General features: G+C 37.0%; 2 protein-coding genes and 3 long non-coding RNA genes across 29 annotated transcripts; 2 read left to right on the forward strand and 3 right to left on the reverse strand.

The window, feature by feature from the left end:
• The first annotated feature begins 24,738 nt into the window (after positions 1 to 24,738).
• LOC110802669 (uncharacterized) lies at positions 24,739 to 28,904 on the forward strand. Of its 20 annotated transcripts, none has more exons than XR_008918386.1 (7): positions 24,749 to 24,914; positions 25,367 to 25,445; positions 25,530 to 25,587; positions 25,707 to 25,799; positions 26,469 to 26,605; positions 26,724 to 26,794; positions 28,305 to 28,904. XR_008918386.1 is itself a non-coding variant. In XM_056826378.1 (7 exons), the coding sequence occupies exons 4-7, from the start codon at positions 25,784 to 25,786 to the stop codon at positions 28,725 to 28,727; spliced, it is 594 nt and encodes a 197-aa protein (XP_056682356.1). In that variant the 5' UTR covers positions 24,755 to 24,914; positions 25,367 to 25,445; positions 25,530 to 25,587; positions 25,707 to 25,783; the 3' UTR covers positions 28,728 to 28,904. The 20 variants fall into 20 exon arrangements, 14 of the variants coding, with proteins under 14 accessions (XP_056682348.1, XP_056682356.1, XP_056682359.1 ...); XR_008918388.1 differs by having other exon boundaries at positions 26,478 to 26,605; XR_008918384.1 differs by having other exon boundaries at positions 24,751 to 24,914; positions 25,530 to 25,581.
• A 3,866-nt stretch (positions 28,905 to 32,770) lies between these two features.
• On the forward strand, positions 32,771 to 33,961 carry LOC110802667 (protein DOG1-like 3). The gene has a single exon (XM_022008105.2). It carries the CDS (start codon positions 32,919 to 32,921, stop codon positions 33,729 to 33,731), a length of 813 nt encoding a protein of 270 aa, XP_021863797.2. The 5' UTR covers positions 32,771 to 32,918; the 3' UTR covers positions 33,732 to 33,961.
• Positions 33,962 to 38,379: 4,418 nt separating this feature from the next.
• LOC130459823 (uncharacterized) lies at positions 38,380 to 39,041 on the reverse strand. The gene is made up of 3 exons (XR_008919468.1): positions 38,970 to 39,041; positions 38,770 to 38,868; positions 38,380 to 38,668 (listed from the first exon to the last, which is right to left on the reverse strand). It is a non-coding gene; the product is annotated as an uncharacterized lncRNA (long non-coding RNA).
• A 1,321-nt stretch (positions 39,042 to 40,362) lies between these two features.
• On the reverse strand, positions 40,363 to 44,800 carry LOC130459822 (uncharacterized). Of its 3 annotated transcripts, XR_008919466.1 has the most exons (6): positions 44,524 to 44,800; positions 42,800 to 43,078; positions 41,365 to 41,619; positions 41,213 to 41,273; positions 40,602 to 41,030; positions 40,363 to 40,517 (listed from the first exon to the last, which is right to left on the reverse strand). It is a non-coding gene; the product is annotated as an uncharacterized lncRNA (long non-coding RNA). The 3 variants fall into 3 exon arrangements; XR_008919467.1 differs by having other exon boundaries at positions 41,213 to 41,615; XR_008919465.1 differs by having other exon boundaries at positions 41,213 to 41,619.
• A 154-nt stretch (positions 44,801 to 44,954) lies between these two features.
• Positions 44,955 to 53,878, reverse strand: LOC110802666 (uncharacterized). 4 transcript variants are annotated; one of them, XR_008919118.1, is made up of 6 exons: positions 52,800 to 53,855; positions 47,379 to 47,519; positions 46,064 to 46,375; positions 45,761 to 45,972; positions 45,577 to 45,642; positions 44,955 to 45,478 (listed from the first exon to the last, which is right to left on the reverse strand). It is a non-coding gene; the product is annotated as an uncharacterized lncRNA (long non-coding RNA). The 4 variants fall into 4 exon arrangements; XR_002537276.2 differs by having other exon boundaries at positions 45,551 to 45,642; positions 52,800 to 53,854; XR_008919117.1 differs by lacking the exon at positions 44,955 to 45,478 and adding an exon at positions 48,469 to 51,164 and having other exon boundaries at positions 45,574 to 45,642; positions 47,379 to 47,480; positions 52,800 to 53,878.
• Positions 53,879 to 72,089: the final 18,211 nt, after the last annotated feature.

The raw sequence follows: 72,089 nt of genomic DNA on the forward strand, positions 1-72,089 counted from the left end.
ATCTGACAAATATATCCTTGTGGGCTATCCAAAGGAAACAAAGGGGTATTACTTCTACAATACATCTGAGAACAAGGTGTTTGTTGCTCGAGATGGTGTTTTTTTGGAGAAGGATCACATTTCCAAAATGACAAGTGGGAGAAAAGTAGACCTTGAAGAAATTTGAGTCGAACAACAAACTCTAGAAGCTCAAGATGACATTCAAGATGAAACTCAGAGTTCCTTAGAAGTATCTGGTGAGGATCATGGTCAATCTAGAGATGTAACCCCGCGTAGATCGCAGATATACAGATCTCAACCGGAAAGGTACTTAGGTATTTTGACGAACGAGAGCTATGACGTTCTATTACTTGAAAGTGATGAACCTACGACTTACAAACAAGCTATGACGAGCCCTAGCTCCAAGCAATGGCAAGAAGCCATGCAATCTGAATTAGACTCCATGTCAGAAAACCAAGTATGGGATTTGGTCGATTTTCCAGATGGCTACCAAGCCATTGGAAGCAAATGGGTTTTCAAACTGAAAAAGGACAAGGATGGGAAACTTGAAGTTTTCAAAGCTAGATTGGTTGCAAAAGGTTACAGGCAAGTCCACGGTGTGGATTACGATGAAACCTTATCACCAGTTGCAATGCTAAAGTCTATTCGGATAATGTTAGCAATCGCTGCATATTACGATTACGAAATATGGCAGATGGATGTCAAAACCGCTTTCTTAAACGGCGTTTTAACAGAAACTGTGTTTATGACACAGCCTGAAGGTTTTGAGGATCCAAAGAATGCTAAAAAGGTATGAAAGCTAAAGAAATCAATCTAAGGATTGAAGCAGGCATCCAGGAGCTGGAATATACGTTTTGATGAAGCAGTCAGTGACTTTGGTTTCATCAAGAACGCATACGAATCTTGTGTATACAAGAAGGTCAGTGGGAGCAAAATTGATTTCCTAGTATTATATGTCGATGACATATTATTTATCGGAAATGACATTCCTATGTTGAACTCTGTCAAGATTTGGCTTGGGAAATGTTTTTCGATGAAGGATCTAGGAGAAGCACAGTACATATTGGGCATCAAGATTTACACAGATAGATCTAAAAAGATGATTGGACTTAGTCAAAGCACTTATATCAATAAGGTGCTTGATAGGTTCAAGATGGCAGACTCCAAGCGAGGCTACCTACCCATGTCTCATGGAATAACTCTAAGCAAGACTCAGTGCCCAAAAACACTTGATGAGCGTAGACGAATGAATGGGATTCTGTATGCATCATTGATTGGTTCAATAATGTATGCTATGATATGTACACGCCCGGATGTTGCGTACGCACTCAGTGCTACGAGCAGATACCAGTTAGACCCAGGAGAGGCACATTGGACTGCTGCCAAGAATATTCTGAAGTACCTGAAATGGCACAAAGATGACTTCCTGGTCTATGGTGGAGATGATGAATTAATTGTTAAAGGCTATACGGACGCAAGTTTCCAAACCGACAAAGATGATTTCAGATCACAGTCTGGGTTTGTCTTCTGCCTCAACGGAGGTGCAGTAAGCTGGAAAAGTGCTAAGCAAAGCACCATTGCGGATTCTACAAATGAAGCGGAGTACATTGCTGCACATGAAGCTGCAAAGGAAGCTATATGGCTAAGGAATTTCATAGGTGAACTTGGTGTAGTCCCCTCCATTAAAGGACCAATAGCCCTGTATTGTGATAATAACGGAGCTATTGCACAGGCAAAGGAGCCTAGACACCACCAAAGAGTCAAGCATGTACTTCGTATATTTCACCTTCTACGAGAGTTCGTTGAAAGAAAAGAAGTCAAGATAAGCAAGATTGGAACTGATGACAACATATCAGATCCATTGACTAAACCTCTGCCGCAGGAGAAGCACAACTCGCACACTACAGCTATGGGAATCAAGCATATTGGAGAATGGCTTTGATGTCCTTATTTAATGTTTTAAAGTTTTAGAGTTTAATTCTTTGTAAAACAATATTGGTTAATCATTCATAATAAATGAATAGAATTCATTTTTCCATTTAATTTGTGGTTTATTAAATGATGAGTCCCTTCAATTTGACGATATATTCAAGATAGACTGTCAGGACCAGTCCTGTGACTAAGAAATGTCTATCAAGTGAACTTGAATGTCAAAGGTTGAAAATGGTCCCTGGTCGGAGTTTTCTATAAAATTGGACGCATAGAAAACGTTAGACGACTAGAATGCAAGATGACTAGTGGTTCTGTTTCTTGAACTATGTGGACATGGCAAAGTCAAAATCATTTGCATAGATACTTACTTTGGGAAGACTAGTATCGGATAGACCTATGAAACTTTACTGTAAGAGATGAAAATTTGTCATAAGTAAATTTCATTAAAATTATTAGACACTAAATCCTCAATTCCTGAGTGATTTGAGATTACATGTTTGAGAACTGGTTGCTTTGACGTTGACCAACCGTCGCACCGTAAAAGGAGGCTATAAAGGCAACGCTCAGGTAATCACCTATCAAACGAAGTCTAATCTCAAGATCGCAAGATTGGGTTTGTCCTATTATAAATCGGGATGAGATGCTTAAAAGTTGTACAAAGGCCACTCGGAGAGCTAGAAACTGTGAAATGCATGGCCGTGCTCGGATGAATCATAGGTTATGATTATCTGTTTATTTGGTCAGTTGAACTCTGAAACCGAGAAACACCTCTGGACATAATAAGGATGACAACTCTTACCTTATGTTCAAGAGCAAGCATCGAGTCACAAAGGAATTAGGTAATGCACACTTGTCCCTAAGGACAAGTGGGAGACTGAAGGAAATAGTGCCCTTGGTCCAAGTATGCATTCAATGTTAAGTCTAATAAATGCGGTTCAGTATTAATTAACAAGTTAATAATTCAGTGAGATCAAGTGAGCTGAATGCCTAGCTAGAGGCCGCTTCAGTTCAAGTGAAATTAATAATATTAATCCACAGCTTACTCTTGACTGAACCCGTAGGGTCACACAAATAGTACGTAAACGGATCAAGTATTTAATGGCATTAAATACTCCATCTATGGATATTTGGAATCGACGGATCTTGGTTTCAGTGGGAGCTGAGATCGTCACAAGCAAGAAATGAATACTCCGGAAACGATGATATTGCCGGAAACGGAAATATGGATCGTATCGGAAATATAAATATTATACAAGTCGTAGATGTTGCCGGAAAGGGAAACATGGTACGTATCGGAAAATATTAATGGAAATGGAAATATTGCCGGAATCGGAAATATTGCCGGAAACGGAAATATTGTCAGAATCGGAAATATTATCGGAATCGGAAAATAATTCCGGAAACGAAAATATTAAATATTTGTTCGAAACGGAAATTAATTCCGGAATCGGAAATATTAAATATTGTTCGTATCGGAAATGAATTCCGGAACCGGGAATTTAATCGGAAGCGCATCGTACGAATAAGCATCGGACGAGGCCTGCCGGACGAAGGCCCAGCACGAAGCCGGGCCATCGCCCAGCAAGCCAGCGCGCCACAAACGCCCCAAGCCAAGGCAGCGCCCAGGCCCACCGCAAGGCAGGCCCAGCACGCGCCAAGGCCAAGGCAGCGTGTGGGCCTCGTGGCGTGGGCTGCGAGCTCACAGGCCGCGCGCGCATAGGCGCCCCTCGTGGGCTGCCGTGCGTGTGTGTGTGTTTGTGTTCGTACACGAATCCTAAAGCTATTAGGATTTGATATATGATTAAATTCCTAATCCTAAAAGGATAAATTAATTAAGTCAGAGTCCTACTAGGATTCTAGTTTAATTAATTAGTATCCTAATAGGATTCCAGTTCCATTTCCATACCTCTATAAATAAGTGCCTAGGGTCATTATTTACAGACACAATTGAAGTATTCAAAAGGTAAGTTTTGAAAGAAAAATTCAGCCATACACTTGCACTAACCTAGCCGAAAATCCTAGTACCTTAAGGGCGATTCTAGTTGGTCAATCTTGAGGCGGATCCGGACGTACTGTGGACTATCTACGGAGGGACGACACTTGGAGTCCTAAAGACTTGTTCTTGTTCGGTTCGGGCGCAGCTAGGGAGGGCACGCAACAAAGTGTATGCACCTAAACTATGCTAAATGATTATGTGTAAATAATATGCTTTCCTGGCTTTATGGTTTTTCCGCATGATTTATGTTTTGTCATACGAATCATAACCTAACATATTTAGCGTTACATATGTTATTTCTTATGGAGTCTATTTCTGTGACATTTTGGATAAAACATAGTTTTTCAAGCTAGATGGATCTCTAGTTCCTCTTATCTATATACAAGGAAATGGTGGCAAAAAATACCTCAAAGCAAATGTGGAAGCTGATCAAGTTGTGCCTTGGTTCGAAAAATTCATGGTTTATTTCTGTCACATAAATTTTTTTTTTTTTTTGTTGAGTTATAAAATTATTTTAGTGTCTTGTTTAGGACGGTAAAATAGAGGAATTCATAAAATCAGAACCTATTCCTCAAGAAAACAATGAACCTGTTAAGGTGGTAGTTTTGAAGAACTTGCAAGATATGGTATTCAATTCTAGAAAGGAAGGTAAGAATATACAATCTTTAATTACGAATGCATACATCAATTATGGAGTATTATTAGAACGCAAGGTGGGGTATGGGTGGTAAATCAACCACCTTCCACTAAAGATGATTTTGGGTCAGTGGGTCGGGTTGGGCCGGGCTGAGACACGACACAACTCAGCACGAAAAAGGCACGGCTAGATATGAGCCAAAGTTATGTGTCAGGCTTGGGCCACATTACTTTTGGAAAAAGCATGAGAAGACAGTCAATATACGATATGACATGGCCCGCGTGACACTACTTATACGTTAAAGTGAGTGAAATTAGGCTTAGGCGCGAAGGTTTGGCCTGACACAAGGGCACGTGGGTTCGGGGCCTTCGGGTCGTGTCTGGACTGCACTTTTGAAAATTTTGACACGCCCCTACCCGAACAAGTGGGCTTGATATAAGTCGGGCCCATTCAGGCCCAAGATAACATGTGTGCTCAACACAGAGTACGGCTCCAGCCGCTCCTCCCATCCGACAACCATCTTTACCTTCTACATTCGAGTTCCTTAATGTTGAACTTACTAGTGAGGTTAATTAATTAGTGACCTTTAATTTATTTCACAGTTTTGCTAGAGTTCTATGCACCTTGGTGCGGTCACTGCAAGAAACTTGCTCCAATCTTGGATGAAGTTGCTCTCTCGTACCAAAACGATCCAATATTTTAATTGCAGAATTTGTAAGTTCTTTTTTCTACTCTAAAAACTAAAATGTAATTCTATAACACACATTTGTAATTCAATCAAAATTCAAATCCATTTTTATTTTTCAGGATGCAACGGCAAATGACGTCTCAAGTGACAAGTTCGGATGGTTTTATGTTCCAAATTACCACTTTTCGATCATGACGAACCTCGATTAATCTAATTTTGTTGAATTTGTGGCAAGCTTAGTTGGTCGTTTGATCTGTTTCGATCATGTATGGGTAAAAGTTTCGTGTTTCTTTATCATTTTTACATACTCCATAAATTAAAACTTGACAAAACTAAATATGACGTAGTACTCCGTACAACATCAAGTAAAAAGAAACGCGAGTACACCAAAAATCTATACGAGTATAGACTTTTGTTACAATTGAAGAGTCTATTACGACGATTTAATTGGAACGGAAAGGAAAAATCTTAAAATTATTATGATGCGGAGTAGCCGAGTAGGTCCTTATTACAGCACGATCCATCCCAACACAACACATGAGATGGGTTGTACGTGTACCTCATTTATTCTCCACGATTTTATTTAACCCGTTTAAACCCGGCCCATTAAGACACGAGGCATAAGTCCCCCAGCACATGCCCACGTCTGCGTAAGCGCATTCCCTTAGCTTCACTGTAAAGTCAAAACCAAAAGTTTCCGGGTACGTGACTACGTGGTAATGCGTGAATTACAATAAATTAATTTAAGTTAATTGATGTAGCCCTGTTGAGATGTAATTGGATTGGGCCATTAGAGTGGGCTTCCATCAATTAATCACTGCTTGTAACAACTAAGAAAACAAAAATGGGCCCCAAAAATTTTAGGGCCGTGCAAATATGTATGATGCACTTGCTTAAGACTATAAAAAGGCCCTTTTTCCTTCAGTAATGTATGCAATAATGCAAGTTTATGATGACCTAAACTTTTTGAGTATTCAATTATCAATATTTTGTTTATCCAACTAAATGGTTTTACCCTCAGATAAGTATCATCAAGGACTCAGAAACACATGGTACAATCCAAGCCGTCCATCTCTTGATTGCTGCTGATGTGCCCCAATCAGGGTTCATATTTTCCCATGTGGAGCTCAGCGGCAGCAATCAAGGAGATGGACAACTTGTGGTTTCATGAATTAGGTAAAAACAAATATACTACTCCCTCCATTTCTTTTTTATGTATCCATTTAGAATCTGGTGTGGTTTTTAAGAAAATTGGAATATTAGTTTGTATGGGTATAAGTGTAATGATTGAGTGTAAGAGAAATGATTGGATGTAAGAGAAATGATTGGGTGTAAGAGATTATAATAAATAAAGGAGTGAGAAAATAATAAAGAAATAAGGTAAGAGAGAGGAGTGATAATGATGGGTAATAAAGGAGGTGAGAGAGTGGGTATGTGGGGAAGGGAAAATAATTAAATATTATGGGTGGGAAAAATTAGGTGGGAACATGGGTATAATCTTTAGGTATTTTGGTAATTAGATAGAAATGTAAGGGTATTTTAGGATAAAATGTATATCCAAAAATAGAATAGATTTTAAATGGATACAACAATATGAAACGCTTAAAATGGAAACGGTTACAACAAAAAGAAACGGAGGAAGTACTACGTATTCAGTTTTGTTGTTTTGGCCTGTTTTCATTTGATGAAAAATTATGACATTGTAGCCTAGTTGATTTATTTAAAAATTTTAATTTCAAATATCATAGTTGCCTAATTTAGATAACTACAAATTAAATCAACTAGGTTACAATGTCATAATTTTTCATGTCGGTCGGATTCATATCAGATCGGATTCATATAGTAATCTATTATTGTTCTGCTGTCAGGCCCGGTCCTGACATTTTGTGGGCCCTAGAGAAACAAGAAGAAAAGGCCCCTTATATATATAAAAAAAAAGTTTACTACTACATATTAATAATTTGCAAGAATTCATTGCCACAGAGAGAGTTTTGTTAAACTTTATTTTCCAATAAAACATTTTACACTATATTTTTAACTACTTTAATCAACTGAAACAGGAAGTATGATATGAAGGAAATAATGCCCTTGGTCCAAGTATGCATTTAATGGTAAGTCTAATAAATGCGGTTCAGTATTAATTATGCAAGTTAATAATTCAGTGAGATCAAGTGAACTGTATGCCTAGCTAGAGGCCGCTTCAGTTCAAGTGGATTAATGATATTAATCCACAGCTTACTCTTGACTGAACCCGTAGGGTCACACAAATAGTACGTAAACGGATCAAGTATTTAATGGCATTAAATGCTCTATCTAATGGTTATTCGGAATCGACGGATCTTGGTTTCAGTGGGAGCTGAGATCGTCAAAGGCAAATGAATGAATACACCGGACACGATGATATTGCCGGAAACGGAAATATGGATCGTATCGGAAATATAAATATTATCCAAGTCGTAGATGTTGCCGGAAACGGAAACATGGTACGTATCGGAAAATATTATCGGAAATGGAAATATTGCAAGAATCGGAAATATTGCCGGAAACGGAAATATTGGCAGAATCGGAAATATTATCGGAATCGGAAAATAATTCCGGAAACGGAAATATTAAATATTTGTTCGAGACGGAAATTAATTCCGGAATCGAAAATGTAAAATATTGTTCGTATCGGAAATGAATTCCGGAATCGGGAAATTAATCGGAAGCGCGTCGTACGAATTAGCATCGGACGAGCTTGCTAGATGAAGGCCCAGCACGAAGCCAGGCCCGCGTCCAGCAAGCAATGGCGCGCCACACACGAACAGCCTAAGGCTGCGCCAGGCCCACCGTAAGGCAGGCCCAGCGCGCGCCCAAGGCTGCAGGCAAGCCTCGTGGACTTCGTGGCCGCGTGGGCTGCGTCGCTGCTCAGGCTTCGCGCGCGCGCGCATGGCGCCCCTCGTGGGCTGCTGTACGTGCGTGTGTGTTTGTGTTCACATACGAAACCTAAAGCATATAGGATTCGTTTGATGATTAAATTCCTAATCCTAAAAGATAAATTAATTAAATAAGAGTTCTGCTAGGATTCTAATTTAATTAATTCGTATCCTAGTAGGATTCTATTGCTTATTCCATAGGCTATAAATATGAGATCAGTGCTCATAATTTCTAACGAGTTTGAAGTATTCAAATGTAAGAATTTGAGCAAAAATTCAATCATACACTTTCCCCATAATAGCCGAAAATATTAGAACCTTAAGGGCGATTCTAGTTAGTCAATCTTAAGGCGAATCTGGACGTGCTGTGGACTTTCTACGGAGGGTCGACACTTGGAGTCCTAAAGACTTGTTCTTGTTCGGTTCGGGCGGAGCAAGGGAGGGCACGCTACAAAGATTATGCATCCTAATTATGTTAATTGTTATGTGGCAATTAATTTGGAATCCTGGCGTTTATGGTTTTTCCGCATGATTTATATTCGTTTATATGTATCATAACCTAACAGTGGTATCACGAGCCTCTAATTAATTCCATAATAATTGCTTAACATGGTTAAATTTTACAAATTTGCAAAGAATTAAAAGGGGTGATTAATTTTCGTAATTGTTAATTAATTGCAAATTGCGTTTATTTAATTACATGTACGCAGTTTTTCGACAGTTTTTTCGTTACTCAACGAAATCGAGTGATTTTTGTGTCAATTCCGCATGTAAAAGGCATTCTAAGATTTTGAAAAAAAATACTAATTTTGGCCAAACCCAGAATTCCCAAATTCGAAGCCTAACTATGACTTTTCGGAGGTTTTAGTTTTTCGAACGCAAAAGTTTGTAATTTTAAGATGTTAAATTAAATATTTGCGATTCTTGTTTTTAAATCTTGAATTTTTGATTGACCTACTGTATATGTTTAACAAATTTGAATGCCTAGGCTTGTTAATTATACAACCTAATTTGTAATTGTAATTAATTTGTTAAAATTCGAATAATTTAGAATTGATTTGATTTTCATAATTAATTAACGATTTAATTAGGTATCCATGATTAAAAACCACCATAAAAATTGTTAATTTATATTCAAATTTTTATGACCTAGATTTTAATCCATGATAATCGAATATTAATTAATTAATAAATTTTCGATTTTTCGCCCTAAAATTATGAAATTAATATGTTTTATTAATTTGTCATTAATTTTGAATTAAAAGTTTTATTTTTTATGAAATTCCCTCATAAAAGTTGCACGCACAAAGCAAGGGAGCTCGTCGCCCGTGCGGTACGAATGCAGAGAGCAACAAAGCATGGCGCGCGCGCGAGGCAGTGATGTCTGGGCGTGTGTGTTGCGCGCATGGGCGATGGGCAATGAAGCGTGGCACAACAAGACGAGGCGCGCGCGCGAGAGCGAGAGCTGGCTCGCCAGCGAGCGCTGCTCCGCGCACCAGCGAGCGTTGCCTCGCCATCGAGCGATGGCTCGCGCCCAGCGAGCGATGCCTCGCCAAGGCAGCTGCTGCGAAGCGAGCGAGCATTGCTGCGCGCAAGCGTGGCTTGGCTTGCTGCGTTTGCGCGTGGCTGCTGCTCGTGCCATGGCTATGCGATCAGTCGAGGGGCGCTGCTGCCTCGTGCACTCGACGGGGCTTGGGCGCAAGCCCAAGTGCCTCGTCTTGTTACGATTGATGCGCTTTGATTTTAATTTTAAATTTTCTACGGAAGCGATTTTAATTAATTTTAAAATTCGTAATTTAAATTATTTTCTCGGAATTTAATTTTGAATTGTGATAATTATTATAAATTTTAATTTATACAAATTATTTTACTAAAATTAAAACCTTGAATTAATTTAAATTCATTTAATTCAACTGAAAATAAATTAAATGGATTCAATTTTAAATTTATATGAGCTTTAAATTTTTATTAAATTTGTATGTTTCCGGTTAGACTAGGAAATACATTTTTATGTTTAAAATTAATAAAGCATGTAAATTTATTGGTTTAAGTGGGAGCCTTTTTAGTCATAAACTCTTGATTAGGTCTACATTCCTTTAAGGTTAAAACAACTTGATTAGAATTAATAAGGACTGAATAATTGGTAGATTATTGGTGCCCTTGATTAATTGCTGCAAATATTTATGTGATGCATAACCTGTTCTACTAACCAGCTATGTGGTCCATTCATGATAATGAATGGGTGAATGGTATATATATTGTATATGTACTGTTTTACAGGTTATTGAAAAGTGACTAGTATGGCCCAAATAGGATAGAAAATATGGTCTGCGTACCATTAATTTGAATGTAATGATGGTCTAATGCACCAAAGTTTTTCAATTTAAATATGGTCTGCGTACCATCAAATAGTTGTAATTAGTTTAATTATAGCTCATCCTATTTGAAGAAAATGGCGCCTCCCATGGTGAAATTCAAGACGGAGTTTCCAATCCATTTTCAAGACGGACTTTGAAGTTGAAGCTTCAAGATGAAGTCGGGCCATACTAGATCACATTTATATCTTATGCATGTTTTAAGTTATTTATTGCTTTAAATATGTCTTAATTATGCATGAGATTGTGGCTTGATTATGTTGCATGATTAAGGATTTTAGTTCACTTAAAATCTAACCAACATAGTAAGAGCCTTAAGTTTCAAACTTTAAAATTGAGTTAAAAGGTGCCATGCCAAAATAACACTTACTTGGATAACCTTTACATCAATCTTAGTAATAGTTTTCCTCCACAGCGAGGTGTTACTTATTGATTCTAAAGGGGTAAGGTACACAAATAATTGTGAGTACATGTTATTTTTGGTGAAACTCAACGATATAAGTAAGGAGTCCTTTTATATCGTGGAAAATGCGATAGGTTTACCTAATAAGTTCTTAGACGTACCTGTCAACCAAGAATAGTTTCTAGACTATTAGCAAAGGCTTTGCTTACCTAAAATATTTTAGAATTAAGTCTAAATACATAATGTGCTTAATTCTTCAATGATTTAAGGATCTTGGAATCATTTTATTCACACCTGCTGGAACACATAACTTGAATAAAATGCTTCATAAATAATAAATTATGCATGTTTGCTAGAATTTAAAATTTATTAAGAGAAACTATGAATTGTTATTTATTTGTTTATTCTTTTTCAATTGTAGTTTTAACTATGGCAAACAACAATTCATTCAACATCCGATCAATTCTCGAAAAGGAGAAGTTGAACGGCAAAAACTTCCTTGAGTGGCAAAGGAACTTGCAAATAGTTCTTATGCAGGAAGAAAAGGAGTATGTCCTGGAAGAGGCGATGCCCGAAGCCGCAGGCGACGGGGTCACTCAGGCAGCCCTCAATCGTTGGATTGATGCACACAGGGATCTGAAATGTCTAATTCTTGCAACCATGAGTGCATATCTACATAAAACGTTCATCAACTCAGATGCTTTCACGATCATCAGTGAGTTAAAGAACATGTTCCAAGATCTGGCTCGAGTCGAAAGATTCGAGACTCATAGGCAAATTCTTGAGACCAAACTTAAGAAAGGCGAGCCCGTAAGTCTACATGTTCTCAAAATGATTGGACTCATTGAGAATATGAGTCGGCTGGATCAGCAACTCTCTCAGGAAATGTCTGTAGACACCATCCTCCATTCTCTTCATAACGGGTATGATCAGTTCAAACTGAACTACAGTATGAATAGTCTGGACAAGATGCTCACTGAGCATCACGGTATGCTGAAGACCGCTGAAAAGACGCTCAAAAGTGATAAGAAAGATGTGCTTATGGTGCGTGGGGGCAAGTTCAAGAAATCTGGCAAGAAGAGGAATGCTAAGAAAGGTGGCAAGAAGGCCAGACCGACTAAGCAAACTGGCGGCACCAAGTCTGACAAGAAGAAGGTGAGCCAACCCACTTCTGAATCTGAATGCTTCTACTGCAAGAAGAAGGGGCATTGGAAGAGAGATTGCTTGAAGCTTAAGGAAGATCAGAAGAACGGAACAGTCGTTCCATCTTCAGGTATTTTCGTTATAGACTGTATACTTGCTAATTCAACTTATTGGGTATTAGATACATGTTGTGGCTCACACTTATGTTCCAATCAGCAGGGACTAAGAAGAAGTAGAAGGTTAAGCAAGGGTGAAGTCGACCTACGAGTGGGAAATGGAGCACGGATTGCTGCATTAGCTGTAGGAACTTATTATTTGTCGTTGCCCTCTGGGCTAGTTTTGGAACTGGAAGAGTGTTTCCATGTTCCAAGTCTTACTAAAAACATCATTTCTATTTCTTGCTTAGATGCTGAGGGATTTTCCTTTTTAATAAAAGACAATAGTTGTTCGTTTTATTTTAAAGAGATGTTTTATGGGTCTGCTAGATTAGTCAATGGACTTTATTTATTAGAACACGACAAACAAGTTTATAACATAAATACCAAAAAGGCCAAAAAGGATGATTCAGATCTCACCTATCTGTGACATTGTCGATTAGGCCATATTAACTTGAAACGCATAGAAAGACGTCAAAAGGAAGGAATTCTAGAACCATTTGACTTAGAGGATTATGGTAAATGCGAATCATGTTTACTTGGGAAAATGACAAAGCAACCTTTCTCTAAAGTTGCAAAAAGAGCAACTGAACTATTGGGTTTAATCCATACAGATGTATGTGGACCAATGAGTACAAATGTTAGAGGTGGTTTCAGCTACTTTATCACTTTCACTGATTACTTCAGTAGATAAGGTTATGTCTACCTAATGAAGCATAAGTCTGAATCCTTTGACAAATTCAAGGAATTTCAGAGTGAAGTAGAGAATCAATTAGGCAAGAAGATTAAGGCACTGCGGTCTGACAGAGGCGGTGAATATCTGAGCTATGAATTTGATGACCATCTGAAAGAATGTGGAATTCTTTCAGAATTGACTCCTCCTGGAACACCACAATGGAACGGTGTGTCGAAACGGAGGAATAGAACCTTGCTAGACATGATTAGATCAATGATGGGTCAGGACGAACTTCCAATAGAATTTTGGGGACATGCACTAAATACAGCTGCACTCACTATAAATAGAGCTCCGTCAAAAGCTGTTGAAAAGACTCCATATGAGTTATGGTTTGGAAAGCCTCCAAAAGTGTCTTTTCTTAAGATTTGGGGATGTGAAGTATACGTCAAACGATTAATTTCAGACAAACTTCATCCAAAATCTGACAAATGTATCCTTGTGGGCTATCCAAAGGAACAAAGGGGTATTACTTCTACAATACATCTGATAACAAGGTGTTTGTTGCTCGAGATGGTATCTTTTTGGAAGGAGATCACATTTCCAAAATGACAAGTGGGAGAAAAGTAGACCTCGAAGAAATTCGAGTCGAACAACAAACTCTAGAGAATGCTCAAGATGACATTCAGGATGAAACTCAGAGATCTTTAGAAGTGTCTGGTGAGAATCAAGGACCATCTAGAAATGTAACCCCGCGTAGATCGCGGAGATATAGATCTCAGCCGGAAAGGTACTTAGGTATTTTGATGAACGAGAGCTATGAAGTTCTATTACTTGAAAGCGATGAACCTGCAACTTACAAACAAGCTATGACGAGCCCTAGCTCCAAGCAATGGCAAGAAGCCATGCAATCTGAATTAGACTCCATGTCTGAAAACCAAGTTTGGGATTTGGTCGATTTGCCAGATGGCTACCAAGCCATAGGAAGAAAATGGGTTTTCAAACTGAAAAAGGACAAGGATGGGAAACTTGAATTTTTTAAAGCTAGATTGGTTGCAAAAGGTTACAGGCAAGTCCACGGTGTGGATTACGATGAAACCTTTTCACCAGTTGCAATGCTAAAGTCTATTCGGGTAATGTTAGCAATCGCTGCATATTACGATTACGAAATATGGCAGATGGATGTCAAAACCGCTTTCTTAAACGGCGTTTTAACAGAAACTATGTTTATGACACAGCCTGAGGGTTTTGAGGATCCAAAGAATGCTAAAAAGGTATGCAAGCTTAAGAAATCAATCTACGGATTGAAGCAAGCATCAAGGAGCTGGACTATACGTTTTGATGAAGCAGTCAGTGACTTTGGTTTCATCAAGAACGCAGACGAATCTTGTGTATACAAGAAGATCAGTGGGAGCAAAATTGATTTTCCAGTATTATATGTCGACGACATATTACTTAGCGAAAATGACATTCCTATGTTGAACTCTGTCAAGATTTGGCTTGGGAAATATTTTTCGATGAAGGATCTAGGAGAAGCACAGTACATACTGGGCATCAAGATTTACAGAGATAGATCTAAGAAGATGATTGGACTCAGTCAAAGCACTTATATCAATAAGGTGCTTGAAAGGTTCAATATGGCAGACTCCAAGCGAGGCTACCTACCCATGTCTCATGGAATGACTCTAAGCAAGACTCATTGCCTAAAAACACTAGATGAGTGTAGACGAATGAGTGGGATTCCATATGCATCATTGATTGGTTCAATAATGTATGCTATGATATGTACACGCCCGGATGTTGCGTATGCACTCAGTGCTACGAGCAGATACCAGTCAGACGCACATTGGACTGCTGCCAAGAACATTCTAAAGTACCTGAAAAGGTACAAAGATGATTTCCTGGTCTATGGTGGAGATGATGAATTAATTGTTAAAGGCTATACGGACGCAAGTTTCCAAACTGACAAAGATGATTTCAGATCACAATCTGGGTATGTCTTCTGCCTCAACGGAGGTGCAGTAAGCTGGAAAAGTGCTAAGCAAAGCACCATTGCGTTAAACTGAAGCGGAGTACATTGCTGCACATGATGCAGCAAAGGAAGCTATATGGCTAAGGAAGTTCATAGGTGAACTTGGTGTAGTCCCCTCCATTAAAGGACCAATAGCTCTGTATTGTGATAATAATGGATCTATTGCACTGGCAAAGGAGCCTAGACACCACAAGAGAGTCAAGCATGTACTTCGTAGATTTCACCTTCTACGAGAGTTCGTTGAAAGAAAAGAAGTCGAGATAAGCAAGATTGGAACCGATGACAACATCTCAGATCCATTGACTAAACCTCTGCCGCAGGCGAAGCACAACTCGCACACTGCAGCTATGGGAATCAAGCATGTTGGAGAATGGCTTTGATGTCCTTATTTAATGTTTTAAAGTTTTAGAGTTTAATACTTTGTAAAACATTATTGGTTAATCATTCACATTAATGAATAGAATTCATTTTCCATTTAATTTGTGGTTTATTAAATGATGAGTCCCTTCAATTTGACGATATATTCAAGATAGACTGTCAGGACCAGTCCTGTGACTAAGAAATGTCTATCAAGTGAACTTGAATGTCAAAAGTTGAAAAAGGTCTCTGGTCGGAGTTTTCTATAAAGATGGACGCCTAGAAAACATTGGACGACTAGAATGCAAGATGACTAGTAGTTTTGTTTCTTGAACTATGTGGACATGGAAATGTCGAAATCATTTGCATAGATACTTACTTTGGGAAGACTAGTATCGGACAAACCTATGAAACTTTACTGTAAGAGATGAAAATCTGTCATAAGTAAATTTCATTAAAGTTATTAGACACTAATCCTCAATACCTGAGTGATTTGAGATTACTTGTTTGAGAACTGCTTACTTTGACGTTGTCAACCGTCGCATTGTAAAAGGAGGCTATAAAGGCAACGCTCGGGTAATAACCTATCAAACAAAGTCTAATCTCAAGATCGCAAGATTGGGATTGTCCTCCCATAAATCGGGATGAGATGTTGAAAGTTGTACAAGGCCACTCGGAGAGCTAGAAACTGTAAAATGCATGGCCGTGCTCAGATGAATCATGGGCTATGATTATCTGTTTATTTGATCAGTTGAACTCTGAAACCGAGAAACACATCTGGACATAATAAGGATGACAACTCTTACCTTATGTTCAAGAGCAAGCATCGAGCGACAAAGGAATTAGGAAATGCACACTTGTCCCTAAGGACAAGTGGGAGACTGAAGGAAATAATGCCCTTGGTCCAAGTATGCATTTAATGGTAAGTCTAATAAATGCGGTTCAGTATTAACTATGCAAGTTAATAATTCAGTGAGATCAAGTGAATTGTATGCCTAGCTAGAGGCCCCTTCAGTTCAAGTGAATTAATGATATTAATCCACAGCTTACTCTTGACTAAACCCGTAGGGTCACACAAATAGTACGTAAACGGATCAAGTATTTAATGGCATTAAATACTCTATCTATGGATATTCGGAATCGACGGATCTTGGTTTCAGTGGGAGCTGAGATCGTCACAAGCAAGAAATAAATACTCCGGAAACGATGATATTGCCGGAAACAGAAATATGGATCGTATCGGAAATATAAATATTATCCAAGTCGTAGATGTTTCCGGAAACGAAAACATGGTACGTATCGGAAAATATTATCGGAAATGGAAATATTGCCAGAATCGGAAATATTGCCGGAAACGGAAATATTGGCAGAATCGGAAATATTATCGGAATCGGAAAATAATTCCGGAAAAGAAAATTTTATATATTTGTTCGAGACGGAAATTAATTCCGGAATCGGAAATGTTAAATATTGTTCGTATCGGAAATGAATTCCGGAATCGGGAAATTAATCGGAAGCGCGTCGTACGAATCAACATCGGACGCGCTTGCTAGACGAAGGCCCATCACGAAGCTTGGCCCGCGTCCATCAAGCAATGGCGTTCCACACACGAACAACCTAAGGCTGCGCCAGGCCCACCGCAAGGCAGGCCCAGCGCGCGCCCAAGGCTGCAGGCAAGCCTCGTGGGCTTCGTGGCCGCGTGGGCTGCGTCGCTGCCCTAGCTTCGCGCGCGCGCATGACGCCCCTCGTGGGCTGCTGTGCGTGTGTGTGTGTTTGTGTTCACATACGAAACCTAAAGCATATAGGATTCGTTTGATGATTAAATTCCTAATCCTAAAAGATAAATTAATTAAATAAGAGTTCTGTTAGGATTCTAATTTAATTAATTCGTATCCTAGTAGGATTCGATTGCTTATTCCATAGCCTATAATGAGATCAGTGCTAATAATTTATAACGAGTTTGAAGTATTCAAAGGTAAGAATTTGAGCAAAAATTCAGTCATACACTTTGCCCATAATAGCCGAAAATATTAGAACCTTAAGGGCGATGCTAGTTAGTCAATCTTAAGGCGGATCCGGACGTGCTGTGGACTTTCTACGAAGGGACGACACTTGGAGACCTAAAGATTTGTTCTTGTTCGGTTCGGGCGCAGCAAGGGAGGGCACGCTACAAAGAGTATGCATCCTAATTATGCTAATTGTTATGTGGCAATTAATTTGGAATCCTGGCGTTTATGGTTTTTCCGCATGATTTATATTCGTTTATATGTATCATAACCTAACACGATATCCCTCAAATTAAAGACATTAGTTGGAAGTATGAACTACTAATTACAAACAAAAAAAAGTAAGCTACAAAATTATATTTTATTTTTGCAACAAATTACTCTTATATTATTTGAGTCTCTTCTATTAACACAATCTTATTAAGGTCAAACAGTATAAACAACTAACGTAGTTATAATATTTTATTCTAAGAAAAATATTTACTATTAGTATATATTTTAATTTTTTGTTATTTTTATAATATTGAAATAAACCCCTTTTTTAGGTAACAAAGAAACAGCCACAAAAAAAGAAAAGTAAAAAACCGCCATAAAAAATTAAAGTAAAAAACAGCCATAAAAAAAGTTAAAATACAAAGAAATTAAAAAAAAGTTCAACTATCTAAGCTCGAACTTGGATAGCAAGGGAAAGTAAATACAAAACCAACCACCACGCCACAATAGTCACTTATGAGCAAATGCGCGGCATAAAATATATAGATAATCTTATAGTAGAGCAGTAAGAATTTTTGAGCCCCTCCCGGCCCTGGGCCCTAGGCGGTCGCACTCCTCGCCTATGCCCAGGGTCGAGCCTGCCTGCTGTCCATATATACTAAACTGTATGTGTTTCTATCTAATCATTATCACTTTTACAAGTTTGTGAAAATGGTTTTTAGTGAAAAACGATTTTGCATAAAAACGTTTTTACAGAAAAACAAAATTCCAAAATAAGTGTCCTTAGATTTCCTAGAGCAACTCCATGGTGATTTAAAAAAAATGGCTTGCTTAAAGTGACTGTATAAGTTTTGAGCATATAGTCAACCGTCTGCACAAACTATTTTGGGAAGCTACAAAGTATTATAGCCAACTAGTGAAAAACTTTATTACATAAAAACATTGTAGCTTGAACTTTGATGCATCAAAACTAAGGTACATCACCTTATAGCTAACCATGGGAAATACAAAACAGTTCATAGAAAAAATGAAAAATAGGAGTAAATGGGTGAGGAATGATGGAAGAGAGCTCAGAAGAGGGGGGTAGGGAGGAAATGGAAAAGTGATCGAATTATCTTCCTTTTGATTGGAAAATGTTTTCCATGCTTGAGAGAGTTATTGAAAAACTGATCTATGTCCCTTTACCATAACAAACAACGTAAAATAATTGAAAATGTGAAAATCGTCAGTATTACTCTATATTATGCTACGTACATTTACATTCCCCCCGTTTCTTTTTGTTCTTTACGTTTTTTTTTTGGTGTTTCAAATTGTTCTTTACATTTCCTTTTATATTATCACATAAATGTTTTAATATTCTATCAAATTTGGTGTCCAATAATTATTTTAACCAATTAAATATATTGGGTCATTTAATCTCTCAAACTCTTTTATTGGGACATTAAATGTTTTCTCATTTTCCCAACATCGGAATTTTGATAAGAGTGAAAACATTATAAATAAATATAATTTTTCTCGTTTAAATAAAAAAAATAAAAGAAACCCAATGCACATTAATTAGTCATTAACAAACGTGTAAAAAGCCAAACGTAAACTAAAAAAACCGGAAGTAGTACTTAGTACTTCGTATATATTACTAGGCAACGTGGTTTGGAATGAAATCAACATTTAAATTAACTTTTAGATTCTTATGTTACGCCGTTACGGTACATTGAAATCAACATTTACGGTTTAGCATTTTAGCCTCATAACTTCAAAGTTATGGGATTAAATCTCACTAATGTACAAGGTATTAATTTAGATGAATATCTTACCTTATAAAAAAAACAATTTATGGAGTATTAGGAATCTTAGTGAATAATTTTGAATCATCCCTAGCAAGTGCGCTTTAGGAAAGTGCTTTATATTGGGGGTTGCTAAATACAATCCGGTTTTACTTGACACAATCCTTTTTACTTTCATTTTTTTCATTCAAAAAACAAAAAAACCCACAACCCTCACTTTTATTATTTTCTATCAACGTTTTTGCTATTATTTTGGTTCCAATAATTTTTTGGGAAATTCTCTATGGTAGCAATATACTTTTGCAATTTCTCATTGGTAACAAAAATTTTAACACTTTCTCTAAAATAGCATCAATAATATATAATCTCTCTAAAATAGCATTATTTTTATAATTTCAACCTAAGTAACTAATATAATACTGACCATGGTTCAATATTAGAAAATTACAAAATAACCCTCTTTTTACTAACCTAAAATATTCCCAACCAAAATTCTGGAAAAAAAAAAAAATCAAAGAAGTCCTCTGCAAAACCTAATTAATTACAGAAACAACCTAATTAAGCTAAAGTAACAGTGTAAAACGACTGAGTTGTTGCCCATCTCCTCAATTCTAAGGCTTTAGCCTATAATTACAGTGTACGATGCTGAAATTTTAATGATACATGAGTCTTGTTGCTGGAATATTCATGAAAATCAAATGAAAACAAGGATATCTAGCTAGAATTTCTCTTTCCAAGAACTCCATGATATTATGATAATATGGTGCACAGTGCTGAAATTTAATGATTCGCAAGTCTGGTTGAATGCCTGGTATGTTTACTCCAAAGTAAGCAGTATGGGTACATCGCTGACATATTCATGGAAATTTGTCATTCACCCAAATCTAGCAGAAATCATATTCAACTACTTTGATTCGCAAGTCTTTGTTTACTTCAGAGTAATAAACCAATCAAGGCTAAGTTCCTGCAAATCAACCTGAAAGTCACCCAATTGAGTCAATTTAACGAACAAACAAAGAATTGATCGACTTAAAGTAGTAGAACTTAGGTCGACAAAATTGGGAGAAATTAAGCGAAAATGATAATCTCTACAGAAAATGAATCAATCAACTATTTTCTACGAAATTGAGCTTTAACAAACACGATTTAACTTCATCCGGCGCAAATTTGAGGTTTTATTTTTCGTAAGAATATATCAATTACGAGCTTCAGATTTTGACCAAAATTTGAGATGAAATGCCGAGGTGGACAAAGTATATCATCTCACATAAGATTTTAAGAACACTCAACAATGCCGAGGAATGAGATGGAAGGGATGAGAGGAAAACACGAAGAACATGCTTTAATCTGATCTCCAGCCGCTATAATCAACCAACAACCCCTCATTTGAAGAACACGTTTTTTTTTTGTTAACAAACGAAGATTATTTTTCCAGAATTTTGGTTGGGAATCGCTGTTGAATTTTTTTCCCAAAATTTTGGTTGGGAATATTTTAGGTTAGTAAAAAAGAGGGTTATTTGTAATTTTCTAATATTTAACCATGGTCAGTATTATATTAGTTACTTAGGTTGAAATTATAAAAATAATGCTATTTTAGAGAGATTATATATTATTGATGCTATTTTAGAGAAAGTGTTAAAAATTTTATACCCAATGAGAAATTGCAAAAGTATATTGCTATCATAGATAATTTCCCTAATTTTTTTTAGTGTCACCTGTATCTAATCAAATTAGAATACATATTTTGATTACAATGGACGTATTTTTTTACTTGTAACTTGTAAGACCTTGGGATTGAGGTGATTTTCATATTTTTATTTTTCCTGTTTTTCGAGTCTTTTCATTCAATTTGTATGAAATAATTAAATATTCAATTTTATACCTATTGAACAAAATATATTATATAATAAATTACTTAATACTGATTGAACAAATACAATTAACCATTTTATACCGATTGAACAAAATATAATTAACCATTTCTTACAGATTGAACAAATTATAATAAACCTTTTCGAAGTGCAGATTGAACATACAAAATATTCCGTACAAATTGAACGAACACGTAATACAAACGTAACGCTTCGAAACGCGTTTTCCGAATACGTTTTGGCAGAGGTCAGCTGGCTTATTTTATCCGTTTGTGCGCATCAGAGGGGAGGACATAGGAAGGACATAGGCGGAGAAGCGGATTAAACTAACCCCCCATGCTGCTATAGTGCTATGCAAGTATGCATGTCGTCTACTAAGGCTTCATGCAAGCTTTAGAAAGACAAGGCCTGCCGCCTTACCACGTGCGCATGCAATCTATTCACAAACCAAGTCGCGCGCTGTCGCCGGTACTCTGTAACTATCACACTGTCAAACGGGTCGGACAGGTCGGGTTGTAAAAAATTATTTTCGGGTTCGTGTTGAATTGGGTCGGTCACTTTCGGGTTCGGGTTTACAAATTCTTGTTCAAGACCCAGAACTTTCGGGTTCGGGTCGACCCAACGGGTTGAGATATTTTAAAACGCGCATTATATTTTCATTAATTTAGGTGATAAATATACAAAATATGAGCGTATAATTCAAATTAAAATTATATTACACACAACAATAGTAAAAACAACGTGTTTATTATGCTTAAATTTTCTCATAATCTCATTTTTTAGTATAAATACAATGATTTTCAATCGGTCGGGTCTAAAACGGGTTCGGTCGGGTTTTGACCCATTACTTTTCGGGTTGTTCGGGTTCGGATAAAATCGAGTTACGGGTCACAAAATCTTGTTCAGGACCCATTATTTTCGGGTCGGGTTCGGGTCAGTTTTCGGGTCGGGACGATTTTTGACAGGTCTACACGATACGCTCTCGGTCTCCAAAATAGCCTTTTGCCTCCATCCTACGTGGCAAACTCGAACTTTTTGAAAAGGAAAAATACATTGAGATTGAGATTATGACAACATATATTTCTACTGTTTTTATTTACGTAACACAGCTACCTAGTCACGTTTGTTAATGTGCAATTTTATAGATTGATGCCAGCAATTATGGATAAGAATAAATTATAAAAAAAATTGATATTTAATTAAAAAATATTTATTGAAATGAATTTAACAAGACTTTACACGACTATGGTTTTCCACTTACGTGTAAATCACAAAAGGAAGTCAAATGAGCTTGTGTGAACAGTGGCGGAGCCAGGAATTGTATGTTGTGAAGGAATTATGTCCTTAGACATTTCCGGCAATTACTAAATATAAATAGGAATTAATTATGAAGATAATAAGTTAATTATTTTAGTAATCATATTTGCTTGCTAGAGAATAAATGTGATTAGTAGGACAATATTGATTGGACCTACAACTAAAATATATTAATCCTATAAGGTCACACATATAAGCACTAATTGGAATGGGCCCAAAAGTCCCGATGGCAACCGGTCTGTTAAGGGAAGAATGTTGGGCTTTGGTTTTGTGTTAACCTAAAACTCTCACATTATAAGAGTTATAATGTCAGGGATTTAGAAACTACGTAATTCAATATCTGACAAAAAGAAAACACAAAAACCCTAACTCTCATTCTCTAAACGTCGTACATCCCAAACAAAGCAAGAGACTGATTTTGATCGCTCTCTTCCGTACTAGCATACGTGGGATTCAATTCGTGCTTGTGGACTGAGTAGAGGAGCAACAAGTGGGGCTCTAAGATCTTCGAAGCTTGCATACGAACGGGAGAACACGCTACAAAGGTGATTATTCTTTCATCATAATCTGATCTATATTATTGTTGTGCATGAGATCTTGTGATAGATGTTAGGAAATTGTTTTCGGAAATTCCGCTTTATACATCTATATGTTCCTACATGTTGGGGGGCGAGGAAAGAAAATGAAGCTAAAATGGGGGGGCGGGGGGAGGAAAAACAATGAAGCTAAAAATAGATATATAGCAATTGATAGGATTCGAAACCCTTGACCTAAGGTAAGGATCGATCATTTAGTGATATATTTATGTACTAATTACTACGTATCTCTCTATTAGTTCTTTTTAAAAAATAAATGTTTGGGGGACGGCCGCCCCTGCTTGCCCCTTCTTGCCCCCACTATTGTGTGTGAATAATATCTAAAAACTTAATTGTGTCATATAAATATAAATAGAAGAAGTGTTATCTTAAAACTATATTTTAACTAACTTAGCTAAGGTAATAAAATATTAAAACTTACAATCAAATAAAATGTTAATACTTTGATATGTCAAAATATGTATACTGATTAAAGAATGCCATATAATTTGTTGTATGGTTGGCTCGTGTCACTGTGTAAGTATCAAGATGTGTAAGCACGTACCACGCTGTGGTGCATCAACTATACCAAGCCACCACTGCACCTCCTGGCATGCATACTCCGTTCTCTGGATATAGACGACTATTTTGACTATTGATAACATTAATAGAATGTAAAGCTTTTGGACAAACTCGCTGAAATAATAACGTAAGCTCAATTTGTAGCTAGACTTCGTTTTAAAATAAACTAGTATGATCCCGTGTCATGTATATAGGGCTTTTGTTATGTTTCAAATGTGAGTTTAAATTATTCAAATCATCAAAAAAGAGTACTCCGTAATTATATTTTATTTCATTTCATGTTTCACTAAGAAAACAGTGAAGATATATAGAAATATAAACTACTATATTATTTGAAATTAATGAAAAATTAATAGATAAAGGGCATGAAATTTATAGGAAATGAAGGGGCATGAATTATTTTCGGTAAAAAGACATGAAATTGAAGAAAGAAAAGACATGCAATTTAAATAAAATAAAATGAAAATATGTTTCCATGTAGGACACATGACACTCTAAATTTCTTGCAAACTTGTCTGCTATTAAATACTCTCTCTGTCCCAGATTAGTTGTTACACTTGCCTTTGCACAAAGTTTTAGGTGATAAGTGGTTGTTTGGTTATCAATTGTTATTTTATTGAAAAAATAGATATGATAGGGGTTAGTGGGGTATTTTTTTAATTGAATGAGAGAGGGTGTGGGGACAAAAAAAATTTAGTGGGAAGAGAGAGACAATATAATAAATGTGGGATCATTCCTAATTTAGAAGTGTAACAACTGATCTGGGATAGACAAAAAAAGAAAGTGTAACAACTAATTAATCTAGGACGGAGGGAGTATTAGAATATAGATGTATCATTTTTAATTTTGTGTAATTACATATACGGTGTACTTCGTCGTAATTTTTGACTTATATATATATATATATATATATATATATATATATATATATATATATATATATATATATATATATATATATATATATAGAATCAGGATCCGGTGAGATCCACCCCTTAAGATGAGAAATGAGAACCAATCTCAACTGTCGATCAAATCAATCTAATGGCCTAAAAGCTACGCGACCAAATCAAAAAATAAGGGTAAACTGGAAATTTCATCCGTGTTGAATGACCTCCCCTCTTGCTTCCCAATTTCATATATTCTTTCTCTCTCTTCCTTCCGTTTTCTCTGTCCTCCTCCATATCCTCGTTACCTTGCAATTCACCTCTTCAACCTCGTGCAAATCTCTTCACATCATCTTCTTTATTTTTTTGACAGGTACGTATTTAAGTTACTTTCTCATTGCGTTTTGTTTTGTTAAAGTTTGATTCAATTATTTGTGATCGATTGTTGAAATTAGGGTTCTTACATTATTTGATTCAACAATTTTTGATTTTGATTGTTCAAACGAGGGATTTTCAAATTTCGAATTTGTTTCAAGTTTCCTTGTCTTGATTGCTAAAATTAGGGCTTTTAAATTTTGATTTTGTTACATTTTCTGCGATTTTGATTTATAAAATTAGGGCTTATTGCGATTGCGATTTTTATTGTTGATTCTAGAACTTTGAATGGATGAGTGATGAAGATATGTTGTTATAATACTTGCATCGTATCCATTAGTTTACTTTGAGTTTTTTAATTACTTTATGTGATGTATCTTTACTTTTGATTTGAATGGTTTCTCCTATAACTTGACTTGCATCTCATTCAATTTTTTTTTTTAATATCAGATTTCCCTAATTTTTGAAGCAAATTACCAACCAAGAATGACTTGCTGAAAGCTCTTGCTATTTTTTGTTGTTGTGACAGGTGCAGTAGCCATTAACATTCATGTTTTGCTGCTAATCAGGTTAATTTTGTTTCAGATTCTGATGTTAAGCTAAACTATTGCAGGCTTTGCTATTGCATATTCCATTTGACTTAAATTTGACATGCTGATGGATGGGTACTGGTGAATTCTTGTGATACAGGATCTTACTGTGGCTTGCTATTTGTATTATTATCTCGAATAGCTCAAGTTCATGCTTGATTTATTATAATCCTGATAGCTAGCTTTATGGTGTTGCACAGATTGTTGTTGGTCTCTAGTGGCTGCAGATATGTTGTTGCAGATCAGTTGAGGGCGGTATGTTGCCAGTGATTGATTGATGGGCAGTTGTTCGGGTATGTTTGTCTTCTCTTATTGGTGCCTTATTTGTGATGTTGGCGTATTGCAGAAGGGAGGTAGTGGTTGTCACTAAAAGTAGGATCTTTGTTAGGGGCAATGAGATGTTGATCTCGATCATGGAAGAAGAAATTAAAGATCATGTAGATTTAGTGCAACAAGTTTTACTTGTTCAAATGAAGACATTTTTTTTTCTCTGTGTATGTCACTTATCTAATTAATACTAATCTATTTTAGTCTCGCATGCATGTACAATACATTACGGAATCTGATTTCTGGACAAACAAAAATTGAATGAACATCTTGAAGTGAACGATTGATTTGGTTGTCCTAAGAATCCTGATCGAAATGAAGTTAATACTGCAAGCACAAGCTATTCTTCTGCTGCAAGCACATAGCGTTTACTTTCGAACAAAAATACGCATAAAGGTTCTCACGATAAACGAAGTTCTCACCTTAAGGTGGTTCTCACAGGAACTTCACCCTATATATATATATATATATATGACACGACTCCCACACATAGATAAAATAGTTTCATTTGCTTACTTAAATATCGTATATATACACGACTCCCACACATAGATAAAATAGTTTCATTTGCTTACTTAAATATCGTTTCCTACAAAGCAAAACATGAGTGATGAGCATAACGTTGAATACTTTAGAGATTTTAGTCCAAGCAGTGTTATTGAGGAAGTTGATGATAATCTTTACCAAGTTGATGATAATCTTTACCAAGTTGATGATCTTGAGGAGGAGGAGGAAGAAGAGGAGGACACCCTTTTGCTAAATGAGGAGGCAAGTTTTATCGTCTTTTAAACATTTTCATTATCTGCTTGGATTATTACTATTACTTTTGACGATAAGATACACTGTCTTAATTAAAAATGGTATACGTGTAATATTTATATTGCAGATAGACGAAGACGACCAAGCATCCATCCTAGACGATGTAGCTAATTACATCAAATCCTTGAAGCTCCAAATTGAGGTAATTCATTTTCTTAAAACAAACAATAGTTCAAATAAGTTAATGTAGTAACATAAATCAAGCGTAACACAAACTAAGAAGGACCACATATTATTTTATTACTACCTTTGTTTCTAAATGGTTGAACCATTTTGACTTTTGACGGTATTAATTTATCTTTCTTTGACCGTTATTCTCTACTACTTTTCCCGCTCCTTTTTATTCTTTATGCATTCCATTTATACTCCCTCCGTGACTCCGTCCCGGAATACTCGACCCGTTTTGACCGGCACAGAGTTTAAGGGACTTGAATTGACTTATTTAATTTAATAGGTAGTAGTTGATAGGGGTATTATTTTAATGTAGTTAGTGGGAGGTGGGTTAAGAGGTGGGGTTGGGGGAGAGTAGGGGTTGAATTTTTAATTATTTTTTGTATGGAGTAGGGGGTAGGTGGGTTAATAGGGGTGGAGTGAGAAATAATATAATATTGTTAGAATATTTCCATTTTTAGAAACAGGTCAAGTATTAAGGGACGACCCGATAAGGAAAACAGGTCAAGTATTCCGGGACGGAGGGAGTAGTGTCATGTTTTAATATTCACGGTACATTTAGAGTCTTTCATTTTGTATTGTATCATAAATGTCCTTGATATTCTGTCAAAAATCGTGCAAACGATTACTTTAGTTAATTACAATCACTGGGACACTAAACTTTCACATTTCCCCATTGAAACATTACATCTCTCACACTTTTCCCATGTTATATTTTGTACAAAAGTGAAACATTATCGATAAATGAAATTTGCATTGTTTTTTTTTAAAAAAAGAGGAATCTTTATCAAAATTAATTACTCGTTAATTCATGTGCATGATGCCAAACTACCTCCTTTCAAAATGATCTTTACACTTTCCGTTTTAATCTGTTTCATAATGTTATTTTCACTTTGTTTATTCTACTTTTTGACATGAACATTTACTATCTTATCCCTCTTACTCCACAACATTTACAACTTTCCACTCACTTTCTTTTACTTTATTCATTTTTTCTTACCCCACTTAACATTTTACCCTTCTACCATACTTTATCCATATTTTATTATCTCTACACCCACCTTTTTACACACTTTTCTAATTTTGTGTTAATATTTGTGTAAATAGTAACCGTAAAAATCATTTTAAAATGGAGGTCGTTAACTGTTATTGCGTTTGTTCCAATGTATTTCCTCCGTTCTTATTCACACGACACAATTGAGTTTTCGACACCACTCACACAAGTTCCTTTGACTTCCTTTTGTGATTATATTTAAGATAAAATATAGTCGTGTGAGATTTTATTAGATTCTTCTCTAAGTAAATATTTTATAAATATTAACTTTTTATAATTTTTTTCTTAACCATAATTAAAGATACTAATATTTGAAATCGCATATTGACAAAATGTGCATACGGAGTAAATAATTGTGTCATTTTCAAAAGAACACATGAAATATGCAGTATATCATTTCTCTTACGTGTGTATATAATTTTGACAGGTTTTGGAAGAGACGGCCAAGGCGAACCCTCTTAATATGAAAATGGAACCTAATACTCCGGTCATAAGTCATGTTCTGCATTTGAAAAAACATATAGATATATATCGAAGTAATATAGGGCCAAGTCAATGGGATAGGCCAGCTATGCAAGCATATTGTTTGATGTATACTTTGCCAGACATCGAACCTTGGTTCTGGTTAAAAACACAATGTTATCAGGAGTTGATCAACTTTAGACCTTTGGAACCTACTTGGAACTTTTATGATAGTGTTCAATGGCCAAGATGTTTTGCATCTATGGCTTTGTCATGCTCTGAGTTTGAGTACTACTATGTTCACGGCCCCTCCGATACTCGTTTTCCTACGAATAATTCGGAATCTCGAGATTCAGGGACGACAACGTTAACTCAGCTTGGAGATTGAAGAGAAATCGATCAAGGGATGAATGAGTTATAGGATCAGAGCCTCATGAGTGAATGTTTGTGTATGTACCTCATGAGTGAATGTTTGTGTATGTAATAATTCGAACAAGTTGTTGTATACCCAAGTCATTCGTGTTCAATTATGAAATAATAACGCCTTTTAATATATTAGTATAAAGTATAGAAAAAAAACACAAATAACTTCATTATATTAAAAGGCGTTACTACACTACAAAATATTGTACCATTAACGACGGAAAGTCCCGTCGTTAAAGGCCAATAATCGATGATTAATGACGGGATTTTCGGTCGCGAACCCGTCATAAAAAGGGGCCGTCGTTAATGGAAAATCCCGTCGTAAAAGACATTTGTGACGGTTGTTTCCGTCTTTGTTTAGTTATTAGCCCCGTCGCAAAAAGCTTTTTCGACGGGATTTTTAACTTGTCGTAATTAGGTTGTCGTTAAATATACAAATTCTTATAGTGCTATTTCATAATTTGAACATTATTGTCATTTAGGTTGTGTCCTGCTATATGTCATTTTTTACAAAAGTAATTTGAACATTATTGTCATTTAGGTTGTGTCCTGCTATATGTCATTTTTTACAAAAGAAATATAAAAAGTGGGTGGATATATATGAGTTATTATAACTTGTGTGGTTGTGTCATACTAATTTCTCTTTTTATTTTAATTTGTTATTCCTATTTCACTTTTTTTAACATTTTCGATACACATATTTAAGTGTATATATAAAAATAATATTTAAATATATGCTACGATTTTTTTTAATAAAAGTAGGTATTCTAAAGTATATATGTTTATTGAGACTAATCGAATAAGATCACCTTACATCGGCCACATGAGTGTTGTTCTCTCCATTGATCGAGTATTATATTTCATTTATATGATTCCAATTAATACTGACTAAAAGAAAAGTAAGGGAGTAATAATATACAACGAATAACAACTTTATTTTAAAAAAAAAATTGTTGGTTCAAATGAGCCATAAGGGTAACTAAATGACATAAGGGTGAGTTTATCCCTCAAACTCATCCCAGATCTTCACACTCTGGCACATCAGCTTTTCATTAGCTTTTTTTATATTATTATTCAGACTCACACAAGACTCTCCCTATTTTTACACATTATCCTCAGACTTGCATCAGATTCAACTAAACTCCTAAAAAAGATAATTAAATACTTCCTCCGTTTAGAAATTGTTGCATCACTTTCACTTTATGCAATATTCATATATTAACTTTGACTCTCTTTTCACACATATATAAAATATAAATGTTATATAAAAAAATGGTTGGAATTAATCTCGATGTCTACTTTTTAAATTATCAAAAAACAATTATTTTTACTAATAGATAATTAGAGATATTAACGGTCAAAGTTGTGCGTTGACAAACGTGAAAGTCAAAGTGATGCAACTATTTCTAAACGGATGAAGTAGAATAAATATGATGATGTGTTTTATTTGGTTGGAGAAAAAGTGGAGTATTAAGTGAGTCTTGGATTTTCAAACTCACTTCAAGGCTTGTTGTAGTATTTTTCCACATTATCCCAAACTTAGACCCGAGACTCACCTCTGTTAGAAACTATACTTTGAATTATGAAAACGAAAATACAGAAACTAGATTAGGACGAGTTAATCGCTGTCCTTAGGATATATAATATTAGCCCCCACTATATTGCTGATGGGATTCAAAACTAATTTACCCCCCGGATTCCCTAATCATATGAACGAATTACAGCAAGATCATCCATTCTCATGAACATGTAATTTCTGAGAAATATGAGAAGAACGTGACTTACATTAACATTATGCATTAGGTTAAATAAGAAACCAATATGCATATGACAGTTAATAAATAAATGCCTTTGGTATTATCCTATTTAAAATAAATAAATAATTAGTACCGAAATATTAATTAATTAACCGCAAAAAAATTAACGTTAATTAAGTATGTCATTAAATAAACCGTGCTAAGTGTTAAGTCTTGATTAATAATATATAGGCATATTACTAACCCGACACTAGCACACCAAGCCCAATGATCAACTTGGCCCAACAACTCAACCTAACGCATATTCAATATATTAGTTACATGGGTATATATAAGGACACTCAAAAGATCATATTTCTTCTATGTGGGAGAAAAACTCCCACAACAACTAAATGAAGACTATTTATCTAACAACCTCAAGATTAAATTTAAGACTTGAGATAAACTCACCCTAATGTTATTAGAGAATGAAGATTCAAACCTAAAACCTGTTTTACACAGAACATCAATATAATCATAACCGTTATGCCAAAATCTCTTTAACTAGTGTATATACCAACTTTGTATTTGTCCGAGGTTTTTTTGTACTTTTGTACCTTGTTGTATTGGTCTTAATTCGAACATGTTCTTGTTTGAGGTACGGAGTACTATTCAATGTATAGCAAAACAAGCAAAAATTTACGCAAGGTTTAATGTCATCCACCTGCACTTTTGCAAAAGCAATGCCCACTTGCATGCTAATTCGGTCCAACAAAATCCTTGCAAAGTTTCAATAAATAGGTTGTACTTTCCAGTCAAAACCAACCATTTTACACCTTTTTCTAATCTAATCACCCGTTTCTTACGTAAACAAATACGAGTACGTACAATTCAACTAGCTAGGAATCTGGAAACTGTGCTCAGTTCAACTCACTTTATATACATAGGCAACATATATAGCAATTAGCAAAACCACCAATTACGTATTCAACCTTGTTTTTTTCTTGAATTATCATGACCTTGCTCAACATGTAAGTTTGTATAGGCAAGCATCTCAGAAAAATACAAGTCCTACAACGAACGGGCTGGGTCGTATCCTTAGCCCATACCCGAATCATTTGTTGGTTGGGTTTTCTGAGACCTGGCTCCATAAGCAAGGGAGCAACTTTCACTACAAAAAAAATGTACCATTAATAATGGGAAATCCCGTCGCTAAAGGACAATAGTGGTGTGTTTTCTTGTCGTGAATCTGTCATAAAAGAGGGGCGTCACTGATGGAAAATCATGTCGTTAGCCCGTTGTAAAAGACATTTGCGACGGTTGTTCCCGTCTTTATTTTGTTGTCTTTTGCTACGAGATTTTTGACCCGTCATTATTGAGTTGTCATTAATAATACAAATTATTGTAGTGTTTGAGGAACTTGAGACTGCGACGAACTGCAACCAAGGGTTCATGGATGTTTCGCCTTGGACCTCTAAAACACCCTGACTATTCTAGTATTTTAATGTAGACCAGAACAAAATGCGGGTTTGGCCTAGTACGGGTTCGAGGACTACGACAAAAAAATCCATCCCACCAGCACGTGCCAAACAAAAGTTTGATTTTTTATGTGCAGACCCCCTATGTCAGGTCAAACGTAGTGAGCTTTTGGATCAGACAAATCTATAAATAATTTTTGTGTTTTGAGTTACCTAAAATCAACCAAAAAAAAATCGATCCGGGCCGAGCCTAGAAAACAGGCCTAACAATCTGCCCAACCCCTATCACCTTTTTGGGTATACTTCAATGTCAATGTAACTACGTGTGTAGCAAACACAAACTAGTGAAGTTGGCGAGGTACTCGTGCGCTTTATGACTTGAATATCATAAGACCGAGCCCCATCAATGACGTTATATTTGGGAGTGACTTAAGCATTGAATTATATAGCGCGTTGTTCTGGTTAACTTGAGATTACCTACTAAAAGAATGTTGATTCAAGGTACTACTACGTACAGAGTACTAAGTAACAAGCCAGCAAACCCTTACGCAAGGTTTTTTTTGTAAGGCTATAGCCATATGGATTACGTCTTTGTATGCCCACTTGCAAATAACAATGCCCACTTGCCAAATCGGTCCAACAAAAACCCTTGCTAATTTTCCATAAATGGGTTGTATTTCCAGTTCATAACCAACCAATTTACCCCTTTTTAATTTGTGTTCACATCACATGCCTTATACCATGCATATCTTACGTAAACAAATACCATTTTAATTTAGTTGCAAACTTGGAACTTTGGAAACCAATGGGTGTAACTCACTTGGTTCATTGCACCATCTTTAATTCTAACCCAACTTGTTAATTATTTGGTACCATATATATTGCTAAACTAACATAACAAAACCCACCCATTCCTCAACCTTATTTTCCCTTAAAACTACCATGATCATGTCCTCAACCTCCTCCAACCACGTCCCCGATGATGTGTCGTGTCCTGAATCCTTTGGTGGGTTTTTCGAGACTTGGCTCCAAGAGCAAGAGCGCGACCTTGAGGAGCTCAAGGCCGCTATGGCTCATTCCGAGTCCACTCGGTCCTTGCAGGACCGAGTGGACCGGATCATGAGTCACTACGAGAAATACTACCGAGTCAAGTCTGAGTCAACTAAAAAAGACGTCCTCGAGATGTTAACCCCGTCTTGGAGGTCCCACCTCGAGGAATCCTTCCTTTGGATTGGTGGGTGGAGGCCTAGTACGGCATTCCACTTGTTATACTCACTATCAGGGATTCACTTCGAGGCCAGGTTTAGTGAGCTACTTAGAGGGTTGAGGACGGGCGTCGACCTGGGAGACCTCTCACAGAGTCAACTCAGACGAGTGGACGAGTTACAAGGGCAGACCATACGGGAAGAGAGGGAGTTGACGGAAACCCTTGCTGCACACCAAGAGACGGTGGCTGACACCTCCATGGTTGAGCTCTCACACATAGCTACCGAGTTAATGCGGGACTCGAACTCTCAAAGTTCAGGCCGAGCTGGGACTGATTTAGTGAATGAACGAGTTGAGTCGACTCTTGACACTAAAGAAGAGAAGTTCAAGGAGATACTAGAGAAGGCTGATGATCTACGGCTGAGAACTCTCAGGAATGTGGTGGATATCTTAAGCCCAATCCAAGCCGTTCATTTCTTGATTGCAGCTGCTGAGCTTCATTTGAGGGTCCATGAATGGGGTATGAAAAAAGATGCTAATGCTCATTAACAACAACATTAACTAAGCTTCAACTTATGTGAAGGAATTAAATATAGGACTACTACGGAGTATGTTTCACTTTTTTTTTTCTTTTTTTTTTAAGGTTTCTAATTATTTTAAGGGAAATTTGTCAAGAACATTATTTGTGTGGACAATTATCTTTTACTTTACTTTCATTTCATTTTATGAATGTATACTAGTTAATTGGTAAAGTATTACGGAAGTGATATGACCTTTTATCATGCATACTGTTTATGTCAAATTTTGTCTAAAGGAGCGACATTTGGTTTGGGCCGATAATAACTAAGCAAATAGATATGGAGAGCAAGAGAGAGAGAGAAGACACAAGGAGATGATGACGCGGAAAACCCAGAAATAGGGAAAAAACCGCGGGTAATAATGAGGCTACCAATCCACTAATAAACCTAATAATCTAAGTAAAAAGAGAGTATTTTGCGATAATAATAAAGGTACAATGATTTCTTAAGAATGGCTAAAACTGAATAATAATGTTGTATTGCTTGAATGCTTGAGTTAATGTGCCTCTGGCTTTGCCTTGCTTCGTCTTTTATAGCCTGCGCCCAACGGATGAATTAGTTATTAGAATCCCGATGAAATAGAAGGTTGTTGCGTGCCAACTTCTCCACGTCTTTCACATATCTCCAACGGCCCGCTTAGTCTTTGATTGCTTCCTTGACTCATTCAACACCTATCAACGACGCTGGACCTTGGGACTTGATCTTGACCTAACGCTTGGTCGTTTATCCCTTATCGTCGGTCGCTTAGACTTGCTCACGACCTATCCAGACGACACGTCTTACCCTGTGGACACGTCTTACCTTGTGGACACGACAGTACCCGTCGACACAACATGATCAAACAACAAGGCAGTTACGTCGTTAGTACAAAAAGTGGGATAACAGCTTACCCCCAATTGTGAATTTGTGGAAATACGTGAGACAAAATTACAATTTGAATTTCAAAATAAAAAACCGTCCAACTTCCCAAACGTGGGTAACCGCAATGATTAAGCGCAATAAATATCAAAACAAAGGCATGCAAATTTTTATAGAAACCAATCTAAAAGCTTTCGAAATTTTCCAGATCTGAATCTACTAAGAGAGAGAAAGAGAGAGAAAGAATTCACTTCATGTTCATGCTTTCGTCGTTGTTCAGGTAATTTCTTCGATCTTCTTCGTATTTTCAATTAAGTTTAGAGTGATATGGCTAGATCTAAAATAGTAGCAATTAGAGAGAGAAATTCGGCTGAATCTAGCCGGGTTAGTTCGAATAATCCAATCTACACCTCAATTGTGGATCCGACGGAGATTTTGGCGATTTCTGGCTTGCCACCGTCGACGTAGGTGATGATACCTGGTCCGAAGGATGAGGTGCTCCATTATCCTGTGGATTATGTGGTTCTCTATGAGTATCCCTTTCTGATTGGGCTACGCTTTCCCTTCACTCCGCTGGCTAAGTCTTTCATTGAAGTGCTAAATCGAGCCCGGGCCAACTGATGCCTCAAATCTGGAATTTTTTTTCCGTAATGGACCGGATTACTGCCGATTGGGAGAGACCGTTCAATCTGGCGGATCTGCTCTACACATACGACTTAAAGATGAAGGATTATAACCGTTACACATTGGTAAAGAAGAAAGGGATGACTAACCTGGCGATTGGTCTGGGTGTGAACGACAAGAGTTGGCAGAGTCAATTCTTTTTTGTGAATAAAGAGTCGTTGGGGGGGGGGGGGGTCAGGAGATTTTCTAGTGGAGGAATGGGAAAAGGAAGGTAATCATTTTTTAGTTTTGTTGCTATTTTACTGAACGTCGCCTTACTTTGTGTTGTCTTGTAGTTATCGACGTGTCGTTGGTGGATTTGAACGCGGACTCTCACGAGAAAGCGTGAAGTTTTTGGAGTATTTCGCTGACGAGAGGTTATTTCGTCACGACGTGAGTCGTCCCGAGGGTCAGGAGGGTGAAGAGGTAGGCGAAGAGGCTATGTTGATTACGCGACATAGGAGGAGGAATTTGGTTGAAGATATCGTAGCTAATTCGTCGTTTGAAGAAGGTGAGAGCGAAAGGACTGAGGTGGAGATGGTAAACACTTCCGGTAATGTTTTGACCCTTGGGTGAATTTTGGTTTGTGTTTTTTTTTTGAGTATTTGGATGATGGTAAGATGATATGATTTTCTGCGCAGAGCATACTTTTTCGTCCAAGCCTGTGGCTAAAATGTCGGCGTCCAAAATGGTGGAACACGCAAAGAAGGGGCTAAGGTCTTCCACTGCCTCTGGTGGTCAGAGTTTATCTCTCATCACTCGTCATCCTAAGATCGGCGAAAGTGCGGACATGCCGGTAGTCATTGACGGCGACGGTTTTAATCCTATCGCGTCGTCGTCTCCTCCCAAGCCATTTAAGATGTATATATGCTTTGAGCAGGCTTCCTGCTGAGTCGGCCAAGAAGTTTCCTGCTGACTCGAGGTCTGCTGTTGAGAATATTAATATCTCTTTGCCCCCAAAATTCCCGGGTGACGGTGATGCCTCTGTCGTCTGGTCTAAGGGAATAGAGTAGTCATATCCTACTAGGATTAGATTTACTAAAGTCCTTTAGGATTAGGATTCTAGTTAATCTCAAATATTTAGCCTTTAGGAAAATCCAAACTCTTAAGTATTAGGATGGTCCTAAAACTCTAAGTTATGTAGGATTAGGAAAACAAATAACTTGTAGCCCAAGTTACATGCCAAGCAAGTAAACTTGGCGCCAAAGTCAACGAGATGCACACGCGGGCAGGGCCTTGGTGCTCTCCCATCGCTTCCTTGCGCGCAGGCTTGCTAGGCGCTGGGCCTCGCGCCTTGTGGGATTGCTCGTCGAGTAATCGCTCGTCGTGCTTCCGATTCGTTTTTCGATTCCGGAATTTATTTCCGATTCGTACAATATTTACGTTTCCGATATATTTCCGATTCCGACAATATTTTCAATTCCGGTAATATTTCCCTTTCTGGCAATATTTTCTATTTCCGTTAATATTTCCGAAATTAACCACATTTCCATTTCTGGAAATATCTTCGACTTCGATAATATTTAAATTTCCGTTATGAACCATATTTCCGTTTCCGGCAATATCTTCATTTTCGGAAAATATTTTTTCTTTGCCTTTTGATGGTTTTAGCTCCCACTGGAACCAAGATCCATCATTTCCAAACATCATAATTGGAGTATGTACTGAATATTATATTCACCTAAATACCTGATCCGTTCACGTACTATTTGTGTGACCCTACGGGTTCAGTCAAGAGTAAACTGTGGTATTAATATTATTAATTCCACTTGAACTGAAGCGGCCTTTAGCTAGGAATTCAGATCATTTGATCTTACTGAATTATTAACTTGTTTAATTAATACCGAACCACGTTTATTAGACTTAGCATTAAATGAAAACTTGGACCAAAGGCATTATTTACTTCACCACTGTTTCATGCTTTTCATCGAACTTTTGAGGTTGGAACTCGGACGATGCATGAGAGGAATCATCTTTAAAGGCATAAAGGGGTTTCGCCTTCAAATTCAGTTTTCTGACAATGTTATTTGACGGAGAAGTTGTTGTCTTTTTATATTTTAATTTTGAAGAACTCTTATCATGTGAACACTTGTAAACTAAGCTCTGATTATTATATCAGATAAGAAAAAACACATGTTGTAATTCTTATAGACAGAAGAGGCCAATTGACAGACATATATAAAGCATAACAAGATTAACTTTATATCGGGTCATCCACAATAATGAATTCTGTAGGCCATAAGACGATTGTCCCTATTGCTTCTTTGATGATGGATGCTTCACCATTATCAAGAGGCACTTGCAAAGGTGTTAGTTCCTTGGTTGTGTAGTCAATAGCAACTCGCATGTAGCCTGGTGGTAGTGGTGCATTGTGTAGCACAAAACCGTTGTTGATATTGTGCACCTTTCCCCTAGCTACCACTCTATAACTCGGATCGTATAAAGAGAACTAGCATTAAATTATTCCCTACACAACAATAATTTCAGCATATTAAATAAATTATGAAAGTTGACTGTGGTTTCCATTTAGGATCATCTAGTTGAAAGATGAAGACCAAGGAAGTTAGATTCTACTCTTGGGTTCATCTAACAACCATTCACTAGTGGAAAAAGGGTCATTTGCATCGCATTTTTAAGCACATTTGCGTCGCACATCGTGCGTGGCAAAAGCTCTCGACGCAAATGACTAAAAGTCATTTGCGTCGCACATTTGTGCGACGCAAATGACCCTTATTTGCGTCGCACAATAAGCAAATGTGCGTGGAAAATGACTTTTTAGGCACCATGTTGAAAAGTCATTTGCAACGCACATTAGCTAAATGTGCGACGCAAATGACTTTTAGGCGCCAAAAAAAAGTCATTTGCCACGCACATTAGCTTAATGTGCGACGCAAATGACTTTCAGGCGCCAAAAAAAAAAGTCTTTTGCCACGCACATTTGCTTAATGTGCGACGCAAATGACGATTTTAGCGCCAAAAAATTAAGTCATTTGCCTCGCACATTAAGCTAACGTGCGTGGCAAATGACTTATTTTTTTTAAATAAAAAATTCGTTTTTTAATATTTTAGTTGGAAATTCCGACATGATCGTCTTTGAAATTAGACGCTTCATTCCCAATACCGGGAATACATTTATAAATAATACCTGTCACAAAAGTTTACAACGTAATTAACGTTCCCAATAAAAGGCAATTAAATTCGTCATAGATCAACCAACATGTTACAACAAACATAAAATTATTACAACAAAGGTACGTAGCTAGCTAGAGATCAAGTTAATATTACAAATTAAGCTAAAAATTCGATATTGTTCATGAAGTAATCTGCCCAAAAATCTTTCACCTCATTAATCTCCTCCGGTGAGTAAGGCAATGTTCTTGAAAAATCCTAAAAAAGTGTAAATAATTCAATTTATCAACGATCGATCAATATAATAGTTTTGTGTACTTCAATTTATTATATAAAGTACGTAGTTTATGAGAACATACCTTAGTAATATCTTGACTATTACCATGATTCATTATTATGTCGTACATAAAACGCATGACGTAGTAGCCACAATCTAGTGATCCCGGTTGTTGAGCACACTAAATGCATTAAAATAAATAACACAAGTAAAATTTCTATCACATTGTATGTTATAATTTTGAAAAACTTGCTTCTTAGGTAAATAATAAACTAATTATACCTGTGCTGGAATCCATGTTAATTTAGTTCCCTTAGATTGTCCACCTAGTCTCTTGTAACTCCGAAAAGCACTACACATTCGATAAAATATGCAATTATATATACTTTGTTTACACATGTAAATGCAAAGAATATTTTACATGTAAGTGAAATTATATACTTTGTTTACACATGTAAATGCAATTATATACGTAGTAGCCACATTTAAGGCTAATTGAGTCGTTCTAGGTCATTTTTAGGCAAAAATGATGTTTTCGAACCCAACTTTGAACCAAAGAACCTAAGGAATGTTTTCAAACTTATTACACGTCTCATATGCATACTTATAACTTTCTAAGGCTCTTTACAATATATTATTTCACATTTAAGGCTAATTGGGTCGTTCTAGGTCATTTTTAGGCAAAAATGATGTTTTCGAACCCAACTTTGAACCAAAGAACCTAAGGAATGTTTTCAAACTTATTACATGTCTCATATGCATAGTTATAACTTTCTAAGGCTCTTTACAATCTATTATTTCACATTTAAGGCTAATTGGGTCGTTCTAGGTCATTTTTAGGCAAAAATGATGTTTTCGAACCCAACTTTGAACTAAAGAACCTAAGGGATGTTTTCAAACTTATTACACGTCTCATATGCATAGTTATAACTTTCTAAGGCTATTTACAATCTATTATTTCACATTTAAGGCTAATTGGGTCGTTCTAGGTCATTTTTAGGCAAAAATGAAGTTTTCGAACCCAACTTTGAACTAAAGAACCTAAGGAATGTTTTCAAACTTATTACACGTCTCATATGCATAGTTATAACTTTCTAAGGCTCTTTACAATCTATTATTTCACATTTAAGGCTAATTGGGTCGTTCTAGGTCATTTTTAGGCAAAAATGAAGTTTTCGAACCCAACTTTGAACTAAAGAACCTAAGGAATGTTTTCAAACTTATTACACGTTTAATATGCATATTTACAACTTTCTAAGGCTCTTTACAATCTATTATTTCACATTTAAGGCTAATTGGGTCGTTCTAGGTCATTTTTAGGCAAAAATGATGTTTTCGAACCCAACTTTGAACTAAAGAACCTAAGGAATGTTTTCAAACTTATTCTACGTTTAATATGCTTATTTACAACTTTCTAAGGCTCTTTACAATCTATTATTTCACATTTAAGGCTAATTGGGTCGTTCTAGGTCATTTTTAGGCAAAATGAAGTTTTCGAACCAAACTTTGAACTAAAGAACCTAAAGAATGTTTTCAAGAAAATCTTTCAATACAATACAAATTATGTATCAGAATATTGTACCCAATCAATAAATATTAAATCCAGATTCTAATTTGACAATTGTGCACAAATTACGAAAATCAAAATAAGAAAAAGGGATGAAGTGAAGCTTGCCAGATGAGAAGACCAGATTAAAGTGACTGTGGATCTGCTTGTGTTTCTTGGTTTCGCCATAGTTGTAGATATTTTGATTGTGTGCGTGACTTAGAATTTTAGGAGAGATATGATGAGGAATATGCACACTGATATCATGACAGAAGATCTCTATCCTGGATATAAAAATGGAAGATGTTAGAAATCAAATCTATGACAAATCAAGATATGACTTTCAATACAAAGATGGGATGCATTACCAACGGTGATAGTCACAGTTAAGGCAGAGAACTTCAAGAAAGTCCAGCAACTGGTGAAAATAAACACTCTTTAGGCTGGCTTGGTTTTGTTCTTGTTTCAACTGGCTGCTGCCAGAATTGCTGCTTTCTACTTCGGCCAGAACTGCTGCTGCTGCTTCTAGCTTGTAATTGATAACTGTTGTTGCCAGAACACCTGCTGCTGCTGCTGCTGCTGCTGAAGCTATGTTCACCAGTGCTCGGACGCTCAAGGGATGAAAGATGTCACCCAATGGATGACCGAACCAGGCAGAGTCGGCCAGCAGATAATTGACGGCCTCAGAAGGATTACATGAGCTGTACTTTGGTTGCAAACCATCTCCATGGTGTCGCACCCCGATGCTGCTCCATGCCACCCTATTCCACAACATGCTCCTCTTGTTTCCTTGATGCCTACCACCCAAAAATTCACATACCATCACTACCAACATCACAACAGAATCAGCTTAGAGACATAATTATGCATATATAACTGCATAAGTAACACTAAGTATTGTACAACATTATAACCAGCATTGTTACAAGATCATAGGTTAAAAACAGTTCCACCAATGTAATGTAATGAAAGTGCTTACCATAGTGTTTAGGGTTGGACAAGATACGCATGAAGCCTTGGTAAACATCACAGAACACAAACTGGGCATCAGAGAGCTCCAAAGGTCAGTTATGTGATCCAACAAAAGCTGATTATGTTGCGAAATATACTGATTGATCTCATTGACACAACCTCTTGTACTTTTAATATTTCTGCCGGAATGAAAGTACCAGTCAACCACCGTCCTAGTAGCTCATTCCATCTGCAAGACACGTGGATGCTTCTTAGCGAGTTTACTGGCTTCAATCTTAACCATTTCCTTGTATTCTTAGCGAGTTTACTGGCTTCAAACCCTAGCTTCATCTTGCTCCGGCCATCTTTCTCTTCTTTTCCTCAAGTAGAGACAAAAGGTAGTCAAGATCCTTCACAGACACGTCACTGCCCTGTCTACATATTATAGATTATTCAAAGAGTGAACTCCAATTTAAAAAGCGATAAATCACTATTAAAACATCCAACTCCACAAAGTTTCTGACAACGATTGTAACTAATAAGTAATTCCAAATTGCCACAGAAAGAAAGGTCGTGTAGAAACTTTAATCACCAAAAAGAGCATATGCCAAGACAACTGCTCCGAGTCCACTTCATAACTACGAAATTTATACATTGGTTACATGTCTAATTGCCAAATCACCAGTTTCGTGATCTAATTACCAACAGCAATTGAAAATTACAGTGTTCGATCATGTTCAATGCAATGATATGCAAGTGTTCGACAACTATCTTTTGTTAAGTCTTCACAAAATTTGAAGAAAATAAATAAAACAAGAACACAAAAAGGAGAAGCCAACAGAACTAGAGGAAACCTCTGTCAATCCGGGATTGCTTCTACACCTAACACAAACAACTCTTGTATGTTATCTTCAGCATCTACGGAGGTAGTATACGTAATATTCAAGCACATATTACCAAACAGCTTCTGTGGCAACAACATGAAAATCCTTACGGGACCTTAACAACATCTAGTATTTAACATAACAGAAAATAATAGTGAAGCTCTTTACCTGAAAGAAAAATAAAGAAAATAATGCCAAGTTGCCAACGAAAGGGTTTCTTCACAAGTTCCCAATTAAAACATGGAGTACAAAAATGAGAGCAACAGAATTTGGCAAATTGCATTAGTATTATCCATACATTTGATGATATAAAAAATATATTGCAGCAAGAGAAATTGCACTTCACTCTCAACATTTTGATTTTTTCAGGAAACCAGACCAATACAAGTTAGAAGACCAATACTACAAGGATATAAGGGTAAAGCTGAAAATTAATTTAAACAACAATCAAAATCATAACACATTTCTCCCAAATACATCCAAATCTCACAAAATAATAGCAATTCCGAGCCTAAAACCTACAGAATAGCAGTCCAATGCCAAAAAAGTAAAATTCTAAACAACGAAATTCTAAGAATTATCAGCGCATTTTTCCGTCAAAAATCAAACGAACTCAAAACCTTAACAGTCAAGAGACAATGCACAATTAAAATTAAAATGAACAATTAAAATTCAATATCCACAAAAATTCAATCTTAATATCAAAATTAAAATTCAATCTTTAAATATACCTAGGAGAGGAGAGAAGACAGTGACCAGGAGCGGAGGAGTGGGCGGCGGCGTGGGCGGCTTCCGTGGAAGGCGGCGTTAACACGGAGCAACGACACTGATTAGTTTGAGTTGAACGACGCAGGGGAAGAAGAGAACGAGCAGCAGGTTGAAGAGGAGGACGAACAGCAAGTTGAACGGCGCAGGGGAAGGAGAGAACGACGCAGAAGGAGGGAAGACGACGGCAATGAAGCTGGTAAACGGAAGGGTGAAGCCGGTGAGAACGGAAGTTTTGGGCTTAACTGGTTAAGATAGATTTAGGTCATTTGGAGCAAGTCAGAATATTGAAGAAAACAATTAAAAGGTGAGCGCGAATTTGAGAAAAAATTAAATTCACAAACACCTGTGCGTCGCAGCTTTATTAAACTGCGAGGCAAATGACTCTAAGATGTTCTCAGAGTCATTTGCGTCGCAGATTAATAAAACTGCGACGCACTTGATTGATTAAATTGCGTCGATGTTTTACTAATCTGCGACGCAAATGACTCTGGGAGCATTTTAGAGTCATTTGCCTCGCTGTTTAATAAAGCTGCGACGCAAATGACTAAATTTTATGCTAAAATTTGTCATTTGCGTCACATGTTTAGATTGGCGATGCAAATGCAGCGATGCAATTAAACGTTTTTGCACTAGTGAATCATGTTAATTTAAGTTAATTTAGGGTAGAGGAAGTACAATGTCAATTTGGTGTACAAGTATGAATACACTTATCTGGACAAGTTTATAGACACTAATTTTGAACCCTTGAGTAAAAAGTTTAACACAGATCATGTTCTTTTTACTCGAGAGAGTTAATTTTTTATCGCGAAAATTTATCATTCAGGGCTAATAAGTTGAATCAAACTCAGTTCCAAGGCAAGTGAGTAAAAGAATAACAAAAAAAACAACAAATACAGTAAGTTGAGGTTAAAAAAAGTTCTCTAGTCGAAAAGGTTTGTCTGCCAGAGTAAAACATTCCTACTTAGTACATTAAATCAATGAATATCCCTGTCATGAATGTAATTTGGACTACGAGTGAACAAAGAACCCAAAACCGACATTGGTTATATGGCACTCGCTACAAGGAAGACGAGAAGCAACTGCATTTCTACTCATATCTCAGAATTCCATATCACGGCCAGTTAAAACTATCAAATGAATCCAACAAACTTGGAAAACTGTAAAGGTAGAATCGTCCTAGTAGCTTGCAAGTGAATACTAGATTATCCTCATCAGCTTACATTTGCATAATCATTTAAATTCCTCTTTCTTAGGCAATGATCCCCTTGCTAGGATCTCAAATTCTTAACAACAGTTGTCTAGATGTCTAAACCCCTCTGCTTTCACATTACTATTTGACAAACATAATCTATTATTGTTCAGGAATATACACCTTCCTATCTTCCAGTGTGATCACATCTAGACAGCAGGGTAAATAAGTTCACTAAAAACCGGTTTCATATATTCTTTATTTTATTTTTGAAAAAGCATATAAGTGTATGGCTGTTGAAAATATCTTTGCAAGTCTGGTTGACAGATTCTTAAGTTAATGATTTTGTTCTTCATGTTCTTGTTTCATCTAGCTTGTGAATCATTGGCAAAAGCAGCATGTTCCCGTGTGATTGTGACAGATTATATGTAAAGGCCTTAAATTGTTGGTTATTTTGCTTTAGTATTTAAAGTGCTCAAAATAGGTAGAAATTGTTACCTCGAGAATACGAGTATATTTGCTACTTTCCGGAACAACCTCATCAGGGCTTCGATCTTCAGTAATCTCCTCCTCACAATGTGTCTTGTTTTCCTTGGACTTTGAAACTTTCAATTTTAGAGCAACTTCATCTGGCCTTCCATCTACAACAATCTCTTTATCACGAAGCCTCTTGTTTTAGACTTAGAACTTTTCAATTTCAAAGAAACTTCATCAGCGCTTTGATCTACGACAATCTCCTCCTCACAATGTCTCTTTTTTTCCTTGGACTTCAAGCTTTTCAGGCTGGAATGCCAACAGGTGTCTATTATTGAATTCATCCGGAGCAGGTGGATGGACAGTTATTACATCAAGGGACAAGACCAACCCAATCTCGACGAAAAAAAGAAAAGCGTTATCGGAAAAACTTGGTATTAGCATCACCAAATTCCAAAGAAACTTCATTAGGGCTTCGATCTTCAATAATCTCCTCCTCATCACGATGTCCCTTTTTTTTTGGGCTTTGAACTTTTCAATTCAATCATTTCACGTTCCAATGACTTCACACGTGAATCCATTTCAGCCATCTTATCTAAGCAGACTTCCCTTGAAGGCAATTTTCCATAGTAACTTGTAGGTGTTACTCCAACACCAACATCCCTTACTCGACCATTACCCCTTTTTTTTTTGCAAAGCCCTATGTAGTACATAGTCACGTCCTTTATCAACAAACTTACCTTGAGATGACCAGTGCATTAGGTCATCTCGTAACACATTAGAACCAAATAAGAGCACATTCCTTGACATTAAAATCAATATACGATTAAAGACATATGTTAAAAATCAAAGCACAAATTCATACAATTCGACCAGCCTTTTCTTTAGCTGAAGGTATAACTCTCATAAGTTTCCACAATTGGCCACGACCTACAGATTTTACAATTTTACCACCTGATTCTGCTCGAATTTTTTTAATCTAAAAAAAAAAATAAACTAAATGTTAGTTCAATTACATGGAATAATTATATAATATAAATTTAATACATACCACATCTTGTTCAAATCTAGCACAACCTCTTCGTCCTTTCCTTTGAGGATAGTCATTATTACTTGCACGTTCTCGATTAGCCTCACTTTTTCCTAGTCAAGCAAGCATTAATAATTACAGCAACATCAAGTAGTAAGTTTGATTATTCAAAAATCTAAACTAATTATCATATACTTAGTGTCTGAAATGAACTAGAAAGGAAATATATACCTGAAATTCATAATATCAGAAACACGACTTTTGACAAACTTTTTCCAATGGATTCTATCAATAAAGTCGTATTTCTTAGGTGGATTTTCTCGTAACTTCCCATGTTGATCAAACAACCAATTTCTTGATATATCATATTTGAAGTTACTCCAACACCGCCCTCTTTTCTTTAAAAACCAGGATTTCTCTCTCTCGCTAACCTTAAATGTTATCTGCAGTAAAGTAATAATATAATGAAATTAAATTATTCACAAGGGTTAAACGTACATTCTAAATTTTCAGCAATAGAGTAAAGAATATTACCGAGAGATCCTCAAAAAGTGCATTCTTCAAACTTTTAGGAACTTTGTGCTAGTTGTCGTAGATGACAGGGACATTCTTGTGGATGCTAGCCCCCAATAAATCATCAATTTATCACTATCAATCCTGATTGGTAGCCTATTGGCATTCCACTGAACATTGAATCTCACACCTCTATTTCTAGCTCGAACCAATGCAGCCATCCTAGTAGCACCAATACCTTTATCCTCTTTTCCCTTATAAGAAGGGAGGCCATCTCCATTATTAGATTCATCGTCACCTTATTCTTGATCAATATTTAAATAAGCCATTAATCTGGGAGGAACCATGAAATTTTGTAAGTTTAACTCTTAAAAGAAATTTTCAGTCTCATACTAGCAATTTTCAGTCTCATACTTTGTGACGAAACACTGATATATTACTTAGTTGAATCAGTAGATAAGTTGTTGGTTATATATCAGGCAGTATCTCAATCTGAATCTGAAACTGAAACCGATCAGGGTTGCACATGTACCACGAGATTTGAGGTACATGAACTAGAAGGAAGGGCCAAGGAAGTACATTGCTTGGGTAATTTTCACTTTTCAGTTTCATACTAGCAAATTTCAATTTGACTAAATAATCACAGGAACAAAGTGTGTTTACCGCATATAATTGATGCTGAATCGAAAATTTTATAATAGAAATTGTAATCCTCTCTGAAGTGAATCACTGATTTGTATCATTATTGGCTGCCATCATAAAATACTCCCTTCATTCCCTATCACATGTCTTTTATTAGTTATCACTCACATTTCACTATAACAAAATGAATCACTCAAAATTAGAACGGGTATTGCAACACACTAAACCACATTTAGAATTCTATTCTGTACCTAGACAAGGGCCCTTATTTATGCAAAAATGTACCATTACAGAATTATCAGATGAGGATATGTTAAATGTCTACTGGTTTTGCATGCATGATTACATATTTTTTTTACTACCAATGCTACTTGGAAAAGCTTGTAGCTCCTGCAATTTGTTTTGAACTTAGTACTTCTACTTCTGTTTGTGTTAGTAATACACGATTACATGTCTTAAACTATAACTAACATGTATCATTGTCTCCACAACCTAAACAAAAATGTCAAGCATCCGAAATTATCAGGTGTTCAGCACAAAAATGCTTTGACATAAATTCAAAGTAACTATGATTTATTAGAGATCTAAATAAGGACGAGAAGTGAAAGCTTTACCATTGCTAAAAACTCAAGGTTTGCTGAATTCAAAGTAGAAAATCAAACAGAAAACAACAAGCAGGAGTAGTGGAACCTACCATAAGCAACAACGAACAAATATTTGCTTTACATTGATCACTACTTCAGGAAAGAGGACCAACATTAAACTCCAACTTCAGAGAAAGCCATTGAAAAACTCCCTGTCGTAGAGTCAAATTCAAAGAAAAAGTCGGAACAACCTATAGAAACAAATTAGGAAAAAAGAGGAGCACAAGGGGTAAAACCAAAATTAATCAGTTCATAGAAACATGTATAATGTAACATACATAAATGAAATGTTAGACTCGACAACATATCCTTTCATAACTAAGATAATAAGATAATAAACTTTCATAAGACTCGACAACACATCCTTTCGGGTTTACCATCCATGTTAATTATTTTTTCTTGTTTTACTCTTTTTCCCCCTTTCCCTTTTTCCTACTTGAATCTGATTCATCATCAACCCATACACCCTCTTCATGATCATCTCGTGTGTAAAACTGATTTCCACTTCGTTATTGCTAACTGTTTGAGATCTTAATGAGAATGAAGGATCTTCCATGTCATCCACATCATGGTCTCCAAATGCAGAGCTTTTATTTGACGATAAAATAATATGTCGCCTTTTATCAACATGGTCAATCACATAAAAAACATGCTTTGCTTGTGAAGAAAATACAAATGTCTCCACTACAAAAATTTGTATCTTTTATGACAACCAAATAACGACAGGTAAAGATCCCGTCGCAAAAGGGCTTTTGCGACGGGGATAATAACCCAACAAAGACGGGAACAACCGTCGCAAATGTCTTTTACGACGGGTTAACGACGGGATTTTCCATTAACGAAGGCCCCCTTTTATGACGGGTTCGCGACGGAAAATCCCGTCGTTAATCAACAATTATTGACCTTTAACGACGGGATTTCCCGTCGTTAATAGTACAATTTCTTGTAGTGCTCATCCTTACAGCCCACTCTCTGAAAATCAACTAACGTGAGCCCTTACTTGTCGAAATGTACACCATTGTTCTGATCTACCCACCCGCAGCTGAATATAAGAATCCTAAACGTCCTATAATCCAATTCCCATATGTGTTGAATCACTCCATAAAAGGTCATATATCTTTGCATAGAGTAGGTTTTTACCTTTTGCACTAGAGATGTGAATAGCTTTTGCCAACACAGCTACCCCACTGTTTTGCATGGTTATCTCCTCGTCTCTATCCTTTGTGTAAAATATATAGCCATTTATTTTAATTATAACCAGAATATGACATAACCTCAAAACAAGGACCCTTAGAAACCCATTTCAGTCTGTTAGAAATAGATAAGGGTAACTTATCTAATTCATTAGAAATTCAAACACACAACCACTCAATGAAAGAGCGATTGTGTTTCTTCGATATCCATTGTTTATTCTTGAGTGGATGTAAGCCTGTCAAAAACAACATGTGTTCTTCCACGTACGGATCAACCTCTGTACTATTATGAAGGACATATAAGTGTGCTTGATGCCGCTATTCGTGAGATAAAGACACCACTTTTTTTCCAACAATCCCCTTTCCTTTAAACCCTATGGGATTCTCTGGGATCCCTAGGCTTTGGAATCCCTATTGCATCTACATTATAAAGATAGTGAATACAAAACTCGAGAGATTCTTCAATCAAGGTGCGTTCAACAATGAAACCTTCTGGTCCACTTCCACTATGGACATATATATCCCTTCAGTATTTTCATAAATCTCTCAATGGCGTGCATGTATCTCAAATAAGCAGGTCCACGTAGCTGAACTTCTCTAACCAAATGATCAGTCAAATGTATCATAGTGTCAAAAAATGACGGCGGAAAATATATCACCAATTGACACAAAGTAATAACAAGGTCCTTTTGCAAATCACTCAACTTTAAAGGATCAATTTCTTTGCTACAGATCTCGCTAAAGAAAATGCAAAGTTTTGTGATAGCATTTCGAACGGGTTCTTAAATAATGGATCGAATAGCTACCGGGAGAAGATGCTCCATAAGAATGTGGTAATCATGTGACATTAAGCCTATTAGCTTCAAGTTTTTCATTGACAAAAATATTTTTATGTTAGAAGAATAACCCTCGGGAACCTTAACACCATAAAGACACTCACAAAAAGAAACTTTCTCATTTATATATATAGAGTATAAAACGCTGGTGGAAGATATGTACGACCAGTGCCCTTGATTGGTGCCAATTCTGCTCTAATCTCCAAGTCAACTAAGTCTAGTCTAGCAGCCTCCCCATCTTTAGTCTTACCAGGCACATTAAGTAAAGTACCTATAAGACTTTCACAAACGTTTTTCTCAGTATGTACGACATCAAGGAAGTGTCTCACATGCAAGGTCCTCCAGTACGGAAGGTCAAAGAATATTGACAACTTTTTGTGCCCGGTGGTGGGAACATCTTTTACGTTTAACTTCCCAAGCTTAACATCCAAATTCTGCATTTTCTCAAGTATTTCATCTCCTGATGGCGGCACTAGAAGAGTACCTTCTTTAGTTTTCCCATTAAAATCTTTTTTCCACCTTCGATATTGATGGTCAATAGGCAAAAATTTGCGAAAATCCGGGTAGACATTCTTACGAGAATATGTCAAGTAAGGTGAGAATTTATTATCCTCACAAATAGGGCATATATGCCTCATATCCTTTAACGCTATATCCCGCCAAATGTCCATATGCTGGAAAATCGTTTATTGTTCCATAAAGCAAGGCTTTCATATTAAAACTCTCATTGCGATGAGCATAAAAAACTTCTACACCCGAATCCCACATCATTTTTAAATATTAAATTAATGGTGCCAAATACACATCTATGTCGTTTCCTAGTTGTTTTGGGCCTCAAATTAACATGGTCAGCATCATATACTTTCGTTTCATTATCAAGTCAGGACAAAGGCTATAAATCATCAAAATCACTAGCCATGTATTGTGATTGCAACTCTAATTGCGAAAAGGATTCATCCCATCTGCTGCAAGGGCGAGACGCAAATTTTTTTCTTCACGCCCAAAATCTTCAAAGTCAGTGTCAATCTTGATCCATTATAGAGAATCGGCAGTGTGTCTAAGTAAACCATCTTTCAATCTCTCATATGCATGCCATGTCAATTTCTTTGCCTCTTCTGCAATGCTAAACAGGCGTCTAAATCTGGGTACTATTGGAAAATAACACATAACCTTGGATGAAACATTTTTTTTCTTTTATCGTGGAGTGTTACACTTTGGGAAATTTTCTAATGATGCATATTCCTTCCGATATAAAATGCAATCATTAGGGCATGCGTGGATTTTTTCATAACCCATGCCGACGAAGCTTAACATCTTCTTTGCCTCATAATTTTGATCAGGGAGCACATTCTTGACAGGAAGCATCTCTTTCACCAATTTAAGAAAGCTTGTGAAAATTTCATCGGGCAATCCACCATGTGCTTTTAGGTTATAAAGCTTTAGCACAATAGATAATTTACTAAATTTAGTACAAGTAGGTACAACGGTGTATTGCATCATTACACAAGGTCTCAAACATTTCAGAACCACCTTCAATGTTCTGCCCTAAGATCTGTGTCATTTCTTCTAAACAATCCTCATCAAATGTGAAATCCTCTTTCATTTCATCAGATTCTGTTTCATCATTTTTTGTGTCACCATACATCTCACCATACATCTCAGTACTCATATAAGAAGGAAAATCATCTAATGTCATATTTTTTATCCAACACTTGTACGGAGTATGTTTAAATAATTCCGTTCACCACCAAATGGATTCTCACATCCTCAACATTATGCCGGACCATGTTGTTGCAATTGATGATACCTGGGCACAAAATACGACTCGGGTCTTCAACATGATCAATAGAAAATGTAATAAATTCCTCCACCCCTTTCTCATATTCATCACTATTACGCCTAGCAAGCATCCATTTTCGATCCATTGTTGATATTTTACACCATTAGAAATAAGGAAAATTGACATTCTCATTAATAAAAAGAAAAAAAGAGAAAAGAAAATACAATTCACAACCTTGCCTTAGTTTATTTCACAACCTTACGTTAGCTTATTATAATCGCTGAGTACATTTAATCTTTTAGAACTTTAGCCATGGAAAGCATACATATTCTTTAACACTACTAAAAATGGCAACTTATTTCCCTCCTTGTAACTATTTACACAGACAATTAGAAAAATAATCCAAACAAAAATTTGGGTTATGCAATCACAATTCACCAATTTTCCATAGCATTCAATCAAACCAAGAAGGTATAATTATAATTTTCCAATAATATGATACGCTACACTTTGACTATTAACCAGTTTCCCATAGCATTCATTCAAATCAAGGAGATATAATTATAACTGCCCAAGAATATGATACACTAAACTTAAGTACGTGATGCTGCCCAAGAATATGATACACTAACCTTAAGTGATGCTGACCATGGAGGTCAGGACTACAGTGAATCCACATATCACATTGAGCAGCAAAGAACAATAAGTCTCTAACACATATCAGTTCGGTTTAAGATGACAAAACAACGAAATTGTTTTGTCATACCATCTAAGCGTTTTTACAGAATATTAAAAACCTAAATCTTCACTGACCTCTTAAAAATAACGGAATGATGACAGAAATAAAGAATTAAGTTCATGGTCAAGGAACATGTTGAGGATAAAACCAAATAAACGTGACATTAGAAAACAGGATGTGAGTCATGGCCATTGATGACGAGGAACTGAACCTATGCAAGGAGAAGAGCTTGCTACAGAGTACTGTATTGCATTTGTATGGGTTGGAAGTAGTGGAGGTTGTGGCAGTCAAAGTGGTGGAAGTAGTAATAGCAGTAACAGTACGGGGGGCAGTAATACAAGGGCTTCGAATGGTACTATGTGGGCTAACAAGCTCACTGGGAAGGCAGATAGACAAGGCCAGCACAGTGCGGCTACGAAGGCAGGCTTAACAGATGGTCTCGTGGGAGTTTCAAATACTCAGCCCAGAAAATCCTCAATAGAACCCAAGTACCCAACTTCATACATCCAATGGTCCATCAAAGTTACACATACAAAACGAAAGAACTACCAGCACTGAACTACTCATACATCTAATAATCCATCTATAGTTTTAGTAATATCATAAGACAAGAAAGATTCAAGAAAAATAACTTCAGAGAACGCCAATATTAATGACAATTAATTTCCAGCAACCCTTAAATATCAAATTATGTTCCAATTTCAGATGAAGACCATGAAAATCAGAAAGAAGAATAACGACGCTGTAGCTCCTAATTCCTAAAATAATACTTCTAAAATTTACAGAATCAGAAAGTTCTAATAACCTCTAACATCCAGTATAATTAGGTGATAAACAAGCATAACAAATTGCTATAAAACTCGCAAATTTACGATTGAAAATCCTGAAAACCCAATTTAATTGCTAATTTAGAAGAAACTCACAATTGATATTCAACCACACGCAGCCGGGAAGTATGTTCGCCGGATAATAATCTCCGCCGAGAAATGTTCAATGGAGAAGAAGCTAATTAAATACGAAAATCTTTATTTGGATTGAAGGGAACTCTGTACTTTTGAATTTGGTAAATTTCGGTTTGAGTCAACTTGGATTGGGATTGAACACTTGAATTTCAGATTGGGATTGAACTTCGAATTCGATTGAGAACCCTTAAATATCCTTAACTGTGGATGTCGTGGTGGGAGAAGAAAGGAAGATGGAGAACGTGGGATTTTTAGGAGGTGCTGAACTGATGTTCCAAAGGGTTTTGCGCTTTTGTTTATGCTCAATTAATTTGGTTTTGGCGGTCGGGCAGGTGTCAACCCATTTACTCAATATTTCTTTTTTCTTTTTTATTAAGTTTTAATCACATCGTTTTAAAAAAAGTGTTGTATTATATTAAAGTGGAAATTAGAATTGCTTCTTTTAACAGCAGTATGATATAAAGTTGTTATTTCATACAAACAATAGCGCTTTTTGGTAAACGTTACTCTCTCCGTATTTTAAAAAGAGATATACTTTGACCGGCACATAGTTTTAGGAGAGTGCGTTGAATTTATTCAAATAAGATGAAAGTGGGGTAGTGGGTGAATTATTTATTATAGTTAAAAGATGATATGAGTAAGTGTTGGGACCAAAAGAAAGAGAGAAATATTAATATAGTGGGAAGTGGGGACCAAAACATGCCGAAAAACAAAAGTGTATCTCTTTTTAAAATACAACCGTTTAAGGAAAGCGTATCTCTTTTTAAAATACGGAGGGAGTATTAATTAGACGATGTTAATTAATGTTCGGATTTTTCATGAAATGACACCGAGGTTTGCGTTAATGCACCAAATACCCTTAATGTTTCCCGAATGTACCAAATACCCCTGACGTATTAAAAAATAACACAAAATGCCCATAAGGCTAACGGACGTTAAGTCTCTGTTTACATATGTTTACCCTTTTGCCCTTAATCAACTATTTTATCTTAATTATAACATTAACCCTTAATTTAAGTAATTAAACTCTTGATTAAATTAATTAAATTAATTAAACCCTTAATTAATTTCATTAAACCCTTAAAAATCAATTAACTACTCTATCATCTAAAAAAATCAATTAACCCCCAATTTTTTTTGGCTTCTCCACTGCTGATCTGCTTCTTCCCGTAAATCCCAAAAATCAATTAACCTCAAACTGCCGCATGCTCTGCTTCTTATCAACTGCAATTAACCCCAAAAATCAATTAACCCCAAAAATCATAGAAGGCAGAGGAGGAGGCGGCAACATCTGACCCGTCCGATTGAAGGAGGCGGCAACATCTGACCCGTTCGATTGAAGGAGGAATCGAAAGAGGAGATCGAGTTATGGAGGAACCTCATGTAAGCTGAGATCGGACTCTCCGCCGCTGCGTGGCAGGTTAGGAGTGGTGGAAGAGGAGAGAGAGAGGGTTACCGCCATAGTTTAGCAAGGACGGAGGTCGAGAGCTAATATGTGCTAGCGGCGAAGGATAAATACGCTGCATCCGTGAGCTAGTCGGCTTCGGCGGTGTATTGGTAGGGAAGGGAACTGACGACGGCGCCGCTGCTGCTGCTGTGGAGGGCCTGGAGGCTGAACCAGTGGTGGAAGCGGCGGCGTTGGAAGGTGGGAGGTTTGGGTTAGTGGGTTTAGAGATTTGGTGAGATAGTTTGTTGAGATGTGACAGGGAGAAACGACAGGGAAAGATGGAGGCATGGGGAGGTGGAAGAGGGTAGGAGAAAGACTTCATTAAAGAAGATCTAAAGAGGCAAATAGAAAAATAAAGAAAAAGGAAAGAGAGAGAGAAAGATAAAGGCAAAAAAAGGAAAAAAAATTAAAAAATTAAATGCTAACAGAGACTTAACGGAATGGACGGAAATTGCTCATTAAGGGCATTTTGTGTTATTTTTTAATACGTCAGGGGTATTTGGTGCATTCGGGAACATTAAGGGTACGTATTTGGTGCATTAACGCAAACCTCGGGGTCATTTCATGAAAAATCCGATTAATGTTTTTGCTGTAGTGAACATTACTTAATCAAGGCTTATGTAGTTATGTTCATCCAAATATAAAATATATACACAAAGAATGTTCATATATGCATATTCATTTTTTCCCACGAAATACTTTTTGAGTTTTTGGACAAATATTCTGACTTTATTCGTGATTATGAGCGCACATGCGCGCACAAATTTCGGACATGTGCTAATCATGGAGGTCGATTGATTTTGTTATATTGTATCGCACATAATCGTTTTTAGGACAGTGATATTCCACTACGCCACAATTGTTCATCTTATTGTACATTCATCGGATTATTCGCATTATTCAGATAAGTATATTCTAAATATATTATTATTGAAACATTAATTCTTTTATTACTTTATTAAATTCGCAAAACTTATAGCTTCTAATTTGGCGCGAGCAATGATTTTCGATATTCTCGCATTTTTGCAAATGTAGCACTACGCAATACGTATATGAATTGTTCCGATCGGCGAATAAATGACAAGCTATAGCCAAGCAGGCAAGCACATTCTAAGCCCGCACAAAACTAGATCACATTCCAATCATTAAAACCCCTACAAATCACGATATTAAGAAGTAATAAGAACAACATGAAGCCTTAAAATCTCGAATCTCTATCTAATGAATGCAGCTGAATGTATTTCCGAGTGTAACATTAATTATGCGACAGACAAAAAAAAAAATCTTCTTGAATGGTATTCAATGTACACAGCAAACCTTTATGCAAGGTTTTATGCCTTTGTAAATTGTAATTGCAAGTCCTACTTGCAAATAAGAGTATTTAACAATCCACTTGCCAAATAATCCAACAGAACTCACAATTTACACTTTTTTTTGTTCAAATCACAGTCACATGCCTCTAAATTCACAACCATGCATTTCTTCCGTAAACAAATACGCGCGGATCTACTGGTACATGTACGTCTACCTGCAAACATCGGATACTGTGGATAACGGATAACAATTAATAAGGTCTTAACTTAGTGGCTAAGATTAAGGGTTTACGCGTAATAACTCATATATTTGGAAAAATATTGGAATTTATATTTTTTTCGTGGTTCATTTGAAAAAAGAAAATGAAAAATTGAAAACCGCAGGTTGTTCAAGTCACTCTTACTCCCTCTACGGAGTATTTTCTAATAATATAATGTTGTTAACATAGCAAAGTAACAAACCCACCATTTGCTCAAATCAACCTTGGTTTCTTTACCATTACCATCAGTAGCGGAGCCAGGAATTTTTTTTTTGGGGTGTCGGTAGTGACGTTCCCAGGATTTTTAGAGTGTTGTGTCTGGTGATCTTCCACAACACACAGTATATTACTAAAAAAAAATGTATCGTCCTAAAATTAATCAATATTGATATTTCAGTCGTACAAAATTATTACAATTATTCTCTACGGTTTTCATATGTGTGGTGAAAACTGAAAAGGATAACTTAAATTAAGAGGGGGGGTATAAATTCAAAACTCTAAGAAACAAGTTGTTTCTAAAGACTGGTCTCTTAGAAATAGCCCCTCTAGTTATTCAAAACTCTAAGAGACCAATTATTTCTAAAGAATGGTCTCTAGGATTATCTCAATAGTACACCCGGTTTTTACGGGCGGAGCGGGTGTTTTTAAGTATCACCTAAGAGATCGGGTCTTTGTAATAACAGGTCTCTTAGCTCTCAGCTATAAGTTTTTTTTTTCCAATTTTTTTTTGGGGGGTCGGTGGACACCCCATGCACCTAGTTGGCTCCGCCACTGATTACCATGTTCGTTAAATTACATTCACAACAAACTACTTCATAAGTTCGTACTAGAGCTGTCAAAACGGTTACTCGAGTCGGGTCCAGGTCTGGTCATCTCGGGTCTCGGGTCATAATATGGTCGGGTCATGTCGGGTCACTTATCACCCGGGTGCAGGTCGGGTTCAGGTAGGGTTCGGTCGGGTTGATTATTTGTCGGGTCATGTCGGGTTATTTTTTCATTTCGGTATAAATTGGGTTCGGGTCGGGTTTGGTCGGGTTTGGTCGGGTCTTTTTCTAGTCGGGTACAATTTCGGGTTCGGTCTTAACGAGTCGGGTTTGAGTCAGACTTGAAACAGCCATGTTCGGATTGGATAATTATTAGGTCGGTTAAAATTCAGGTCGGGTTCACTATTGGACAGGAGTTAAGACCGAGTCTGATAACTATCAGGTCTAGTCAAGTTTTAACCTTATAATTTTTTTTTTTTTGGTGAAAACAGCATGACTAGAGGAGTTTACGTTTCGGCGTTACGCCTATTACAATCCGAGAGGACTAAATTTAAACAATAACTAGGAGGAATAGCCAAATATCTAGTTACATTAACATCCAAAGAAGCATTTCTCCCCTTCCTTGCTAGAGCATCTGCCAACTTGTTCCTGTCTCGATCAATGTGGAGCAATCTAGCCTCGTGGAAAGATTGGTATAACTCCCTACATTCATTTAAAATGCCAAAGTACATATCAGTTTCAAAATCAGTTTTGTTGAACAGATCAACTGCCTTTTGGCAGTCTGTGAAGATAATGATCTTGTTGTAGTCTTCCCTTAGAGCGCACACCATTCCCTCTTTAATCCCAATGAGCTCCGCTTGTAGAGGGTTGAGTGTATAGGTTTGTTTTTGAAATCCCTGCAACCAGTTACCTGCAAAGTCCTGTAATACTCCTGCCACACTTGATATACATCTAGGAGTTATGAAAGAAGCATCTACATACACATGGACAAACCCCAGACAGTGGTTACCACTTTGATGGTTGGGTCTTGGTTTCTCTATGGCTATAATGGGTTTCCTAATAGCTATGAATTCCTGAGCTAACCTAACAGCTTTGTCTATGAGTATTTGGGGTGATTGGCTTACTTTGTTCGAAAACACCAGGTTGTTCCTCTGTTTCCACAACTCAAAACACACAAAGACAAACAAGATATTCCAACTAATCCCTCCTCTCCTATGATTAAGGCCTAAGTTCGTTCTAATCCATGACCTAATGTCCCCCTGGCGCATGTTAAGGTCCATATTCAGATCATCCCACACCCCCCTAGCCACTACACAATCACGCATGACATGGATGGAGTTTTCCTCCTCGTGGCCACAGGGTAAACAAAGTGGATCATTTACAATGCCTCTTATGTGCAAGAGATGACAATGTGGGATTCTATCCCACCAAAGGAGCCAAAGAAAAAATTGAAGTTTGGGAGGTACGTTAGCTTTCCAGATCCAGTCAAGGTTTGGTTGGTTTGGGTTCATGGTGGCTGCTGTATAGGCTAGAGATGAGGAGAACTTCCCTTCAATGACAAAGGGGGAGATGGGGGTGTCAATTTGAGTTTGATTTGGTTTTGGAAGTGAGTGTATGCGATGCAATATCTCAGTGGGGATGGTGATAGTCAGGTGATCAAAAGTCCAATGTCCTTCTACAATACAGGTGCTCAATAGTCTGTGTTCTTCGTCCTCTGTGATAGGGCCATAAATTAGGCTTCTAAGAGTCCCACTTCCTATCCAATTGTCATTCCATAACGAGATACTATCCCCTCTGCCTATATGCCATAAGCTATTTGAACTTAGAAAATCCCACCCTTTGCCAATGCTTTTCCAGAGAGTGGAACCTTTCTTGAAACTAGTAACATAGTTGTTGTGCACATATTTGGAGTGGATACACTGGACTGCTAAATTGGTAGGTCCTCTACACATCTTCCAGCCTAACTTGGCCATGGCTATGGTATTCATAATGTTATGGCTTCTAATTCCCAACCCCCCATTCTCCTTTGGCCTAAAGGTAGTCTCCTTGCCTACTAAGTGAATTTTGTTTTTCCCCTCTACTTCACCCCATAAGAAGTTGTTACAAATCCTATCTAGATCATTTAGGGTTGAAATTGGGAGGAAAGTAGCCTGCATGTAGTAAGTTGGAATAGTATTCAGAGTGGATTTAATCAAACATAGTCTACCTGCTCTCGATAGGAAGTTAGCTTTCCAATTTGCAAGTCTAGATCTGACTTTGTCAACAATGAATTGGACTTCCTTCCTTTTAGGCTTCATGTGAGAGATTGGTATCCCTAAATACATCCCTAGATTCTCACTCTCCCTCACATTTAGGGTCTCCTGGAAGAGGTTTTTTGTTTCCTGACAAGTGTTTGGAGAGAAAGTGAGTCTACTCTTATCCTCATTTATCTTTTGGCCAGAAACTGAGCAGAAGAAATCTAGGGTGTCACGGACGGCAAAAGCAGTTGACTCATCTACTCTACCAAACAAGATCAGGTCATCAGCAAAGAGTAGATGTGAGATGGGCACTCTTTTAGCCCCTACAAGGAAAGGAGTCCACTGCTTAATGTTACAGGCTTGGGTTATACTGGCAGACAACGTTTGGAGGCAAATGTTAAATAAGTATGGGGACATAGGGTCTCCCTGCCTTAGCCCTCTCGAATGCTCAAAAGAAGTGGATTTCCTACCATTGACCAGAATGGAAGAGGAGGCTTTCGAAACACAATCCATGATAAGCCTTACTGTATCAAGGTCAAGACCAATGTTAACTAGACATTCCCTCACAAACCCCCATTCTAGCCTATCATAAGCCTTCTCAAGATCGACTTTCAAAGCAAACCAACCCCATTTTCCCTTTTTCTTGTGCATAGAATGAAGAATTTCCGATGCCACCACTAGGTTAATATCAGGCCCCCTACCTTTAATAAAACTATTCTGGTTTTTAGAAATCCAAGTAGGCAGGTGGGGTTTCAACCTATTCACTATAATCTTGGTTACCACCATGTACACCTTATTGCACAGACTAATTGGCCTAAAGTGTTTAACAAGCTCAGGAATTTTCTGTTTTGGAATTAGGCAGATTAGAGCATGACATATGTCTTTAGGTACCCTCCCTTCCTTAAACCAAGATTTTATATGTTGACAAACTTCCTTACCCACAATTCCCCACGTTTTTTGAAAGAAAATTGGGTGAAACCCATCCGGGCCTGGGGCTTTGATTGGTTTCATGGAGAAAAGAGCGTTTTTAATTTCCAAATCCGTTGGGATGTGCCCAATATTTATAGTACTAGGGCTTGACTGGAAACTAGGGTTGATGTTGGGCTTTTCTGTGGTATACAGATCAGCAAAAAAGGAGTCAATAAGAGTCCTAATCTCCCCCTGAGTTGAAAATACTTGCCCTACATTATTCGACAGAGACCTGATCCTATTGCTTTGCCTACCAATTATAACCGATTTATGAAAGAAAGCCGTATTCCTTTCTCCTTTAGATAGCCAATCTGTCCTACTTTTCATCAGCCATAGGCATTGTTCCTGCTCTAGGATTTGAAGGAGGTCAGTTTGGAGGGAGAGTTCGAGGTTGAAAAGGAACGGTGAGGATGGATATTTCTGGAGACTGTTTTGGGTTCCTTTTAGCCTAGCCAACACATGTTTTTTCTTTTTATACAGGTTACCAAATTCATTGTGGTTCCAGTCTTCAATCTCCTCTCCTACCTGAGTTAGCTTTGATCCTAAATTATCACACATTCTACCCCAAGCACCCCTAACCACCCCTTCAAATGATGGTTCCATGAACCACATTGGTTCGAACCGAAAAGGCTTGGAGCCTAATGTAGGCAAAGGATTATCTAGACTTAGTAGAATCGGGCAGTGATCTGAGGTGATCCTAGGCAGATGTGAGAGATAAGCATTAGGGAACAACCCTACCCAATCATCAGTAGCCCACTACTACAAAAGTTGGAATAAGTAACGCTAAATAGAGTACGGTTACATGTGTTAAGCGTTTCATAGGAGAATAGAGTACGGTTTTCTCTAATAACAGTTCTATGGGAGAAAGAATAGAGAACGATTGCGTCACCTAACCGTTTCATATTTTGTACCATAATAAAAAAATAATTATATTTAATATATACATGTATATGAATCGAATCTATCAATAACATATAAAGCGGTGTTTTAAGTCGTTGATAACTGCGTACTATATTCTAATTTATTTATTTTATAAAAAAAACACTAATTCTACCAAAGCAATGGCGGCAGGCTAAATTAATCAAACCTCCCGCAAAATCAAAACCTCTAGGAAAAACCAAAACCTACACATTCTAACTTTTAATTCTATCTCCTGCATAACCTAAACCATAATCGAGCAAAACCTAAACTTTTCTGACAAAACCCCCCAAATTCAATCTCCCGCAAAACCTAAACCATAATCACGCACCACCACGGATCACCGCCGCACTACTGTACCGCTGCTTCTTTGCAACTTCTGGTGAACGTCGACTCTCCACACTCCGAATTTCGAGGTTGGTAATCTTAATTTTGTTGTATATCTTTATCCGTCAACTAATAATTTTCTTATTTATGAAATTGTAATGTCGAATCCATGTTGATACTTGTGTGGAAAAGACTTTCATAATTGAAGTTTTAGGTCGAATCAAAGACGAGGGTATAATAATTATTACATTTAATTTAGTAGGATTATTGTCGAAAAATCTAGTGAATTTAGTCCAATCACATTGTTAATATGATTTAATTCTTATTAAATTGAAATTTGCAGTTAGAGAGACGCCTGATAAGATGGACGAGGAGGGTGGTGTTGGTGGCGATGATGTTAATGTCGTGGATAGTGTGAAGAAGAGGAAGGAGTTTGATGGGAAAGAAAAGGATTTTGAGGATGAAGGAAGTGAGCTTTTGTTGCATAAGATGAAGTGGGAGTTACTGAAGAAGGATTACTTTATGCAAGCACCGGCTAAAGTGACTGCCTGCGATTATCACCAGGGGATTGATCTTGTAGTTGTGGGGTATTCAAGTGGGGCTTTTGGGTTGTACTAATGCCTGATTTTGTTTGCATACACTTGTTATCGATTTTGCGGGAGAAGATCACTACTGTTGTTTTTAATGACTTGGGTAACTGGTTGACCTTTGGATGTGCAAGGTTTGGCCCGCTGCTTGTGTGGGAATGGAAGTCAGAGAGTTATATTTTGAAGCAACAGGGCCATTATTTGGACGTGAATTGTCTTGCTTATTCACCTGATTCTCAGCTCCTGGCTACTGGAGCTGATGATAACTAAATCAAGGTGAGCTGATGTTGAATTTATTGCAGTCTATTTTCTTTTCTTGCATAGCCAGTGTCTATTTGTTGCTTATTCCCTCCTTTTGTATTTCGTTGATCTGTTATGTTTGTCAGATATTTTGAGCTCCAACCTTTGAACTGTCATTGAGTAAATTGACATGATTATTTGAAAGGTTACTTTGTGTATTTGCGGTTGAATATAGATGTATTCATCTTGCACTGTATATTGCATTTGTGCTATATAATAGCAGGCTTTGCTATTTTCGCAGGCTTCCGTGACTAGATGCTTAAGTTTACCTCCGTTTTGCAGGTTTGGAATGTCTCATCAGGATTTTGTTTTGTGACATTTCCCGAACATACTAATGCAGTCACAACCCTCCATTTTATGGCTAACCATCATAGCCTGTTAAGTGCGTCTTTGGGTGGAACAGTTCGTGCATGGGATCTTTTCCGGTATCAGAACTTTAGGACATTTACTACACCTTCTCCTAGGCAGTTTGTTTCTTTAACTGCTGATCAGAGTGGTGAAGTGATATGTGTTGGTACTTCAGACTCATTTGAGGTACATATTTATTTAAAAGGTTTCACCCCTCAATCCTCATATTGGTATTGTGTTGTAGAACATATCTTATACAATATGCTCTTTTTTCTGTCAGATTTTTGTTTGGTCAATGAAAACAAGACGTTTGCTTGATGTTCTAAGTGGTCATGAAGGGCCTGTGCATGAATTAATGTTTTCACCGTCAAATGTATGTATTCTTTCTTTCTTTCTTTCTTTCAATTTGTAGCTGCATTCATTACTCAAATTGCCAATTTTTACTTTTAATGTAACAAAGGACTTAATAATTTGTTGCAATGACCCATATACCCCTCCAAATCCCCGATTCCTCCCTATGTCCTCAGACTCCTCATGTAAGCAATATCTGAATTTCCTTTACCCAACTTTTATTTTAATACCAAGAGTCATGATTTTTTATTTGGCATGTTCATTTGGTTTTCCCTGAAATAAGGTACGTGTTAACCCTTCAGCTTAATCAGATTTAAGAAGGACGAACTGAAAGTCAGTAGTTATATTGGTAGTGTTAACCATTCAGCTTAATCAGATTTAAGAATGGCAAACAGATGCCTAAGGTCATATATTAGCATAAAAGTACAAAATTCAGTCAGTTTAGACTACACTGACTCTTTCCCTGATTTGCCTGATTTCTTTCTGCATGAATCAGATTATGAATATTCTCTGTGGGGATTATCAGAAGGGAGAACTGAGTATTCAAAAATGAAACATGAAGTTCATCTTAGTAGTGCTCATAAGCTTCAAGATCTATGCTTCAGAAACGGAGGAATATATATTAAGCTTAGTCAACATATTAGTCAATTGGTATGCCTTATACTCTCTAGCGTTGATGACAGAAATCAAACCGAAATTTCTACTTGTGATAGACTTGTAGGCTTGGCATGAGTATATCTAATAGACTTGTTATAGGGCATGTATGATTTCTTTCTTTTTTTCTACAGTTCTGATGGTTTTTCTTTCATCTTCGAGTCAGGAATATCTGGTGCCCGAAGAGTATGTAAAAATGACGAGGGAGTCTATATTGAATAGATGTCTGGTTTCGTCATATGATCAAGTGTGTGATGTCATTAAGAAGGAGCTTAGAGTGATGCCAGATGAAGTATGTTCATCTTTGTCCTTTTTCTCCCACGGGACCTTTTTAAGCAAAGTTTGTGCATGTTTTTGTGTATTGTGTATCTTCTTCCTTGAGCTCATACATTGCTATTTTACTCTTACATCTTTCTTCATTTATGTTTTCTATGTTCTTGAAAAGTTGAGATAGCAACCAAATGGGCAGTTCCAATATACAATAGTACATTAGAGAGAAGCACCACCAAGAAACTATATGCTTCCATTAAGATTTAAGAGAGTGGCAGGTTGAGGAAATGTAACTTTTAGTAAAGAAGTATGATTTTATTCAGGACTTGGCACTGCTTTGAAATAACGACAGTAGGAGAGCTTAATATACATATAGAGTAGTTCTAACTTCTAAGTACCCTTTTGGCATGACAGTTCCCGATTCTTGTGGGGTCTCTCCTCAAAAAGGCTAGGCTGGATGAGGTGGTGTTTTGGAATGGTACTTGAACGATTTGAATTATCCTTTTCGGATTTCTTAATACTGATAAGAGGGGGACTGAATTTGTTGCCTAAGCTAGACGAGACGACTCATCTAATAGTAGGGTTCTATGGTGGAGGAGGTGTCTATTTAAGAAGAACTCCTGTTATATTTCTCCCCTTTTATTCTTTGCTTCTTCCAACTTCTTGCTAGATTTTATTTTCCCCAGTAAGATGAGGGCTTACTTCACTCACTCGTATTGGTGCCTAGCCAATAGGCAGGAAACAGAGCAAGTTGCTTCCTCCTATGAGGAGCTGGAGCTCAAAATTTTATTTCCTTCTTAATGAAACATACTTGAAATCTGTTCGGTAGCAACACATCTGTTGTTCCTAAGTTTTGGTTGATGACACACACATATTGCAAACTTCCTGATTATGGTTGCTAAATGACTTTGAACAGGTAAATGCCCAAGTTTCTATTAGGATAGGAACTTGAATAAGCTGGTGAAGTTCCTGATGTACACTTGGAACAGTCACTGGAGTTCCAGAGCTGGAAGTTGTATCTGTTCCAGTTTGAAGTCACAAGAGGAGCAACACAGTTACATATCAAGAGTTCCGAATATCCACAAGAACTATTACAGACTCATAGCCAAGAGTTCCTGTGTTAGCAAGAGAGGAACTCATCAATGTTCCTTGGCTGGAACGTCTGAAGCTTCTGAGTTGCAAGTTCCAGACAAAGGGAAGACATAAAGTCTAGGTAGTCTACTGTACTTAGAATTTTATGTAAATATTAATTATGCTAATGGTATATAGAGTACTCAAGGAACTTGTGATTTAATTAGGTCATTTATTTTATTGGAAGCAATTTTTATGGAAAACATTTACATAAATAAAAATAAGTTTTACATATTTAATATAAAATAGATTTACGTTTTATTTTATTTAAGCAAAACTTATTTTCCTAAAAATTCTCCTAAGTTTTTGTAAATAAATAAAATCTGTTTTAAAGAAATATTTTAGGGTTTGATTGAGTCAAAACCACTAACTGCTTTATGGCTGAAAGTGGGAAGTGGTCTTCCCCTTGTTCCTCAAGTCAAGGGACGTGGAGACCAAAGTGCTGACAGTTAGCAGTTGAGGTTTTGAAGGGAACTAACCCTAGGGATAAACACTATAAAAGGAAAATCGTTTTTGGTTTAAGGTACACAAACATTCTGAGAGTTCTTGCTTTCCTAAAAACGTTTTGTCTAAGATTTTCTAAAACAGTTTGTGTCCTAGTTAATTCAAAAGTTCCTAAGTTCCTTATATCCACACAAAAGCATTATTAATATCTAGAGTTATCCAAACACGAATTATATTTTGTATTAGTAAGGATAGAGTTATCCTGTTTAGACTTAGAGTTTAAGTCTGAGAGAGAGAAGTTAAGGAGTTGTAATCGAAGTAGATTACTGTGAGGAACACGAGTTTGAGAGGAACTTGTGTTGGAGAGATTATTGTAATCGAGGCATTACCATAATAAAAGAATTCTCTTCTTGATTAGTATCAAGAAGTTTTCACAATTGTTGTTATTGTCTTCTCTATTCTCAGTTCCTTGATTGTTTCTTAAGTTCCGCAAGAAACTTTATCAAAGTTCTAATTACAATTCACCCCCCCCCTCTTGTGCGTGTTCCTACTGGAATAACAGTTGGTATCAGAGCCAGTACTCACTAAAACACAGGAAACCCTGTTTGAGTCAAGTTCCTGAAAGTATGAACTCACAAGAGAAACTGGAAGAAGGTTACTCGACACAAAGGCCACCTATGTTCAATGGCAAGTTCTACTCATACTGGAAGAATAGAATGGAGATATTCATCAAAGCTGAAAATTACCAAGTTTGGCGTGTAATTGAAGTTGGAGACTTCGAGGTAACAAAGACCAATGCTGAAAACGAGGTAGTTCCTAAACCAATGTCTGAATTTTCTAAAGAAGACTTTGATAAATATGAGATGAATGCCATGGCTGTCAAAATCTTGCATTGTGGGCTTGGACCTCATGAACACAACAGAGTCATGGGGTGCAAGAACGCAAAACAGATTTGGGAACTACTTCAAGTAACCCACGAAGGAACTAATGAAGTTAAGCGTTCCAAAATTGACCTTTTGATGTCTAAATATGAAAGATTTGAAATGCTTCCAAAAGAAACTATTCAAGAAATGTTCACTAGATTTACTAACATAACCAATGAATTAGTTTCTCTTGGTAGAATCATTCCCACAGATGAACAGGTAAGAAAAATACTAAGAAGCATGCCACAAGATGATCGTTGGAGAACAAAGGTCACTGCACTGTTTGAGACCAAGGACTTCACCAAGTTCAACATTGAACAACTTGCTGGTTCCTTGATGACACACGAATTGCATCTTGGAGCTGCTGTTCCCGAGAGCTCAAGAAGTCGAGGACTTGCTCTAAAGGCTGAGGAACTCGATGAATCTGAACCAGATGAAGAAGAGGCTGCCATGCTGGTCAGAAGAATGAGAAAGCTCTATAGGAACTTCAAACCAGGAAACCAGAAAGGAAGGAACTTTGCCAAGAAAATCACTAGTTCCAAAACTGAGCAAGGTTGCTTCAAATGTGGAGAAACTGATCATCAAATTCGTGAATGCCCTCTGTGGGAGAACGACAAGACCAGAGGAAAAGGGAAGGAACAGGTCAAAGATCGCTTCAACAAGTCTACCTTCAACAGACCAAACTTCAAGAAGGCCATGATAGCTGCATGGGGCGAAGCAACAGACTCAGAAGACGATGAGGAACAACCAAATGAAGAAACTGCAAATCTCTGCCTTATGGCTAAAACAGAAGGAACTGATCAAGTTCCATCAGAAGAAGTAAGTTCCTCCACTCTTCAGTGTCTCTCAAAGTCAAAACTAATTGAACTGTTGCTAGAAACTCTAGATGATTACAAAAAGCTAAGTATATTAAAAGCACAAAGTGATAGAGCCTTGGAACTCAGTAAAGACCACATAAATTATCTGAACAATATTAGATCTGATGTCCAAGGCAGGTTCTTTGAATTACTAGATAGAAATACCTCTATTAATGAGTCATTCGAAAAAATTAGAAATGAAAACATCCTTCTACAAGTTCAACTCAGTCAATATAAGATGTTTAATCTAAGTTTAGATCCTACAAAATCCTTGGAAATCAACATGGGAGTTTTTAACATCGACTTAGAAAATTTAAACAAAGATCTGATCACCACAAAGGAACAAAAAGAGAAACTGGAAAGGGAACTATCCATGGCCAGGGCACAGAGACAACCACCTAAAGTTCCTCCCAAATGGATTGAGAATGCTCAATCTAAGAGAACAGAAGGATTGGGCTTTAACCATAAAACTAGTCATAAGAAGAAGTATGTGGATCTTCCTAGTGTAAAAGTCTGCTTCTCATGTGGAAGTGGAAGTCACATAAGTACTGAGTGTTCCAAGATGAAGGAACAGGATCAAAGAAACATAAATTATGTAAAGCAAAAATGGGTTAAGAAGTCTGAAGTTATAGTTGAAAAGGAACTCGAGGAAACCCGAGTTCCTGTAACTAACCTTTGATCTCTTTACAGATTCTAGTGAAGGGGAACAGCTCGTGGTATCTCGACAGCGGGTGTTCCAAACACATGACAGGAGACAAATCTAAATTCCTCTCACTAGAAGCCTACAATGGAGGAACTGTGACCTTTGGAGACAACATGAAAGGAGAAATTGTTGGAATTGGAAAAGTTGGAAGGTCAAGTTCCTACGCCATTGAAAATGTATTTTTAGTCGAGGGTTTGATGCACAGTCTACTAAGCATCTCTCAATTCTGTGACAAAGGAAACTCTGTAAGTTTTACTTCTGAAAACTGTCAAATCATAAACAATAACACTGGGAAGGTTATTTTGGAAGGAACTCGTAAAGGGAACACATATTCTGTGGATCTCAATACAGTTCCCAGGAACAATCTAACCTGCCTCAGTGCCCTTGAAGAAAATTCCCTACTATGGCACAGGAGGTTTGGACATGCTAGTTTCTCTCTGCTTGACAAACTAAGATCAAAGGAACTGGTTCGAGGACTCCCCTCAATCAAGTTCCTAACTGATAAAGTGTGTGATGCATGTGCAAAGGGCAAGCATGTCCGAAGCTCCTTTAAATCTAAGAAATTGGTAAGCACCACAAAACCATTGGAACTCATCCATATGGACTTATGTGGACCAATGAGAATTCAAAGCAGAAGTGGGAAAAAATATGTATTAGTTATTGTTGATGATTACTCTCGCTTTACTTGGGTCATATTTCTAACAAGCAAGGATGAAACGTTTGATGAGTTTGTTACATTTTCAAAGAAAATCCAGAAAACCACAGGTCACCAACTGATCCATATAAGATCAGATCATGGAACAGAATTTGAAAATTACAAATTCGATGAATACTGCAAGGAACAAGGTATGGACCACAATTTCTCAGCTCCCAGAACTCCACAACAAAATGGAGTTGTTGAGAGGAAAAATAGAACCCTAGAGGACATGGCAAGAACCATGCTAATAGCCAGTTCCCTGCCTAGGAACTTCTGGGCTGAAGCAGTCAATACTGCTTGTTACATTATAAATAGAGTTATGATTCGAGCAATCCTAAACAAAACTCCCTATGAGCTACTAAAAGGTATAAAACCCAACATCTCTTACTTTAGAGCCTTTGGCAGCAAATGTTTTGTCCACAACAATGGAAAAAGGAACTTGGGGAAGTTTGATGAAAGAAGCGATGAGGCAGTGTTCCTAGGATATGCCTTAAATAGCAAGGCTTATAGAGTTTACAACAAAAGATCTATGTGTGTTGAGGAAAGTGTACATATAATATTTGATGAATCTAACAAAACTGACATAGTACAGGAACAAGAATTTTTCGAGATTGGTTTATCTCGTGCTGCAGAAAATGATGAGGAGTTCCAACTAAGCAAACACACAGCCAGAGGAACTGCTCAACAAAATCAAGAAGTTCCCGTACTAGAGGAACAAGCAGAAAACCAAGAAGATCCAGAAACAACACCAGAGGAACCCCACAATGACCAACAGGGAACTCAGGTCATAGAAGGAACTGACGAAAATGCCACAACACCAGTAGCTCAATTTCAACCTAAACCTTGGAAGCATCTAAAGTCCCACCCAATGGAACTCATTGTGAGTGACATCAGAAAAGGAACTCAGACAAGGTCACAACTAAGGAACTTTTGCGCATTCCACGCGTTCCTCTCCATATTTGAGCCAAGAAATCACACTGAGGCTCTGGAAGACGCTGACTGGATCATTGCCATGCAAGAAGAATTAAATGAATTCAAAAGAAACAAGGTATGGCACTTGGAACCCAAACCAAAGCACCAGAAGGTGATAGGGCTGAAATGGGTGTTCCGGAACAAGAAAGATGAACATGCAACAATCATAAGGAACAAAGCAAGGTTAGTGGTCAAAGGTTATAACCAACAGGAAGGCATTGACTTTGAAGAAACATTTGCACCTGTTGCTAGATTAGAAGCCATTAGAATCTTAATTGCTTTTGCTGCTTTCATGGGTTTTAAACTTTATCAAATGGATGTTAAATGTGCTTTCTTAAACGGTTTCTTAGAGGAAGATGTTTATGTGGAACAGCCCCCTGGATTTGAAAATCCCGAATTTCCAAATCATATTTACAAATTAGATAAGGCTCTCTATGGACTAAAACAAGCCCCTAGATCTTGGTACGAGAGATTATCAAAGTTCCTCCTTCAAAATGATTTTAAAAGAGGTAGAATAGACAAAACCTTATTCTTAAAATCTAGAGGAACTGACTTGTTAGTAGTTCAAATTTATGTTGATGATATATTATTTGGAGCAACTAATGAAAATTTGTGCAAGGATTTTGCAAGCTTGATGAGCAGTGAATTTGAAATGAGTATGATGGGGGAACTCAACTTCTTCCTTGGTTTACAAATCAAGCAAACCGAGGAGGGAATCATGATACACCAACAAAAGTATGTGAAGGAACTCCTAAAGAAATATGAGCTAGAATCAGCCAAAGTAAATCACACTCCCATGGGAACTGCTACCAGATTAGACACTGATCCAAATGGGAAAAGTGTGAATCAAACGAAATACAGAGGTATGATTGGATCTCTATTATATTTAACAGCCAGTAGACCTGACATTTCTTTTAGTGTAGGACTATGTGCAAGATTTCAATCAAATCCAAAGGAGTCCCATCTAACTGCGGTGAAAAGAATACTAAGATATCTCAAAGGAACTGATGACCTATGCCTATACTATCCAAGAAGTGGATCCTTCGAGCTAAGAGGATATGCGGATGCTGATTATGCAGGTGACTTAGTGAATAGAAAAAGCACATCAGGTATGGTACAGTTCCTAGGTCCATGCATGGTTTCTTGGGGTTCCAAGAAACAGAACACTGTTGCTCTATCCACAGCTGAAGCTGAGTATGTAGCTGCTGCAGCTTGTTGCTCACAAATTCTATGGATAAAACAACAGCTAAGAGATTTTGGTATTATCTATGATTGTGTTCCTATCTATTGTGATAACACTAGTGCTATTTGTATTTCAAAAGATCCGGTTCATCATTCCCGAGTCAAACACATCCACATCAGACACCATTTCCTTAAAGATAATGTTGAGAAAGGTTTGATCAAATTAGATTTTTGCCAAACTGATCACCAAATTGCTGATATTTTAACTAAGCCTTTGAACAGAGAGAAACATGAGAAAATGAGAATGGAACTCGGAATGATCAAGCTAAGGTAATTGCTAAATTGGAGTTCCTCTAAGGCAAAAGCAAAAATCATGGTACATATAGACTATTACAAACACAAAATCTTGTGTGCAAACATAGTTGAAGTTTACCATCGTGGCAAATTCACTCACACTCCAAATGAGCAAGGTAAGCAGTTCCTTTCAAACTAGTTAAGTCAGAGATACAAAATTAAGCAAGTCAAAGTCAAACACAATTTTTTCTTTCTACATTTTCCTTTTATTTTTATCTTTTTATTTTTTTAAAAATTCAAAACCGAATACCCATATTCAAAGAATGTTTGGAACGGTTCCATTGGCAATAAATAGGAGAAACTCTTCCCTTTCCACAATCAATCCATGCAAACCCCTTTCTCTCTCTCCCACACGCCTTCTCCACTGACATCACCTCTCCTTTCACCTATAAAAACCTCCACCATGGTTCTCACAAGCAACAACACTGATCTCACATCCCTCAAACGAAAGAGAAACCCTTCATCTCCAGTTCCCATGGATACCTCACCCATTCAATCGCCAATTCCTCTTCGATCCCACAATCCAATGCTCGCAATCACTCAGGGGGAACAAACCGACACTGACATCGAAATGAAATCCCCAATCTCAAACCCTAGATCCTCCACAAGAAAATCCAAAAAACGACGAGTGGAAGCTTCTGGTGAAAACATCGAGGAAACAGAGGAGAATGCTCAAACTCAGGGGGAAGCAAAAGGGTCCAAGAAACTCACTGCAAAGGAAAACAACCTGGTCGAGGGGTTCGCAATCAACTCAACATGGTGTGAAGCCACGAAATTTAAAGAATTGATGGAAATCCTTGAACAACAAAAGTGGGTAAGTCTGTTGAGTACCTATGCCAAATCCCCCTTAATTCCTGAAGCTATGAAAGAATTCTGCAAGAACTTTGCATGTGTTGATAATGTATGTTCAAGTAAAGTGAATGGAACTCGCATCGAATTTGATGCCTCTTATCTGGAACAGCTGTTTGGTACACCCAATAGGGGTTTTGATATGTGGCTCAAAGGTCAAATCACAGTGACCATAGATAATGTAGATGAGAAAGATATAGTTGGTTCCATTGGAGGAGATTCTAAAGTATCCACCTCCACCTCACACAACTGCTTTTCACCTCTTCAAAAATTACTGTTTAATGTTGTGTGGAGAGGTGTAGTTCCTCGAACTCAGAAAAGGAACATAGCAAGTCTGTTTGATGCATGTCTCATGTATTGTCTTGAAAGGAAAATTCCCATAAACTTTCCTGCA

This window comes from Spinacia oleracea, chromosome 4 (assembly GCF_020520425.1).
Source record: "Spinacia oleracea cultivar Varoflay chromosome 4, BTI_SOV_V1, whole genome shotgun sequence".
Classification (NCBI taxonomy): domain Eukaryota; kingdom Viridiplantae; phylum Streptophyta; class Magnoliopsida; order Caryophyllales; family Amaranthaceae; genus Spinacia; species Spinacia oleracea.

Bases quoted from the DNA above. Each gene is read 5' to 3' on its own strand.
- LOC110802669 (XM_056826370.1), top strand. From the start codon at position 26,437: ATGAGTGATGAGCATAACGTTGAATACTTTAGAGATTTTAGTCCAAGC. The intron at 26,606-26,723 runs GTTTTATCGTCT...TATTGCAGATAG, and splicing joins TTTGCTAAATGAGGAGGCAA to ACGAAGACGACCAAGCATCC. The intron at 26,795-28,304 runs GTAATTCATTTT...TAATTTTGACAG, and splicing joins CCTTGAAGCTCCAAATTGAG to GTTTTGGAAGAGACGGCCAA.
- LOC110802667 (XM_022008105.2), top strand. From the start codon at position 32,919: ATGATCATGTCCTCAACCTCCTCCAACCACGTCCCCGATGATGTGTCG.